Raw genomic sequence first — 72,089 nt, forward strand, 5'->3', positions numbered from 1 at the left:
AAGGAAATAAATAATAACTTTATTATTGCCTCTAGGGCATATTTCCTTCAGTCTCCCACTTGCACTAGAGTCAATAATCTAGTTCACGTCGCCATGTGATTCAACACTAATAGTCACATCACCATGTGATTAACACCCATAGTTCACATTGTCATGTGACCTATACCCAAAGGGTTTACTAGAGTCAGTAATCTAGTTCACATCGTTTATGTGATTAACACCCAAAGAGTACTAAGGTGTGATCATGTTTTGCTTGTGAGATAATTTTAGTCAATGGATCTGTCACATACAGATCCGTAAGTATTTTGCGAATTCTATGTCTACAATGCTCTGCACGGAGCTACTCTAGCTAATTGCTCCCACTTTCAATATGTATCTAGATCGATACTTAGAGTCATCCAGATCTGTGTCAAAACTTGCATCGACGTAACTTTTTACGACGAACCTTTTTGTCACCTCCATAATTGAGAAATATTCCACTAAGGATATTTTTGACCGTTGTCCAGTGATCTACTCTTAGATCACTATTGTACTCCCTTGCTTAACACAGTGTAGGGTATACAATAGATCTGGTACACAGCATGGCATACTTTATAGAACCTATGGCTGAGGCATAGGGAATGACTTTCATTCTCATTCTATTTTCTGCCGTGGTCGCGCTTTGAGTCTTACTCAATTTCACACCTTGTAACACAGGCAAGAATTCTTTCTTTGACTGTTCCATTTTGAACTACTTCAAAATCTTGTCAAGGTATGTACTCATTGAAAAAAAACTTATCAAGCGTCTTGATCTATCTCTATAGATCTTGATGCTCAATATGTAAGCAGCTTCACCGAGGTTTTCTTTGAAAAAATCCTTTCAAACACTCCTTTATGCTTTGCAGAATAATTCTACATTATTTCCAATCAACAATATGTCATACACATATTCTTATCAGAAATGTTGTAGTGCTCCCACTCACTTTCTTGTAAATACAGGCTTCACCGCAAGTCTGTATAAAACTATATGCTTTGATCAACTTATCAAAGCGTATATTCCAACTCCGAGATGCTTGCACCAGTCCATAGATGGATCGCTGGAGCTTGCATATTTTGTTAACACCTTTAGGATTGACAAGACCTTCTAGTTGCATCATATACAACTCTTCTTTAAATCCATTAAGGAATGTAGTTTTGTTTATCCATTTTCCAGATTTCATAAAAATGCGGCAATTGCTAACATGATTTGGACAGACTTAAGCATCGCTACGAGTGAGAAAATTTCATCATAGTCAACACCTTGAACTTTGTCAAAAACCTTTTTCGACAAGTCTAGCTTTGTAGATAGTAACACTACTATCAGCGTCCGTCTTCCTCTTGAAGATCCATTTATTTTCTATGGCTTGCCGATCATCGGGCAAATCCATCAAAGTCCATACTTTGTTCTCATACATGGATCATATCTCAGATTTCATGGCCTCAAACCATTTCGCGGAATCTGGGCTCATCATCGCTTCCTCATAGTTCGCAAGTTCGTCATGGTCTAGTAACATGACTTCCAGAACAGGATTACCGTACCACTCTGGTGCGGATCTCACTCTGGTTTACCTACGAGATTCGGTAGTAACTTGATCTGAAGTTACATGATCATCATCATTAGCTTCCTCACTAATTGGTGTAGTATTCACAAGAACAGATTTCTATGATGAACTACTTTCCAATAAGGGAGAAGGTACAATTACCTTATCAAGTTTTCTACTTTCCTCCTACTCACTTCTTTCGAGAGAAACTCCTTCTCTAGAAAGTTTCCGAATTTAGCAACAAAAGTCTTGCCTTCGGATCTGTGATAGAAGGTGTATCCAATAGTTTCCTTTGGATATCCTATGAAGACGCACTTCTCCGATTTAGGTTTGAGCTTATCAAGTTGAAACTTTTTCACATAAGCATTGCAACCTCAAACTTTAAGAAACGACAGCTTAGGTTTCTTGCTAAACCATAGTTCATATGGTGTCATCTCAAACGGATTTAGATGGTGCCCTATTTAACGTGAATGTAGTTGTCTCTAATGCATAACCCCAAAACAATAGCGGCAAATCTGTAAGAGACATCATAGATCGCACCATATCAAATAAAGTACGATTACGACGTTCGAACACACCATTACACTGTGGTGTTCCAGGTGGCGTGAGTAGTGAAACTATTTCACATTGTTTTAACTGAAGACCAAACTCGTAATTCAAATACTCTTCTCCATGATCAGATCGTAGAAACTTTATTTTCTTGTTACGATGATTTTCCACTTCACTCTGAAATTCTTTTAACTTTTCAAATGTTTCAGACTTATGTTTCATCAAGTAGATATACTCACATCTGCTCAAATTATCTGTGAAGAACAGAAAATAATGATACCTGTCGCGAGCCTCAATATTCATCGGACCTCATACATCAGTATGTATGATTTCCAACAAATCTGTTGCTCGCTCCATTGTTCCGAAGAACGGAGTCTTAGTCATCTTGCCCATGAGGCATGGTTCACAAGCATCAACTGATTCATAATCAAGTGATTCCAAAAGCCCATCAGCATGGAGTTTCTTCATGCGCTTTACACCAATATGACCTAAACGGCAGTGCCACAAATAAGTTTGCACTATCATTATTAACTTTGCATCTTTTGGTTTCAATATTATGTTTATGTGTATCACTACGATCGAGATCCAACGAACTATTTTCATTGGGTGTGTAACCATATAAGGTTTTATTCATGTAAACAGAACAACAATTTATTCTCTTACTTAAATGAATAACCGTATTACAATAAACATGATCAAATCATATTCATGCTCAACGCAAACACCAAATAACACTTATTTAGGTTCAACACTAATCCCGAAAGTATAGGGAGTGTGCAACGATGATCATATCAATTTTGGAACCACTTCCAACACACATCGTTACTTCACCCTTAACTAGTCTCTGTTTATTCTGCAACTCCCGTTTCGAGTTACTACTCTTAGCAACTGAACCAGTATCAAATACTGAGGGGTTGCTACGAACACTAGTAAAATACACATTAATAATCTGTATATCAAATATACCTTTGTTCATTTTGCCATCCTTCTTATCCGCCAAATACTTGGGGCAGTTCCGCTTCCAGTGACCAGTCCCTTTGCAGTAGAAGCACTTAGTCTCAGGCTTAGGACCAGACTTGGGCTTCTTCACTTGAGCAGCAACTTTCTTGCCGTTCTTCTTGAAGTTCCCCTTCTTCCCTTTGCCCTTTTATTGAAACTAGTGGTCTTGTCTACCATCAACACTTGATGCTCTTTCTTGATTTCTACCTTCATCGATTTCATCATCATGAAAAGCTCGGGAGTCGTTTTCGTCATCCCTTGCATACTATAGTTCATCACGAAGTTCTACTAACTTGGTGATGGTGACTAGAGAATTCTGTCAATCACTATCTTATCTGGAAGATTAACTCCCACTTGATTCAAGCGATTGTAGTACCTAGACAATCTGAGCACATGCTCACTAGTTGAGCTATTCTCCTCCATCTTTTAGCTATAGAACTTGTTGGAGACTTCATATCTCTCAACTCGGGTATTTGCTTGAAATATTAACTTCAACTGCTGGAACATCTCATATGGTCCATGACGTTCAAAACGTCTTTGAAGTCCCGATTCTAAGCCATTAAGCATGGTGCACTAAACTATCAAGTAGTCATCATATTGAGCTAGCCAAACGTTCATAACGTCTGCATCTGCTCCTGCAATAGGTCTGTCACCTAGCGGTGCATCAAGGACATATTCTTCTGTGCAGCAATGAGGATAAACCTCAGATCACGGATCCAATCCACATCATTGCTACTAACATCTTTCAACACAATTTTCTCTAGGAACATATCAAAATAAACACAGGGAAGCAACAACGCGAGCTATTGATCTACAACATAATTTGCAAAATACTACCAGGACTAAGTTCATGATAAATTTAAGTTCAATTTAATCATATTACTTAAGAACTCCCACTTAGATAGACATCCCTCTAATCCTCTAAGTGATCACGTGATCCAAATCAACTAAACCATGTCCGATCATCACGTGAGATGGAGTAGTTTCATTGGTGAACATCACTATGTTGATCATATCTACTATATGATTCACGCTCGACCTTTTGGTCTCCGTGTTCCGAGGCCATATCTGTATATGCTTGGCTCGTCAAGTATAACCTGAGTATTCCGCGTGTGCAACTGTTTTGCACCTGTTGTATTTGAATGTAGAGCCTATCACACCTGATCATCACGTGGTGTCTCAGCACGAAGAACTTTCGCAACGGTGCATGCTCAGGGAGAACACTTCTTGATAATTAGTGAGAGATCATCTTAAAATGCTACCGTCAATCAAAGCAAGATAAGATGCATAAAAGATAAACATCACATGCAATCAATATAAGTGATATGATATGGCCATCATCATCTTGTGTTTGTGATCTCCATCTTCGAAGCACTGTCGTGATCACCATAGTCACCAGCGCGACACCTTGATCACCATCGTAGCATCGTTGTCGTCTCGCCAATCTTATGCTTCCACGACTATCGCTACCGCTTAGTGATAAAGTAAAGCATGACAGCGCAATTGCATTGCGTACAATAAAGCGACAACCATATGGCTCCTGCCAGTTGCCGATAACTTGGTTACAAAACATGATCATCTCATACAATAAAATCTAGCATCATGTCTTGACCATATCACATCACAACATGCCCTGCAAAAACAAGTTAGACGTCCTCTACTTTGTTGTTGCAAGTTTTACATGGCTGCTACGGGCTTAAGCAAGAACCAATCTTACTTACGCATCAAAACCACAACGATAGTTTGTCAAGTTGGTGTTGTTTTAACCTTCGCAAGGACCGGGCGTAGCCACACTCGGTTCAACTAAAGTTGGAGAAACTGTCACCCGCTAGCCACCTTTGTGCAAAGCACGTCGGGAGAACCGGTCTCACATAAGCGTACGCGTAATGTCGGTCCGGGCCGCTTCGTCCAACAATACCGCCGAACCAAAGTATGACATGCTGGTAAGCAGTATGACTTATATCGCCCACAACTCACTTGTGTTCTACTCGTGCATATAACATCAGCACATAAAACCTAGGCTCGGATGCCACTGTTGGGGAACGTAGTAATTTCAAAAAAATTCCTACGCACACGTAAGATCATGGTGATGCATAGCAACGAGAGGGGAGAGTGTGATCTACGTACCCTTGTAGACCGACAGCGGAAGTGTTAGCACAACGCGGTTGATGTAGTCGTACGTCTTCACGGCCCGACCGATCAAGCACCGAAACTACGGCACCTCCGAGTTCTAGCACACGTTCAGCTCGATGACGATCCCCGGACTCCGATCCAGCAAAGTGTCGGGGTAGAGTTCCGTCAGCACGACGGCGTGGTGACGATCTTGATATACTACCGTCGCAGGGCTTCGCCTAAGCACCGCTACAATATTATCGAGGATTATGGTGGAAGGGGGCACCGCACACGGCTAAGAATATGATCACGTGGATCAACTTGTGTCTATGGGGTGCCCCCTGCCCCCGTATATAAAGGAGCAAGGGGGAGGCCGGCCGACCCTTGTGGGCGCGCCAAGGAGGAGTAGGATTCCTACTCCTAGTTGGAGTAGGTTTCCACCTTTCCTAGTCCAACTAGGAGAAGGGGGAAAGGGGGGAAGAGGGGAAAGAAGGGAGAGAGGGGCCGCGCCCCAAACCCCTTGTCCAATTCGGACTGGGCTTGGGAGGGGCGCGCGCCACCTCCTGGTCCTTTCCACTAAGGCCCATGGCCCATTGCTTCTTCCTCGTATTCCCGTAACTCCCCAGTACCTCAGAAAATACCCGAATCACTCGGAACCTTTCCGATGTCCGAATATAGTCGTCCAATATATCGATCTTTACATCTCGACCATTTCGAGACTCCTCGTCATGTCCCCGATCTCATCCGGGACTCCAAACTCCTTCGGTACATCAAAACTCATAAACTCATAATATAACTATCATCGAAACCTTAAGCGTGCGGACCCTACGGGTTCGAGAACAATGTAGACATGACCGAGACACGTCTCCGGTCAATAACCAATAGCGGAACCTGGATGCTCATATTGGCTCCCACATATTCTACGAAGATCTTTATCGGTCAGACCGCATAACAACATACTTTGTTCCCTTTGTCATCGGTAATGTTACTTGCCCGAGATTCGATCGTCGGTATCTCAATACCTAGTTCAATCTCGTTACCGGCAAGTCTCTTTACTCGTTCTTAATACATCATCTCGCAACTAACTCATTAGTTGCAATGCTTGCAAGGCTTATGTGATGTGCATTACCGAGAGGGCCCAGAGATACCTCTCCGACAATCGGAGTGACAAATCCTAATCTCGAAATACGCCAACCCAACATGTACCTTTGGAGACACCTGTAGAGCTCCTTTATAATCACCCAGTTACGTTGTGACGTTTGGTAGCACACAAAGTGTTCCTCCGGCAAACGGAGTTGCATAATCTCATAGTCATAGGAACATGTATAAGTCATGAAGAAAGCAATAGCAACATACTAAACGATCGGGTGCTAAGCTAATGGAATGGGTCATGTCAATCAGATCATTCTCCTAATGATGTGATCCCGTTAATCAAATAACAACTCTTTGTCATGGTTAGGAAACATAACCATCTTTGATTAACGAGCTAGTCAAGTAGAGGCATACTAGTGACACTTCGTTTGTCTATGTATTCACACATGTATTATGTTTCCGGTTAATACAATTCTAGCATGAATAATAAACATTTATCATGAAATAAGGAAATAAATAATAACTTTATTATTGCCTCTAGGGCATATTTCCTTCAATCTGACCTAGGAATAGGATGATGATAACGAATATTAATATTATTAATGCCTCTACAATCAACACACATACGCGACGTACCATCCTTTTTTGGCACTAGTATAATAGGAACAACACAAGGACTAAGAGATTCGCGTATATAACCTTTGTCGAGCAGCTCCTGTACTTGACGCATAATCTCCTTCGTCTCCTCTAGATTGGTACGGTATGGCGCACGGTTAGGCAGCGAAGCATTGGGAATTAAGTCAATCTGATGCTCAATCCCTCGAATAGGTGGTAATATCGGTGGCACATCTTGTGGAAAGACGTCAGTGAACTCCTGCAAAATTAGTGACAGTAGGAGGCAAAGAGGAAGGTACATCCTCGAAAGAAAATAATGCCTGTTTGCACATAAAAGCATGGTAAACAGATTTGTTGAAATCTAGATCATCAATATCAGATTTGGTGGCAAGTAAACATGCACTTTTCAATTTAATTTCAGAAGCAACACTAGATGGTTTATTATCAGGCTTCATTTGTTGCTCAAATTCTTTTGCCACAATCTGATTTTCACTCTTTTTTCTCTTGTTTCACTTTATTAGCTCTATTAATATCATCTTCCAAAATGGAATCAGGAGTCATAGGAAGCAAAGTAATATTTTTGTCCTTATGAACAAGAGTATACTGATTGTTTCTATCATGGTGTACAGAATTTTTATCAAATTGCCATGGTCTACCAAGTAATAAGGAACATGCTTGCATAGGTACCACATCACAATCAACATAATCAGCATATGTAGAGATACTAAAAAGCACATGAACAGTACGTGTTACCTTACCTTGCCGTTGTTGTTGAACCATTAGATGTAGTAAGGATGTGGATGTGGTCTTGTGGTGAGAGATAGCTTCTCCACCATCTCCATGCTAGCCAAGTTGTTGCAGCTCCCTACATCTATGATGACGCGAATAGAACGTTCCTTCACAACTCCCTTTGTATGGAACAAATTATGCCTCTGATTTTGCTCTGCTTGTGTAACTTGCACGCTCAAAACACGTTGAGCAACTAAACATTCATACATGTTAGCATCTTCAGCAGCCATGTATTGCGTCTCATGATCAAAATCATCTCCACCGTGTTCTTCACTTGTAATAAGAGCCAAAGTCTCCTCATCATAGTCACTAGCGGACTCATACCCACCATCCTCAGTAACAATCATCACACGCTTAGATGGGTATTGTCTCGCATAATGACCTCCACCCTTGCAACGACGACAAATAATATCATGTGTTTGTCCTGTTGATGCCATGGATGAAGAAGAGCTCTGTGCAGGCCCAGAAGGTGTGCACTTGGCAGATAGTGGTGGTTCGTAACACCTACAATGCGGCTATATCTCCCACGTGTAGGAGCACGACTTAGAGGCATAACTACATAGTAGATGTCGCAAGAGGGTAATCTTTACACATCCCATGTACTGAATAAGAAAGGGATAAAGAGTTGGCTTACAATCGCCACTTTACACAATACATAAATATAGCATTACAACATCCAGATACAATCAAGGTCCGACTACGGAACCAAAATAAAGACAACCCCAATTGCATAGATCCCCAATCACCCCAACTGGGCTCCACTATTGATCGTCCGGAAAGGAAACATAGTAACGTCCTGAATCCTCGTCGAACTCCCACTTGAGTTCGGTCGCGTCCCGTGCACTGGCATCATCAGCACCTGCATCTGGTTTTGGAAGTAATCTGTGAGTCACGGGGACTCAGCAATCTCACACCCTCGCGATCAAGACTATTTAAGCTTATGGGTCAGAAAAGGTAGTGAGGTGGAGCTGGAGCAAGGACTAACATATATGGTGGCTAACTTACGAAAATGAGAGTGAGAAGAGAAGCAAAGCATGGTCGAGAAGCTATAAGATCAAGAAATGATCCTGAAACTACTTACGTTCAAGCATAACACGAAACCATGTTCTCTTCCCGGACTTCGCCAAAAAGAGACCATCACGGCTACACACATGGTTGATTCATTTCAGTTAAGTTAAGTTTCAAGTTCTCTACAACCGGACATTAACAAATTCCCATCAGCCCATAACCGCGGGCATGGCTTTCGAAAGTTCAAAACCCTGCAGGGGTGTCCCAACTTAGCCCATCACAAGCTCTCACGGTCAACGAAGGATATTCCTTCTCCCAGGAAGACCCGATCAGACTCGGAATCCCGGTTACAAGACATTTCGACAATGGTAAAACAAGACCAGCAAGACCACCCACTGTGCCGACAAATCCCAATAGGAGCTGCACATATCTCATTCTCAGGGCACATCGGATAAGCTAAGCGTACAGGAGCCAACGTAACCCAAGTTTCCAAGGGACGACCCTGCACGGTGCTCTAGTTTGGACCAACACTCAGAGGAGCACTGACCCGGGGGTTTAAAATAAAGATGACCCTTGAGTCTGCAGAACCCAAGGGAAAAAGGCTTAGGTGGCAAATGGTAAAACCAAGGTTGGGCCTTGCTGGAGGAGTTTTATTCAAGGCGAACTGTCAAGGGGTTCCCATTATAACCCAACCGCGTAAGGAACGCAAAATCAAGGAACATAACACTGGTATGACGGAAAACTAGGGCGGCAAGAGTGGAACAAAACACCAGGCATAAGGCCGAGCCTTCCACCCTTTACCAAGTATATAGGTGCATTAAAGTAAACAAGATATAATAATGATATCCCAACAATAATCATGTTCCAACAAGGAACAAACTCCATCTTCACCTGCAACTAGCAACTTTGTAGCGACCTGACCTGAATGGATCACGTCTACTGTGCTACGGTGTCATCCCTGGATCAGTAATGCTGACACCACACAGTACATCGAGGTTTTATAGCAGAGTTGCAATCACACACTTATTACATCGATGGCTCAAAAAAGAACTTACTACAATAAATATGGCTTAAGGCCATATATTAAAGATAACAGCGGAAGACTTGGAAGATAAATGGGTCCATCAACTCCAGCGGCATCACTGAGTATAGAACCACGACCTAAACGCACCTCAATCATCGTCTGAAAAGTCTGCAACATTAACGTTGCAGCCCGAAAACGGGTCAGCACATGGAATATGCTGGCAAAGTAACACATAGAGATTAATGGAATGAAACAGCTATACTACATGCATACATGGCTGGTGGAAAGCTCTATGGTTACAGTTTTGCGTAAAGCCAGTTTTTTCCTACTACAAAGGAATAAATTTTAATTAACTATCATGGTGGTTGTGAAACATTGAGAATGGTTTACAGCATTCTCAATCCCAATTGAAAGTAATTAAAACCCAATAACATTAATTAGAAGTAACATGTTGAGATTCACAATGATATTCAAGTACTAGATACTCAAGTTGTCCATAACCGGGGACACGGCTAATCATGATTAGTTTGTTACTCTGCAGAGGTTTGCGCACTTTTCCCCACATGACTCGATCGCCTCCGTTTGTTTTCTCGCACTACATGGTGTTTGAGAAACGGATGACCGAGACATAGTCTTTCAGAAGCACTAGCACCTTACATGTGGGGTAGACCGGTACACCTACATCCCCTACATCTGCTAGTCCACCCCGTAAGAGTTCGCACAACTTAGTCAACTATGCCAGAGCCCATAGTAGCATGTGGCTGCACACGGAAGTTTCTAGCATGAATTATCTTATGATCCCTTTGAGCCTGGGTGGCGGTCCAAAAAAAACAGGCAAGTCCTGAGAGACATCAGGTGCCTCAATCCACCCAGATGTGTGTTTAAGTTGCCACCTTAGATAAACCATTAAAATATCATCTCACATCTGTCATGGATATCACTCACCCAATCCACGTCTACTAGCATAGCATGGCATATATAAGCAAACTAGAGTAACTCCCAAAGGTTCATAATAATACAGGTAATAGGTACTACCTCATCTACTTCCCATCCCACAGTTTAATTAGATCCTAATCATGCAATGTGAGGGGATTGATCTAATGCAATAAAACATGGGTTGTAGAAAAGGTATGATCAAAGTGTTACTTGCCTTGCTGATGATCCGCGAGATCTAGGGTTTCGAAGTAACAAGCGGCGCAATCCGGGTAATCTATCGCAGACAAACAACAAGCATACAATAAGTACTCATCTAATGCACAGGTAAAACTCGAACAAGAGAACGAACCAGATAGTTCAACTTAAGAACTCCGGTTGCAAAGAAAGAACGAACCGAACAAAGAAACGGAAAACAAACGGCGGAAGAAAACAACTCGGTTCTAGCAAGTTGAAATTAGGTCAAATTTTTATCGGGGAAAAAGCTTGTTCAAGTTGATTAGACGGAACGGTGGTTTCGAGACGAAACTCCAGGCGCTTGAATCACCTGATTCCGATAAACGAGCAAAAAAAGACTAGAAAGAAGATCGGATCTGAGATCGCGATCGCGGAATAAATCCGACGAAAAGAAAAAGAAGAACGGTTAAACGAACGGACGTCGTTAACCTAGAAGAATCCGGTGATCACGTTCGTTAGGACGAACGGTCCGGCGAACGGTCCAAAGCAACTAAATCGGAGAAGAAAACGAATCCGATCTAGGGTTTCGGAGAAGAAAAACCGAACGAAAAACCGATCTAGAAAACCGGAACGGTTTAGAGAAGAAAAGAATCGGAACGATTAGAAGAAAACGATCCGAGAAAAAGAATAGATGTAGCGCGGGGCTAACCTTGGCGAGGTCTCCGGTGAACGGGGCTCCGGCGGCGTCGGCGTAGGGCGGCGGCGTGGGCAAGGTGCGGCGGCGGCGCGGGTGTGGGGTGGCGGCGGCGGCGTAAGGTGGGGCGGCGCGGGGTGTGGGGCGGCGCGGGTGAGGCGGCGCGGCGGCGTGACGCAGGGCGCGGTGTGATGCGGCGCGGCGGCGGTGCAAGGCGCGGTGTGGAGGAGAGCTTTGATTTGATGTGTTTAGAGGGGGGGTGCTTGGGTATTTATATTGGGGAGGGGAGGGGTTTACTTGGGGTAGAGGACAAGGAATTAGAATAGGAGTAGGAAAGATCTAGAAAATAAACGGAGTAGGACTAAAGAAAACGAAATAAGGAAAAGGGGACAAGGGGGCGCCCTAGAATCCTAAAAGGATTCGGTCCTAGCAAGAGGCGGCGGCGGCCGACCGGCTCCTGGCTCGGCGCCTGGCGCCTGGGAGCGCGGCGGTAGGTGGCTTGGCTTGGGCCTTTGGCCCAAGGCGCTGCTCAAATTTTTTTTTAAATAGTTTCCTCGCGCAGAAAAAAAAACAAAAAGGGATCTAAACGAACTCCGAAAAATCTAAAGTAAATTTTCCCCGACTCCTAAAAATGAGCCGAACAAAATGAACTTTTCTCCGGACCTAAAATGCAATTTTTGAAAACGCGCATTTTTCCCTATCCAAATAAAATGCAAATAAACACCGGAAAGCAAAATTGATCTATTTATTATATCTTCATTTTTCCTAAATTTGGGAAAGTCATATTATTCCCTCTCTCATATATTTTGACACCGGAAAAATTATTGAAGACAAAATAAATAAATCAAATGATCCTATTTTCAAAATTCGAGAGAACTCTCAAATATGAAAATAACGAAATCTCCAACTCTCTCCGAGGGTCCTTGAGTTGCGTGAAATTTCTAGGATCAACCAAAATGCAAGAAAATATGATATGCATATGATCTAGTGTATAACATTCCAAATTGAAAATTTGGGATGTTACAAACCTACCCCCCTTAAGATGAATCTCGCCCTCGAGATTCGGGTTGGCTAGAAAATAGGTGAGGGTGGTCTTTGAGCAAATCTTCTTCTCTCTCCCAGGTGGCTTCATCCTCTGAATGGTGGTTCCACTGAACTTTGCAAAACTTGATAACCTTGCTGCGAGTAACTCTGCTGGCATAATCGAGAATCTTGACTGGCTTCTCCTCATATGTTAGGTCATCCTTTAACTGAATCGCTTCTAATGGCACTGTATCTCTTAGCGGTACCTCCGCCATCTCGGCGTGACATCTCTTCAGCTGAGAAACATGGAATACATCATGAACTCCTGACAGTCCTTCTGGTAATTCCAACTTATAAGCGACTTCTCCCATACGTTTCACGATCTTAAATGGTCCAACGAAACGCGGTGCTAACTTTCCCTTAACTCCAAAACGCTTAACTCCTCGAAGTGGGGATACTCGAAGGTAAACTCTGTCTCCGGTTTCGTAAACTGTCTCCTTGCGTTTAGAATCTGCATAGCTCTTCTGCCTGGACTGGGCTACCTTGAGCCTATCGCGAATCAACTTAACCTTCCGTTCTGACTCCTTAATCAAATCTGGTCCAAAGAATTGACGGTCTCCAACTTCGTTCCAGGACAACGGTGTCCTGCACCTCCTTCCGTATAAAGCTTCGAAAGGGGCCATCTTCAAACTGGTTTGGTAACTGTTGTTATAAGAAAACTCCGCATACGTCAAGTTTTCGTCCCAACTTGATCCATAATCTAGTGCACAAGCTCTCAGCATATCTTCCAAAATCTGATTGACTCTCTCGGTCTGTCCATCTGTCTGCGGATGAAAAGCTGTGCTGAACTCTAGTCTGGTTCCTAAAGTTTCATGCAACTGATTCCAAAACTTTGAGGTAAATTGAGTTCCTCTATCTGATACGATACTCCTCGGAACTCCATGCAAACAAACGATTCTAGTCATGTATATCTTTGCCAACTTAGCACTGGTGTAAGTGGTCTTAACTGGAATGAAATGTGCTACCTTCGTCAAACGATCAACTACTACCCATATCAAGTCATATCCGGCTTTTCCTGGGTAGCCCTGTGATAAAATCCATGCCTATCTTATCCCACTTCCATTCGGGTATCGGCAGTGTTGTAACAATCCTGCTGGCTTTTGATGTTCTGCTTTACTCTCTGACATACGTCACAAACTGCTACATATGCTGCAATATCCTTCTTCATTCCGGTCCACCAGAATGTTTCCTTCAAATCCAAATACATCTTGGTATTCCCTGGGTGAATCGAATATGGTGAATCATGTGCCTCTTGCAAAATCAACTTCCTGATCTCCGGGTCATTGGGCACATAAACACGGTCCTCAAACCATAAGGTATCGTGCTCATCCTCACGAAATCCCTTTGCTTTTCCTTCGCTCAATTTCTCTTTTATAGCAGCAATCTCCTTGTCAGATTTCTGAGCTTCTCTGATCTTATCCATCAATGTTGACTGAATCTCCAATGCTGCTACATAGCCTCTCGGAACTATTTCCAAACATAGCTCACGAAGGTTTTCTGCTAACTCCTTTGGTACTTCTCTCCGTCATAGATATTGACATGGCTCTTACGGCTCAATGCGTCAGCTACTACATTAGCCTTTCCGGGATGGTAATGCAATCTCATGTCATAATCCTTGATGAGCTCCAACCATCTCCTTTGTCGGAGGTTCAACTCCTTCTGCGTGAAAATGTACTTCAAACTCTTGTGATCCGTGTACACCTCACAATGATTTCCAATGAGGAAATGTCTCCACGTTTTCAACGCATGCACTACGGCTGCTAACTCCAAATCATGCGTGGCATAATTCAACTCATGAGGCTTCAGTTGTCGTAATGCATACGAAACAACTCTCCCTTCCTGCATAAGCACTGCTCCAAGTCCTCGACGTGAAGCGTCGCAATACACCTCATAATCCTTGGTCTGATCTGGCAAAATCAATACCGGTGGGGTAACCAAACGTTTCTTCAACTCCTGGAAACTAGCCTCACACTCCTCAGTCCATTTGAACTTAGTTTTCTTCTTCAACAACTCCGTCATAGGCTTCGCAATTTTTGAGAAATTCTCAATAAATCTCCGGTAGTATCCTGCGAGTCCAAGAAAACTCCGGATCTCTCCAACTGTTGTTGGTGCTTCCCATTCGGTTATGGTCTCAACCTTTGTGGGGTCAACTGCTATACCTTCTCCGGATATAACGTGTCCGAGGAATCCAACTTCCTTCAACCAAAACTCACATTTGCTGAATTTGGCATATAACTGATGTTCCCTTAGTTTCTCCAAAACCAAACGCAAATGTTCCTTATGCTCCTCTTCATTCTTTGAATAAACTAGGATGTCATCAATGAACACTACGACGAACTTATCCAAAAACTCCATAAACACTTTGTTCATCAGGTTCATAAAATAGGCAGGTGCGTTAGTCAATCCAAATGACATGACGGTATACTCATACAGTCCATATCTTGTGGTGAATGCTGTCTTAGGTATGTCCTGCTCTCGAATCTTCAACTGATGGTACCCTGATCGCAAATCACTCTTGGAAAACACTTTAGCTCCTTGTAATCGATCAAACAGATCATTAATCATTGGCAGTGGGTACTTGTTCTTGATGGTTACTTCATTCAATCCCCGATAATCTACAACCATCCTTAATGATCCATCCTTCTTTTCCACTAGAAGTACAGGTGATCCCCAAGGTGAAGAACTTGGGCGAATGTAACCTTTATCCAATAACTCCTTAATCTGATTCTTAATTTCCACCAAATCCTTTGCTGGCATCCGGTACGGTCGCTTCGATATTGGGCCTGTACCTGGCAATAACTCAATCAAAAACTCAATGTCTCTATCCGGTGGCATGCCTGGTAATTCCTCAGGAAATACATCAGGAAAATCCTTTACCACTGGTAATTCCTCCTGCACAACTCCTAATAAGCAATTCACTTGTGTCCTGTTTGGCACATGCCGGGATACATACTTGATCCTTCTTCCTTCTGGTGTGATAAGCAAAATTGTCTTACTGGCGCAATCGATGTTTCCTCCATACATCGACAGCCAATCCATACCAAGAATCACATCCAGACCTTGGGATTCCAGAATAATTAAATCCGTTGGGAATACATGCCTTCCTATACTCAATGGTACTTGGAAACATCCTTGTCTGGCCATGTATTCTGCTCCTTCTAGCTCGATGATCCTTGCCTTCGCATTCTTCAACTCTATCATATCATTGCACATCTGGTTCTCGTGGCATCGAATGTGCTGGTTTAACTCCTGGATGAAAGATGCAATGGATCTATCCTTCTTGGTGCTGACTAACTCCCATTGTTCATCTCGGCGTCCGCAAATCTGGTAGATAGTGTCCTTGAGGTCTTCTTGATAAACTTCTCCAATGCGTCCTATGGTGATATGAGCTGCCATGCTCCTTCCTAGACTCCAGGTTGGTGCATTGAAAACACTATCTATGGGCTTCGTGATTGGCGCGAATGTTCTTCCCGGAACGTGAGCTTGAATCTTCCAGCGTCCTCTTCAGGCAGAGTGGCGTTGAAGTTCCCGTGAAGCTTGGTAATCCAATGTTCAGGTACTTGGTGACTTCCTTCAGGTGAAATCCAAATGGTTGCCCTTCATCCGGTTGAGCGTACTTAATCTTCGCGTTCGTCATCCTAATAGAAGTAGAAAAGATGAGGAGTTAGAAAAAGGAAGAGAATAGTGATCTATGGCTTTAACTTAGTGGTCGTGTCCTACAGTCAGCGTGTGCTCTGATACCATCTCTGTAGCACCTGACCCGAATGGATCACGTCTACTATGCTACGGTGTCATCCCTGGATCAGTAATGCTGACACCACACAGTACATCGAAGTTTTATAGCAGAGTTGCAATCACACACTTATTACATCGATGGCTCAAAAAGAACTTATTACAATAAATATGGCTTAAGGCCATGTAATAATGATAACAGCGGAAGACTCGGAAGATAAATGGGTCCAACAACTCCAACAGCAACACTGAGTATAGAACCACGACCTAAAAGCACCTTACTCGTCGTCTAAAAAGTCTGCAACATGAGAAGTTGCAGCCCGAAACGGGTCAGCACATGGAATATGCTGGCAATGTAACACATAGAGAGTAATGGAATGAAACAGCTATACTATATGCACATATGGCTGGTGGAAAGCTCTATGGTTACAGTTTTGCGTAAAGCCAATTTTTCCCTACTACAAAGGAATAAATTTTATTTACTATCATGGTGGTTGTGAAACATTGAGAATGGTTGACAGCATTCTCAATCCCAATTAAAAGTAATTAAAACCCAATAACATTAATTAGAAGTAACATGTTGAGATTCACAATGATATTCAAGTACTAGATACTCAAGTTGTCCATAACCGGGGACACGGCTAATCATGATTAGTTTGTACTCTGCAGAGGTTTGCGCACTTTTCCCCACATGACTCGATCGCCTCCGTTTGTTTTCTCGCACTACATGGTGTTTGAGAAACGGATGACCGAGACATAGTCTTTCAGAAGCACTAGCACCTTACATGTGGGGTAGACCGGTACACCTACATCCCCTACATCTGCTAGTCCACCCCGTAAGAGTTCGCACAACTTAGTCAACTATGCCAGAGCCCATAGTAGCATGTGGCTGCACACGGAAGTTTCTAGCATGAAAGATCTTATGATCCCTTTGAGCCTGGGTGGCGGTCCAAAAAAAACAGGCAAGTCCTGATAGACATCAGGTGCCTCAATCCACCCAGATGTGTGTTTAAGTTGCCACCTTAGATAAACCATTAAAATTATCAATCTCACATCTGTCATGGATATCACTCACCCAATCCACGTCTACTAGCATAGCATGGCATAATAAGCAAACGTAGAAGTAACTCCCAAAGGTTTCATAATAATACAGGTAATAGGTACTACCTCATCTACTTCCCATCCCACAATTTAATTAGATCCTAATCATGCAATGTGAGAGGATTGATCTAATGCAATAAAACATGGGTTGTAGAAAAGGTATGATCAAAGTGTTACTTGCCTTGCTGATGATCCGCGAGTCCTAGGGTTTCGAAGTAACAAGCGGCGCAATCCGGGTAATCTATCGCAGACAAACAACAAGCATACAATAAGTACTCATCTAATGCACAGGTAAAACTCGAACAAGAGATCGAACCAAGTAGTTCAACTTAAGAACTCCGGTTGCAAAGAAAGAACGAAAAACAAACGGCGGAAGAAAACAACTCGGTTCTAGCAAGTTGAAACTAGGTCAAAATTTTACTGTAACAAAAGCTTGTTCAAGTTGATTAGACGGAACGGCGGTTTCGAGACGAAACTCCAGGCGCTTGAATCACCTGATTCCGATAAACGAGCGAAAAGAAAGACTAGAAAGAAGATCGGATCTGAGATCGCGATCGCGGAATAAATCCGACGAAAAGAAAAAGAAGAACGGTTAAACAAACAGACGTTCGTTAACCTAGAAGAATCCGGTGATCACGTTCGTTAGGACGAACGGTCCGGCGAACGGTCCAAAGCAACTAAATCGGAGAAGAAAACGAATCCGATTTAGGGTTTCGGAGAAGAAAAAAACCGAACGAAAAACCGATCTAGAAAACCGGAACGGTTTAGAGAAGAAAAGAATCGGAACGATTAGAAGAAAACGATCCGAGAAAAAGAATAGATGTAGCGCGGGGCTACCTTGGCGAGGTCTCCGGTGAACGGGGCTCCGGCGGCGTCGGCGTAGGGAGGCGGCGTGGGCAAGGTGCGGCGGCGGCGCGGGTGTGGGGTGGCGGCGCGGGTGAGGGGTGGCGGTGTGATGCGGCGCGGCGGCGGTAAGGTGCGGCGGCGGCGCGGGGTGTGGGGTGGCGGCGCAGGTGAGGCGGCGCGGCGGCGGTGACGCAGGGCGCGGTGTGATGCGGCGCGGCGGCGGTGCAAGGCGCGGTGTGGAGGGGAGCTTTGATTTGATGTGTTTAGAGGGGGGGTGTTTGGGTATTTATATTGGGGAGGGGAGGGGTTTACTTGAGGTAGAGGACAAGGAATTAGAATAGGAGTAGGAAAGATCTAGAAAATAAACGGAGTAGGACTAAAGAAAACGAAATAAGGAAAAGGGAACAAGGGGCGCCCTAGAATCCTAAAAGGATTCGGTCCTAGCAAGAGGCGGCGGCGGCCGACCGGCTCGTGGCTCGGCGCCTGGCGCCTGGGAGCGCGGCGGTAGGTGGCTTGGCTTGGGCCTTTGGCCCAAGGCGCTGCTCATTTTTTTTTAAATAGTTTCCTCGCGCAGAAAAAAAAACAAAAAAGGATCTAAACGAACTCCGAAAAATTTAAAGTAAATTTTCCCCGACTCCTAAAAATGAGCCGAACAAAATGAACTTTTCTCCGGACCTAAAATGCAATTTTTGAAAACGCGCATTTTTCCCTATCCAAATAAAATGCAAATAAAACTCCGGCAAACAACAATTGATCTATTTATTATATCTTCATTTTTCCTAAATTTGGGAAAGTCATATTATTCCCTCTCTCATATATTTTCTGACACCGGAAATATTATTGAAGACAAAATAAATAAATCAAATGATCCTATTTTCAAAATTCGAGAGAACTCTCAAATATGAAAATAACGAAATCTCCAACTCTCTCTGAGGGTCCTTGAGTTGCGTGAAATTTCTAGGATCAACCAAAATGCAAGAAAATATGATATGCATATGATCTAGTGTATAACATTCCAAATTGAAAATTTGGGATGTTACACAACGCTATAAGAGGGGCTGAGCAAAGCGGTAACATAGCCATATAACGGTTTGCTACGACAAGGTGGGTTAGAGTTTTGACATGGCAATATGGGAGGCATGATATAGCAAGTGATAGGTATCGCGACATAGCAAAAGAGCGAGCAACTAGCAAGCAAAGAAAGAAGTGATTTCGAGGGTATGGTCATCTTGCCTGCAAAGTTCTCTGAGTTGAGGTAAGCTTGATCCTTGTAAGCGTACTCAATGGGTTCCTCGATCACGTACTCGTCTCCCAGCTCTACCCAAGGCAAGAACACAAGCAAAGGAAACCACAATCAACCATGGTACAATGCGCAAGCAACATGATGCAAAACATGGCATGATATGCAGGATGTGATATGCAATGCATATGCGTGCTCCGGAAAGAAAAGATTGAACCATGCCTCAACTTGGCAAAGCAAGTGTGCCGCTGGAAAGATGAGTTGATTTCGGTCGAAATCGATATAAAGATCACCAGAATCGGATGCACGGTTTGCAAATGGCAAGCAAAACAAGAATGTCACAATTATGCGACTAACAGCACGATGCCACCTAAAATGCAACAAGAAACTAAGCTACTGCACTCTAACATAGCAACAAAGCACATGGCAGTGATCTACTCAAGATGCTTGACAAAAGATGAACACTCAGCTACTGCTAAATCACACAATAGCAGGTTCAAACAAGCATGGCAAAAGTGCAAAAGATAACAGCATCACAGACTGTGAAAATAACAACATGCCAGGAATTAACATCAGGAAGCAATGTTTAGAGCAAGATAACAACATGCTACAGGAACATATCATGGCAAACAAGGCATGGCATGAATCTACTCAAAGCATAGGACAAAAGTCCCTTACTGACCATAAGCCAAAAAGGATCAGAAGATATGATGGCACCTATGTAAACATAGCAAGTTTCGTTAACAGATTCAGTCTTAGCAGAAAACTGGACATGACAAAAACAGAATTATGAAGGCATGTTTGCGAGCTTGATTCACTCAACACAAGGCATTGCATGGCAAGATAAGCATAGCAATAGTAATAAGACATGTTTAAGAAGCTAAACATGGCAAGAACAATCTCATAACATGCATGGATCAACTACAACAACCTTGGCAAAATTAATTAACACGTAAACAGTGTGTCAGGAACATTTTATAGCAAAAGTAGAGCAAGATTGAGTCATGCTAGACCACTCCATAAATGCAAACAGAGGCATGGATGGATAGAGCACAACCATATGTCCAAATCATCCTTACTGAACATATTCAAAAGAAGCATGGATCTCTCTGTAGCAACATGAATACATGGCATAAACATAACATCAGGAAAATGACTTGGTGAAATTCTAAGTCCCTGAAATCAGCAATATCACGAGAGCTACTTTGCATGCATGTGCTAGTCACCACAAAGATCACAAAAATACATGGCATACACCCCTGTAAAGATGGCATGACATAGCCCAAAACACATGTAGAACTCATGCTCATATGCAGCACACAATAAACATGGCAAAAATGACAAATGCTCAAGATCTGCTAAGAAAAAGGAACTAACATTTTATAGCACTCTTGCATCAACAATTTGGGCATCAAGATGGACTCAAACAAGCATGGCACAATGTAACAAAATGAAGAGCACATTCAGATGAACAATTTGATACGCCCAAAATGGAGCTACGGGCACAGAGTTATGGCATGATGAAGGGAGCATAAAATTAACCAAAAAAGGGACTTAGTGGAAAAGTGGACCTCGGGATCTAGGGTTTCCGGCTCGCGAACCGAGGTGGCCGGAGTAGCTCGCCGGAGTTGGAGGTCACGGTGGCGGCGGGACTTGCCGGATCCGAGGCCGGTGTGGATCGCCGGAGTGGGGCCGGCTGGATCCGGGCTGCGGGATCATCCGAGCAGCGCCGCCGGGGCCGCGATGAAGGAGGAGTCGTCGTCCTCGACGATAGCGACGACGACGACGCGCCACCGCCACCCGTCCGTCATGGCGACGCCGGGCAGGGGTCCAGCAGGGACGGCCGCGTCAAGGAGGAGAAGGCCAACGATGATAACGGCGGCGAGGATGACAACGACCACGACGACTACTCGACGTTCAACGATTTCTTTTTTTAGTTTATATTTGCTATGTACCGCGTCGCGAACATGTCTAATATATGTCAAAGTTTGCCGAAATTTAGCCGTGTTTAACCGAACTTCGTTCAACGTTTTTTTTTTGAAAAAATTAGACGCGTCTGGTGGCGGCCCTCGGGCCGGCGACTGGGGACCAACTCGCCCCCAGGCCCTTTTTTTACGCCGGCTAGCCTCCGGGTGGCGATTTTAGGCGCCTCTGGGGGGCCAACGGCCGGAGATGCTCTAAGCTAGCTAGGGTAGTAGTAGGTGATGAATTTTGTAAGGTTTGGTCCCTCATTTCGTTCTTTCTGTTTTGTCGGATGAGATTCCGAACTTCGTAAGTTAAATAAAGCGCAACTTTGATTAAGAAAAATTGCTCAAACACACACATAAAAAAACACAGCTCAAAACACAAAATATACTCATAAAACCAGGAGAGCAGAAGAGAATGATAAAAATAAGTAAAATTCCTCTTCCCCTCGCCGCTGCCTGCCGCCGCCGTTGTTGAAGCTAAAGGGAAGAGGAGGGGGAGGACGACCACCGGGCGCCCTGCTGCCTCCGGCACTAGCTGCGGCCTGCTGCCGCTACACAGCCTCGTGCGCTGTGCGCTAATCGCCGCCCCGGAGGCGGCGGCGGCCCTGCGGTTGGCTGGTTGCGGGAGACCGATGGCGCCGGCGAGGAGGAAGCGCGGCGCATCTGCGGCTGCTGCAGCGGCGGCGGCCGCGGCGCAGTGGAAGGTCGGCGACCTGGTGCTCGCCAAGATGAAGGGCTTCCCCGCGTGGCCAGCCATGGTGAGTTCGGGCTTCTTTCTCATCTGTAGCCTCGTACGCAGTTGTCCGGGTAGCCTGTGGCTTGGGAACTCGGGTTAGCTTGCTTAGGGTTTCGTTCCAGGGTGGAAGGCGGGCCTTGTGGGGCCTGCCATGCTGCCATTTTGGCCAAATCTTAGGTTCTTCGATGGCCTCTTGCCCCGATTTGATTGTTTTAGCTGTTAACCTGTTCTAGTTTTTGTGCTTTTCTTGCCGCTTACCAGTGAGATTTGGTATGCACACGGTTTAGGATACGGAAAAATGGATCTTTGAGTCAGAGAAGCTGTTTCTTGTTTCATTTTCCCGAGCTTTTGAAATTAGGTGATATTCCTATGTTTTATCGCAGCTTAACTAGTTTCATTTCTTGTTTTCCTTCTTCTTTCTTCTAGCTGCTGGTTTTTTTATTGATAATATTTGGCGTTGCTGGTAATTTAGAGTTTAAAGGAACTGGGAATCATGTAGGATTTGAGTGATATGTCTTAACTCTGTTTGGACTTTGGATATATATACATCCCTGCGCCTGCTGTTCGAAGTTTGTTAGTTACATAATGTGCTCTTTATTCATTGTGATTTGTTCAAGTTTATTAGATGCATAGGTTCCAATTTGTGTTTTGCTCTTAGGACCCATTAGTACCTGTTTACACTGGTGCAAGGTTCTTTGTGACTTGTGAACAAATTGTGATTTCACTTTGGCATGTTAAATGCGAACTTTTGATTGCTTGCTTGGCATTAATGGATCTTCAAGATAGGGATAAATAACTAAACTATGACCCGACCTTATGTTGGCCCTTGGACCACCTTGTTTACACTGGTGCAAGGTTCTCTGTGATTTCTGAACAACTTATGGTTTCACTTTGGCATGTTAAATGCAATCTTTTAATTGCTTGATTAGCATTAATGGATCTCCAGAGACAGGGATAATAAGTACCTAAGCTATGACCCGTCCTTGTGTTGGCCCTTGAACTTTTTTGCTCATTGGATTAATCGAAAGGGGGATGTGCTGCAAGGCGATTAAGTTGGGTAACGCCAGGGTTTTCCCAGTCACGACGTTGTAAAACGACGGCCAGTGAATTGTAATACGACTCACTATAGGGCGAATTCATTGAGCTGTAATAAGTGCGTGATGCATATGTTATTTTTGTTATAAGTGGTTTGGCTTAGAGCTAAAAAAATCAAACTGTATATTGGTGTTTCATGGTTGGCAGTTTACTTCATAAACCTTCTGCATTTGATTCTCATCATTGGCTAATGTTTGCATGACTCAACAAATTTCCTTCTCAACGTTGTTTTCAATAGTTACACTCGCTGCACAAGTATTCTCGAAAGTGAAAACTTCTAATGTTAGTATCACACTCGCTGCATGCTGCATACTTGGTTAAGCTATTCGTTTGCTGAGATGCTTAGAGCATCTACAACCACGATTGCCAAATTTGGCACCCTATATGTCCGCGGACGCGCCCGAGTGTGTCTGTGGACAGTGGCCGGTCACCCCCCATATCTCCACATCCGTAGCCGTCCTCCTCAAATGTCCGTCCGCCCCCAAAGCCATACAACCCATGCAACGTGTTCCGCATTTACATAGATGCAATTTGAACATAGCAATAGCAAACATATATTGGGGGATAGCAAGTTTCATCATCACATAGATACAACCAGACAGAGTGTTCATCACCTAGTTACGATAAAAGATAGATAGATACTTGTGGAGGAAGAGGCCGCGAGACTTCACCACTTCCTTGCCGGCCGCTTCCTCTTGGGGTCTTCGGAGTGATGGGTAGTCCTCGGTGTAGGCGCCGGCGGCTGAAGGGGCGGTATCGTCGTTGGTAGTTCTGTTGTCGGAGGAGGATGAGCGGATCCCAGCCAGACGCCGGGCGGCGCGGGCGTGCCCTCGCGAGACGGGCGGCTTTCTTCACGGCAGCCGCCTTTTGCCTTGCGAGGTGCTTGGACTCCTTGATTATGATGCGGAGTGCCGTCGCATTTTTTGCGGCGGCAGCGACGGGCGTCCGTCTCCGCTGAGGTGAAAGGACCGGAGGATGACGTCGATGGATGATCTCGTCATCGTTGGTGGCGGGCAAAAGCGGCTCTGGCGCGGAATTGTAAGATCCGCAGCTGGACCGGCTGGAGGCGGTCTGCGCCGCCCTCTGCCTTGGATGGCGATAGGCCCACGCCTTTGACTCGGGCAGCCGCGACCATTGGTTCGGCGATGCTGGGGACAAGCACTCAGCGCCGCCCGAGAGTAGTGGCTGGAGGTGCTGGGTGCCATCGGTTGCCAGCTGCCTGGCGAAAACTGCAACATGCGGTCGCAGGCTGACGCGGAGCCGCAGCTGCCCCTCCGGGCCATCGAGGAGGCTGTGGAGCTTGAGCTCCTGCTCCTATCCATCAGTGACCGGCGGAGGGCAATGCGGAATGCGAGCTCCTCGTCGTCTGGAGAGGACGAGCTGGAATCCTTCTTGACGAGTGCCGCACAATTGATTGTCTCGGATTCGCTGCCGGATCTGCTGCCATGGTGAAGGAGAGAGTACGAGGAGGGGAGGAGACGGGGCAGTGTAGACGGAGCAGTCAAGAAGAGTGAGGACTTTGACTAGAGTTTGGTCCGGGTGGGGTATTGGTGGGGGCGGGGTGGGCTATCGTAGGCCGGATCGACGTGGCGGACGCGTCCAGTACGCCCCAGATACGGGCTATGTTTGGGGAGTGCCGGTAAGCCCACACGTTTGGGCTGACTATGCGAGGTCCAGTTGGGTGGCAATTTGCTCTCTGGGCAGTGATCGGGCAGGTTGCCCGGATGCCCGGATGTTTGGGGACGATATGAGGGCTCTGGCTGTAGATGCTCTTAGTAACTATTCTATATGTTCAGTTGAACTCGAAACTGTCATAGACATCCTGCATAAATGATAAAGAAAGCTCTAGGCGCTAATTGTGTGTCTTCCCACTGCATAGTGCTTATCTCGCCTAAGCGAACGCCTAGCACGATTAAGCGCTAGGCATTTTGTTGTCCCCTCGCGCCTTTTTTCACTGTCCTGCATACTTCCTTAATCGCTGTGTGGCTGTATTTACCAAGGAGTTATTAAGTTAACTGCAGAATGTGCTAATTTGTTCCTTTGCTGATGTTAGACTATTTCTGTGAGGGAGAAAGTTTGACATAAATTATTTTCCTTGTGTTTCAGTTTATTTTATTTGAATTTGCTATTTGCATGCTTTGCAGATAAGTGAACCAGAGCAATGGGGTCTACCTTCTGTTAAAAATAAGCGTCTGGTCTACTTCTATGGAACTAAACAGATGTAAGTTCTGTTTTGAATGAAACCTTTCATTTTTGTATGGAGTTCAGAAGCTGCTTGTATCTACCTCCATCTGTTTAGTGTGCGTTGAAGTTTTTCTATGGCTCATCTGCTTTGTCTTTATAATTGGACAATTGGTTATATATGGAGTACTTGTTATGGTAAAAAAGAATGTTGCATATCTTTGTAAGTATGTTTTCTTGGGTTATTATGTCAGTGCCTACTTACTATTTGCGCACCACTTTACTTTCCTGAGTAAATAATGTTGTTTATCCAGCTATAAGTTGCAGATTAGATAGATACTTTAGCATGGATTAACATCTGGTTGTCAAAACCTGTTATTTTATTTCTTTCTGTAATTTGCACGTGCCTATTTCTTAGTTCAACAAATATATATAGGATAAACTTAAGGTTGTTAACTCTGGACAATCCACTTAACTGGAAAAATTACATGCCATGGGTAAGAGAAATCAAACTACACATTTAGGGCGTGTTCGGAATCTATCTAGCTTCTTAAAACTTCACAAATCCAGCTTCTAGAGCTAGCTTCTCACTTCACCTGGCAATTCCGACGCGTTCTGCACGCTTGACAGCTTCTCCCAGCACTTGTACAATACCATCACCAGCCATAGGGAAGATGCAAAGGCGAGCTCACCTTGGGTTGGGGCGAGGGGGCGAGGGCGAGGAGGCTGGCTCAAAGGAAGACATGGTGAGCACCGGCATCAATGGCGTCAAGGTGGGCGTCTCCTGCCGGTGGGGTTGCTGCTCCTGGCTGGCGGCGCTGGAAAGTGCTCATTCGGGACGGGATCCGGCGGGAACGGGGCTGGAATGGTCGGATCTACTGGCGGAGAGGCTCGCCGGCCGACGAAGGGGTGGAATCGGGCGTGGCGGCGGCGACCGGCGGCGCTGGGTAGGTCACGAGCAGAAGAGATGTCGAGGGAGAGAGGGGAACAGGCGTCGGGGCTGAGCCGTGCGAATCGTTTTTTCGACTTGGCGGTGGCATCCCCTTGTAATTATGCCGAACTCCTCACTTCTCGTTTTCCTGGTCTATCCTGGAGCTGTGATTTTGGTGCTTTTTGTTTTTACATTGGACTCCGGCTGTGCTTCTCGAAGCTAGCTTCTTCGAGATTTTTCGTTCGGCTCAGCTCCGCTCCAGCTTTTTGTGAAGCGTGGGGCAGGAGGACATCCGAACACACCCTTAGGCCAATCTCTTGAAAAAATTGGAGTTATACTGAGCATTGAGAAAAGCACAATTAGTTTCCGGCACAGTCCTCTCTTTGTTCTAGTGTCTGAGAAAGTCACACTATCAACATGTTCAGTTCAAGTTATCATATGGAGTTTTTGACAACCAATAATACAATGGTGTACAAGCCAGGGGAAGAACCTGCTCCTCGACCTTTAGGAGTAGAATAATTCCTTATTTCTCCCTTTCTTAAAATGTGCTTCTCTGTTGGCCTAAAAAATATATTTCTTCCCTATTTGGCACCATGGAAAAATTATATGCCATGGGTAAGAGAAATCAAACTACACATTTAGGCCAATCTCTTGAAAATATTGGAGTTATATTGAGCATTGAGAAAAGTACAATTAGTTTCTGGCACTACTCTCTCTGTCGCTCGCACTACCAACATGTTCAATTTGTTTCGAGAAAACGCAAAAGAATTTGTGTTTCATTATATTGAACCGGAAGATATCGGGGGTACAACCTCCAGAAAGGAGGGACACGCGCGCACTCACACACCGGACCGTCCTCGCCAAGCGACTACAACTAGGTAAGGAGGTGCCCTCAACTACAGACACGCAGCAACATTAGGCCTCGCCCAGCCTTGCCTCCAGCCAAAAATGGTGAGGCGCCGAGACTCGGAGCAACGGGGCAGCATCACCGCTCCAGGGATGATTGCAGCTCCAGGACTGCCTAGCAAGGTTTTTGAGTCGCCGACTAATCGCAGACTAATCGCCGACTAATCGCCAAGTCGTTGGAGCGAGGTTGGCTTGCGCAGGCGACTTGGCTTGAGGAGCGAGTCGCGCGACTGGTAGGCTAGTCGACGATTAGTCGACGACTAGTCGGGCGACTAGGACCTCAGAGCAGGGCGGCTTGCTTCAGCAAGGCCAAGGGAGGGAAGACTGGGAAGGTGAGGAGGCCAGAGTTCGAGGGAGGGGAGGAGGAGACGAAGCTGGAGAGTGCGCCGCATGTACGAGGAGAAGCACGGAAGAGACGAAGGAGAAAGGCACATGGGAGCAGATGCACGGTTCAGATTAGAGCATATGGACGGTTGGGATTTTTATCTGGAAGCTAGGGTTGTTAGAGTTATAATATAAGTCATGTACTCCTTTGTATTTATCCCGTTGTATAAGGGGTTTCCTGCATATGTTCCACACTGTACATGTATATATATATCGGCCTATGGCCTCATGGGAATACAAGTTGCATATTCCTAACATGGTATTAGAGCTAGGTCAATTTTTTTGCACGCTGCAACTCGTGCGTTTGATCCGTCTATTCGATCGAAGCAATCGATCTCTACCCTCGCTCGATCTCCTCTCCGTCTGCTCGATCGAAGCAGGGGGCTCGTCCCGCAGGCGCCTCCGATCTCCTCTCCAGCTGGCCGCTCGCAGGGCTCCCGCTGCCGGCCCGTCTTGCTCAGAGTCGCCCAGCCACCCGTCAGATCGTCCCAGGGGGCTCGTCCAGTAGGTGCCCCCGATCTCCAGCCGGCTTCCGCTGCTACAGGCCCGTCCCGATCCGATCCCGATCGCCAGCGCCTGATCCCGATTGCCAGCGCCTGATCCCGATCCGATTAATCCCGATCGCCAGCGCCTGATCCCGATCGCCAGCGCCTGATCCCGCTTCGATCTCCTGCTGCCGGCCCGTCCCTATCTTCCGCTCGATCCGTCCCCAGCCAGCGCCTGATCCCGATCTGGTCGCTCTCGTCGGATCTAAAAAAAATGTCTGCTGCATCGGGCTATGTTGCTGTCCCTCGCTGTCCGGTGATCTTTGATGGTACTAACTACACCGAGTTCACTGGCTTCATGCGCATTCACATGCGTGGCATCCGTCTTTGGGGTGTTCTTTCTGGCGAGGTCTGCTGTCCGCCACGTCCAGTTCCTCCGGTGGCCCCCACTCCGCCAACTCCATCGGTTCTTCCTACGGATGCTAATCAGGCCGCTAAGGATGCGGCTAAGGTTGCTGATGAGGCTGCTGATCGTGCTTATGATGAGAGGGTTTTGGCTTATGAGGAGGCTCTTCAGACGTATCATGGTGCTCTGTCTGTTTACACCCAGTGGCTTGATGATGATGCTCGTGCTGCAGCTGTTCTCACTGCTAGTGTTCTGCCTCAGTTTGCTTCTGAATTTCTGGGTCTTTCTACTGTCTTTGAGATGTGGACCCGTCTTCGTGAGCGCTATCAGCCCTCTGGTGATGCCTTATACCTCTCTGTGAGCCGTCAGGAGCATGCTCTTCAGCAGGGTGACTCTACTGTTGATGACTTCTATGCACAGAGTTCTGCTATCTGGCGCCAGCTTGATTCTCTCCGTAGTGCTGGGTGTCGTACCTGCCCCTGTTGCCAGGCTGTCCAGGCCAATTTAGAGTTTCATCGCGTCTATGAGTTCTTGTCTCGGCTCCGTCAGGAGTTTGAGCCCCGGCGTGCTCAGTTGTTTGCTCGTGGCCGTATTTCTCTCATGGAGGCGCTTTCTGAGATTCGTGCTGAGGAGACTCGCTTACGTGGTGCTGGTTTGCTGGCGGTTCCCTCTGTGCTCGCTACTCGTGTTCCTACGCCACTTGCTCCACCGACCCCTTCTCGCTCGAGTGCTCCGCCGCTCTTGCCCACTACTTCTGGAGGCTCAGGTCGCCCCCGTCCACATTGCGCCTATTGCAACAGTGATGGTCATCTTGAGTCTCAGTGCTACACGAAGAAGAAACACATGCGCAAGGCTCGATCATCATCTTCAGGGACTTCGTCATCTACCTCGACAGCTTCAGCCATTGCTTTGACTGAGCAGGATATTCTGAGACTTAAGCGTCTGCTCGCGGCTTCAGGTTCTTCCTCGACGGGTACTGCCGGTTCTGTGACTGATGCTTCCCGCACTGAGCAATCACCCTCTACACAGTCAGGTACATCCCCATGGGTTCTGGACTCTGGAGCTTCTTTTCATATGTCTTCTCATTCTTCCACTTTGTCCTCTCTTCGATCACTGGCTTCTCCTATTCATGTCTTCACTGCTGATGGTACTCCACTTTCTGTTGCTAGTAGAGGCAATCTTACTACTCCTTATTCTGTTCCTGATGTTGCTCATGTTCCTCGACTTACCATGAATTTGTTTTCTGCTGGTCAACTTACGGATTCTGGTTGTTGCGTCATCCTTGACGTTGACTCTTGTTCTGTCCAGGACCGTCACACGCACACTCTGGTTGGGGCTGGCCCTCGCCGCCGTGATTCTCAGGGTCTTTGGGAGTTGGACTGGCTTCATGTTCCTTCTGCTGCCACCACCATCGCCAGTTCTTCCGCTTCTGTCGCCTCTGTCACTGGTTCCTTCCAGCAGTGGCATCATCGACTTGGTCATCTGTGTGGTTCTCGGTTGTCTTCTTTAGTTCGTCAAGGTCTTCTGGGGTCTGTCTCAGGAGATGTCTCTTTAGAGTGTCAGGGTTGTCGTCTTGGCAAGCAGATTCAGTTACCATATTCACATAGTGAGTCAGTGTCTAAGCGTCCTTTCGATTTAGTCCATTCTGATGTATGGGGTCCGGCCCCTTTCGCTTCGAAAGGTGGTCATAAATACTATATTATTTTCATAGATGATTTCTCTCGTTACACATGGCTTTATTTCATGACTTCTCGTTCTGAGGTGTTGTCTATTTATCAGCGTTTTGCTGCCATGGTTCATACTCAGTTCTCTTCACCCATTCGTGTTTTTCGTGCTGACTCCGCTGGCGAGTATATCTCTAAGATGTTGCGTGGTGTTCTTGCTGAGCACGGGACTCTCTCTCAATTCTCTTGTCCTGGTGCTCATGCTCAGAATGGTGTGGCTGAGCGAAAGCATCGACATCTTCTTGAGACGGCTCGTGCATTGATGATTGCTGCCTCTCTCCCGCCTCATTTTTGGGCTGAGGCCGTCTCCACATCCACCTATCTTATCAATATACAGCCTTCCGCTGCTCTACAGGGTGGTGTTCCTTTCGAGCGACTTTTTGATCGTTCTCCCGATTATTCGATGCTTCGCTTGTTTGGTTGTGTTTGCTATGTTCTTCTTGTCCCTCGCGAACGCACCAAACTGACCGCTCAATCTGTTGAGTGTGTCTTCTTAGGCTACAGTGATGAGCATAAGGGCTATCGTTGTTGGGATCCTATTGGTCGTCGGATGCGTATCTCTCGAGATGTGACTTTTGAAGAGTCTCGTCCCTTCTACCCACGCCCATCTTCCTCGACTTTCTCAGTGCAGGATATCTCTTTCCTCACTTTTCCTGACTCACCTCTCACCCCCGCCGAGACTGTACCTCTCCGTTCCACTTTCTCTCCTTCTCCACATCTAGTTGATTTGCAGCCACCATCCTCCCCGGTCTCCTCGCCTAGCATGTCACCGGGTTCTCCACCTTCATCTCCAGTGACTTCCTCCCCGGTCTCCTCTCCCAGCCTGTCACCGGATTCTACACCTTCATCTCCGGTGACTTTTTCGTCGCCACCCCTGATTCTACCTTGCCGATTCCTCCTTCTATTATTCCATCTTTTCCTCAGCATTACACTCGTCGTCCACGACCAGTCGATGCCTCTGTAGATGGGTCGTCATCTTCCTCTCAGCCTACTTATGGCTTGCGTTCTCGTCCTCGTCCGCCTGTTGATCGCTTTGGATTTCCCACCGCTGGTGCTGCTGTTCTTGAGCCGACTTCTTACCGTCAGGCTGTTGTTCATCCTGAATGGCAGTTTGCGATGGCAGAGGAGATTGCTGCTCTTGAACGCACTGGTACCTGGGATCTTGTTTCTCTTCCTCCCGGAGTCCGTCCGATCACTTGTAAGTGGGTCTACAAGGTTAAGACTCGCTCCGATGGTTCTCTTGAGCGTCACAAAGCTCGTCTTGTGGCTCGTGGTTTTCAGCAGGAGCATGGTCGTGATTATGACGAGACTTTTTCTCCTGTGGCTCATATGACCACTGTTCGTACACTTCTTGCCGTTGCCTCTGCACGCCACTGGTCTATATCTCAGCTTGATGTTAAGAATGCCTTTCTTAATGGTGAGCTACGTGAGGAGGTGTACATGCAGCCACCACCTGGGTATTCTGTTCCTGATGGCATGGTATGTCGTCTTCGTCGCTCTCTCTATGGCCTTAAGCAAGCCCCCCGCGCCTGGTTTGAGCGCTTTGCCTCTGTGATCACTGCTGCTGGTTTTTTAGCTAGTGCTCATGATCCAGCATTGTTTATTCACCTTTCTCCTCGTGGTCGGACTCTTCTTCTTCTTTATGTTGATGACATGATCATCACGGGGGATGACCCCGAGTATATTGCCTTTGTAAAGGCCCGTCTTAGTGAGCAGTTTCTTATGTCTGATCTTGGACCTCTTCGCTATTTTCTTGGGATTGAAGTCTCTTCTACCTCTGATGGCTTTTTTATATCCCAGGAAAAGTATATCCAGGATCTTCTTGCTCGTGCTGCTCTTACTGACGAGCGCATTGTTGAGACTCCTATGGAGCTCAATGTTCACCTTCGTGCTACTGATGGTGATCCTCTCCCTGACCCGACGCGTTATCGTCATCTTGTTGGCAGTCTTGTCTATCTTGCTGTCACTCGTCCGGACATCTCTTATCTGGTTCATATTCTGAGTCAGTTTGTCTCTGTCCCCACCTCGGTTCACTATAGTCATCTCCTTCGTGTTCTTCGATATCTTCGAGGCACGATCTCTCACCGTCTCTTCTTTCCTCGCTCCAGTTCTTTACAGCTCCAGGCCTATTCGGATGCTACGTGGGCTAGTGATCCTTCCGATCGCCGTTCACTTTCTGCTTACTGTGTTTTTCTTGGTGGTTCTCTCATTGCCTGGAAGACGAAGAAACAGCTTGCAGTTTCCCGTTCGAGTGCCGAGGCTGAGTTGCGAGCAATGGCTCTTTTGACGGCAGAGGTGACTTGGTTACGGTGGTTACTTCAGGATTTTGGTGTTTCTGTCACTACACCGACTCTGCTTTTATCTGACAGTACAGGTGCTATCAGCATTGCACGCGATCCTGTGAAGCATGAGCTCACCAAGCATATTGGTGTTGATGCTTTCTATGTGCGCGCTGCTGTGCAGGATCAGGTTATTGCTCTTCAGTATGTGCCTTCCGAGTTACAGTTGGCGGATTTCCTGACAAAGGCCCAGACTAGAGCACAACATGGCTTTTATCTCTCCAAACTCAGTGTTGTTCATCCACCATGAGTTTGAGGGGGGGTGTTAGAGTTATAATATAAGTCATGTACCCCTTTGTATTTATCCCGTTGTATAAGGGGTTTCCTGCATATGTTCCACACCTGTACATGTATATATATCGGCCTATGGCCTCATGGGAATACAAGTTGCATATTCCTAACAAGGGTTACATAATGGGCCTATTGGGCCAGCTCTCTAGCACGAAACAGAGGAGCAAGACGCGTGCTCCCATTCCACATCAGAATCGCCGCCTCCATTGCTCCTACGAGCTGCTGCTGCCTTCTCCAAGCTGAATTATACTCCAAGCAGCTGCCTTCCCCCTCCTCCGCCTGCAACAACACCTCTTCCCCCCTCCTCCTCCTCTTCCCCCCTCCTCCTCCTCCTCTTAACACCTGGGGCGACTTGGGGCGATTAATCACGACGAGTCGCAGACTAATCGCAGCGAGCCACTAGTCGGAGGCATGGCGACTCGACTTGGCTAGGCGACTCAGAAACCTTGCTGCCTAGGCCAACGTTCCTCGCACCCATGTGCCTAGAGTTGGCGGGTGAAAGGCAGTGCCCGAAAGGGACTGGTGTAGCATTCGTTGGGGGAGTGCTGACAGTAGCATACGTTGCGACCTGCTCCCTTTGTAGCAGTCTACGCCAGAGCGATGCATCATCAGCCACCATGTGACGTCCCAAGACCGACGCTCCAGATGCCTTCCTTTATTTTAGTTGTTGTTGTGTGTTTATTTTGTTTGTTGCATTATCATAATTATTTTGCATATTTTATTCCTCTATGTTGATACCATGATCATGTTGAGTGCTTTGTCATATCTTTGCTTCTTGCACCATGCTTATCTCATTTGGTTATATTGCGTTGCCATGCCATGTTAAAATGTTTTATTTCATAACTAAATAATCGTAGCTCCAAAACTTAATAATCTTTATATGTAAATGGGGTAGAAAAATGTCTAGTTTAACATGGTGCACTCTTCTTGCATGTTTAACAACTCTAAAATTGTGTATAGGGCAGAACAGTACCAACCTTAAAATATGCATATGGGGATTCTCCGGACTTGTTGTTTGTTGTTCCGGCCTCATTTAAACTTACCTAGATAGGTAGTTTTCATATGCTTCACCTCTTGTCATGTTTAATAACATTTAATATTGTTGGGTACATAAACGAGAGTGAACTAAATGATTGAATGTGGTGTTTCGTCAATATGCAACTCGTTGCATATTGAGCTCCACTTAATTTGTAGTATTGTTTGTGCACTTTGCCATGCCTTGCATTTTAAACCGGACATGCATCATACTTGGTTGTGCATCATGCCATGTTTATGTGTTGGTTGTTTACTATGTTGCTTGCTTCTTTCCGGGTTGCTTCTCTTGTTAGTTTCGGTTTCGTTCCGGAGTTTCTTGGACTCGTTCTTCTTTCTTGCGGGATCTCAGGCAAGATGACCATACCCTCGATATCTGTAACATCCCGATTCTTGAAATGTTTAAGAAAAAGTTTTCCAAAAATCAGGGCGAGAAAATTTTCGTTTGGTATCGAAGCTTAAATTGGACTTTTATAATTTGGAGGATTTAATTTGAACTAATACCAACTTAAATTAAATTTGAGTTTTGTTGTTTCTTTTAGTTGGGTTTTATTTTGGTCTTAAGCATATTTAAATATGCAAGTCTGTGTTTTCTTTGATTTCTAAGTTCGTGATATTTTGTTTGAGCTTCTTTTTCATTACTAGATTTTCCTCTTAGGAAAATCAATTTGTTTCCCTCTCTCAAACTTTATACCAAATTCCTGTGGACAGTATGTCTTTCCTCTCTCTTCCCTGTGTCAAGCCCACCTATATTTTTCTCACACCTGAATGGGCCAACGGCCAACTTTTCCTTTCTTCTTTCTCTCCCACTTGGACCAAAGCCAAACTGAGCCAATACCCAGCCAAGCGAGCGCCTCCTCTTCTCTCCCTCTGTACGTTTCAATCTACAGAAGAGCAATAGTGAAGCTGAAACGTACATGCACTAGCACTCCTGATTCTCAAGCGTTCTTAAATCCGTGAGTATATATATGTGTGCCCCTTGCTCCTCTTGCTGACCCATATCAACTCCTCCCTTCTCCCTTCCTCAATCTCTCCAAAACTCTCTCCGAACTGCTGCTGCTCCATGGATGCCGGCGCTCGTTCCCGGTGGCGTAGACCATCTCCATCAGCACCCTTGCGCCCCAAGGTTCCTCTCCACACCACGAATCCATTCAGAGAAGAAAGAACGCGTTCCGTCGACCAGACGCGAACAATTTTGCATGTCCACCAACACTGTTCGTCGAGTTCTTCGCGTCGTTCTGTCAAACTCGGTGAGCAACTATCCAATTCCTTTTGTGCGACTTCAAAACATCATTCAATTTATCTCCTAGACATCATAGTTCCTCCTATTTTTATCGTTGGGTGCGTTGATGCTATCTGTCGCATAAACCGTAGGTCATGGTCACATTTTCATCGTTTTTGTTCATCGTTTGATCTCCCCAGTAGAAGAAACGTTTTATATGGCTGTAGCAATCCCGTAGTGGAGTTAGGTTACTTTGGTTAATCAAGTTTTATTATGGATTTTGGTTGTTTATCGGACTATTTATTAATATATTGTTTTCTTGTGTTCTTGATACGTGTAGGAGTGTGTGTGCTAGCTATCTCATAATTTGTGTGTCTCGTATATATATGATTGCTTGATTTATTTATTTTACCGATTATAGTTATGTGATATTTCTTTCGTGGGGTATGTAGTCGTATGATATTACTATGTACAAGTTTCGGCAAATTATTATTATGTGTGGTAGTTGATCAGTGAACTTTTGTGTTGGTTTGATATTTTTTTATATGTTCATGACATGCCTAGGAGTCGCTCATAATTATTTCATAATTTTAGATGTTAGATGTGACTGACTAGATTTATTGTAAGGATCTCTTTTACTTGTTATATATTTCTAAATTGTCTCATGTGATATTGTTGCATAGCATGTAGCGCTATCTTATGCATGTGTACAATTTTTGTTGAATGTTCGCCATGCTTAAATTCTATAGGATTATTCTAGGCTTTGCTTTGTTCATTGAATCATTAATTACTTCATGTCTTGATTAATTTTAATTGTTGCTTAGCATTGATATATCTTAGATATGGTTCACATGTTCATTTCTATTCATGTCACACGTTGTTTTATTGGTTTGAAATCATGACATGCCTATGATAGTTGTTTAGGTATTTGTCATGTGTGTTCTTGCATAGTTTTCTTTATGCTAGGTTATAGATGTTAAATAAAGTGCTATGTTACTTTAGAACAATTCCATTATAGTTTTCTGTGGCATAACACATTTTGTGTAGTTGTTCCTCTATTTTCGTACATGTCGCCATCCTAGATTACATGGTTGGTTCCTTTATGTCATGATTTAGGTCTTAGTGCTACATAGCATTTGTGCTCGTGGCATAGAACTTAGTTTGTTACTTCTTAGTAATTATCCATGTACTTAACTAGGCAGTAGTTATGCATGATGAATTGCTTGACATATTTTTTAGCACTTTCTCAAGGTCGTGTGTGTTCCATTGGATGCTTTACATGTGTTATATGAGTGTTAGTTTGTACTTTATGATCACACATATGGTTAGCCTTTGCCTGTTAGAGATACATGTTTCCAGTGTATGATCTCATATGACTTAAGTTTGATGCTTCATCAATACCCCGCATGATGATGTGACTGCATAACTAGATTGTATAGCATGTATGTAGCAGTTCATGTATTAGATCATGCCTAGTGGAGTATCTATGTCTTTACAACTATAGATTGTAATAAATAGAAGTGCATGTCATTTTCACTCATTCTAGTATAGTACATTGCTTGATGTCATGATCTGGTTGTCTAACTTGCCTAAATGCTTAGTATGACATGTCCATGTCCTTATAGGACATAACTATGTCCATGTGCTTATATGAGATAACTAGTATGTAAGGTTGTGTGCTCTTGCCATTCTTGATGTTCATGTTAGTTGATATCAACTAAGTTATCTCATTGTTGCGAGTTGTATTATATTAGTATCATAATTTGGCATCTTGTGTGATGATCATTCTTACATAGCGTTATACATTTGTACCTAGTTATAACATTGTTGTATATCTAGATGTCGTTTATGCAAGTGATCTTTCATGTCTTATGGTGTTCCATGTGTTATCATTGTACTTGTGTTGCTCTTATATGATTGACTTGTCTCACGTTACTATTATGAGTTTTGTATATGTCTTGCAATAGTCCATCACATGCTTAGACTAGTTTACCTTTCATGTTAGTTGAGTTGTGTTGTGGTGATATTATTACCGTTAGTGGTTATTGGTATTAGTCGTTCTTTAGTAATAAGACCATGTCCTACTTTAGTATCTTATCATGATCACTCGTTTGTTGATGCATGTGTTATTCGTTGAGACCTCTAGTGATTCTATACTCACATGCCTTGTGTGAAGATGTGTCTTGATTTAGTTGTTTATTTAGTTTTGACCATAGTATTGGATTGGCTCTTGTTATAGCAATGCTCACTATAGTAATTGCGTTTGATGTTTATACTTTGGTTGTTGTTAACCATTATGAATATTTGTATTCATCCTAGTATTTATTTGTGGTTGATAATTACTCTTAACCATATCATGTCTAAGATAGTTGTTCATCCATTTGTTCAATGTGTTGTGTAGTTGTTGTTAATTGTTTGACAAATGAATTAGTTTGATATAATGCAGTTGATTCTATTTCCTTTTAATAATATTTTAGGACTAGACTAAGATCATTTCATTTCATATTGTTGTATGATGTTTCGTTGCTTGACTAGAATGGTTTGTAATGTTGGTTTAGTTGTCTTATAGAATACTTGCTTTTGTTTGATTATATAGTTGTTGTATATGTTTGGTGATGTCGACCTAGTCGCGTGGCCTTAGTTAGAAATGGAAAGCCTTAGAAATTATTTTCTTAAGAAAATTATATTTCAGAAGGAATATTCTCGTACTCTTCTTCTTCACTATTGCTCTTTTTGCCTTGTTACATTCAAATAAAGTTTAAAGTCTATTTCTATCTTTGCTTGCTAGTTGTTCGCTCTACCGCTATGTCGTGCTACCTATCACTTGTTTTTCCAGCCTCTCAAATTGCATGATAGCCTCTAACCTTTTTCAACCATTCTAGCAAACCGTTGTTTGGCTATGTTACCGCTTTTGCTTGGCCCCTCTTATAGCGTTGCTAGTTGCAGGTAAAGTTGAAGTTTGTTTCATGTTGGAACATGGATATGTTGGGATATCACAATATCTCTTATTTTAATTAATGCATCTATATACTTGGTAAAGGGTGGAAGGCTTGGCCTTATGCCTGGTGTTTTGTTCCACTTTTGCCGCTCTAGTTTCCGTCATACCGGTGTTATGTTCCTTAATTTTGCGTTCCTTGCGCGCTTGGGTGTTATGGGAACCCTTGACAGTTTGCTTTGAATAAAACTCCTCCAGCAAGGCCCAACCTTGGTTTTACATTTGCCTAACAACCTAAGCCTTTTTCCCTTGGGTTTCCGGAGCCCGAGGGTCATTTTTATTTTAACCCCCCGGGCCAGTGCTTCTCTAAGTGTTGGTCCGAACTGGGCAACCTGCGAGGCCATCTCGGGGCAACTTGAGGGCTGGTTTTACTCGTAGCTTGACCTATCCGGTGTGCTCTGAGAACGAGATATGTGCAGCTCCTATCGGGATTTGTCGGCACATCGGGCGGCTTTGCTGGTCTTGTTTTATCATTGTTGAAAAGTCTTGTAACCGGGATTCCGAGCCTGATCGGGTCTTCCCGGGAGAAGGAATATCCTTCGTTGACCGGAAGAGCTTGTGATGAGCTAAGTTGGGACACCCCTGCAGGGTTTAAACTTTCAAAAGCCGTGCTTGCGGTTATGTGACAGATGAGAATTTGTTAATGTTCAGTTGTAGAGAACTTGACACTTAACTTAATTAAAATGCATCAATTGTGTGTGTAACCGTGATGGTCTCTTTTTGATGAAGTCCGGGAAGTGAACACGGTTCTTGTGTTTTGGTTGTGCGTAAGTAGTTTCAGGATCACTTCTTGATCACTTTTAGCTTCACGACCGTTGCGTTGCTTCTCTTCTCGCTCTTATTTGCGTATGTTAGCCACCATATTTGCTTAGTGCTTGCTGCAGCTCCACCTCATTACCTTATGCTACCCATAAGCTTAAATAGTCTTGATCTCGCGGGTGTGAGATTGCTGAGTCCTCGTGACTCACGGATACTTCCAAACAGTTGCAGGTGCCGATGATACCAGTGCAGGTGACACCACCGAGCTCAGGTGGGAGCTCGATGAAGATCTTGTTTATTGTTTTGTGTCTTTTCCGGTTGATCAGTAGTGGAGCCCAGTTGGGACGATCGGGGATCTAGCATTTGGGGTTGTCTTTTTTTATTTTGGTTTCGTAGTCGGACCTTGATTGTATTCTGGATGATGTATGTTTAACTTGTTATTTGTGTCAAGTGGCGATTGTAAGCCAACTCTTTATCCCTTTCTTATTCAGCACATGGGATTGTGTGAAGATTACCCAACTTGCGACTAAACCATCATACAGTTATGCCTCTAAGTCGTGTCTCGACACGTGGGAGATATAGCCGCATTGTGGGTGTTACACACCATCTGCCGCATCAAGTACTCCACCTGCAGCCAAAGTAGAGCCTTCAAGAGGGGAACGACGTTGAGACGCTGGTATTTCTTCCGGTGCTCAAGGAGGTCCGGTTAGGATCATGCCAACGCCTCAAAGGAGGTGATGGCACCCTCGGTCGTCGCCGCCACGCGGGGATTTCGCCTTGACTCGTGAGCAAAGACCTCAGATGCAGTGGCAGACCGGACATGGGGAAGAGCATTGGAAAAGACTGACACACATGTAGGGGGGAAGCCTAGGAATGTTGATGTCGCAGGAGTGGGCACCTGCCAGCGTAGCGCCAGCAGGCCGGCCACCGCCGGGAGTGCGTCTAGCTGGCGACAATAGTAACCTGCAACGCGCTGCCGCCGCGCTCGGCCCGCAGCCTTTGTCGCCAGGATCTGTCAGGGCACAACATAGCAGCAACCGTCAGGGTTGCTGCGCGCGCGCTCACCAGCTCAGCGACATCCATCGACGGCGGGTGGGAGGAGGGAGAAGGGTGGGTGGGGGCAGAGTCGTTGTCACGGACCAGGGCGATCCCGCGGCCACAACTCTGCCGCTCATTGCAGTCACCAGCCGCTGCCATAGCAGCGCCCCCGTCCATGCGTTCCACGCCATCTCGACCTCCCCTGCGTGCAGACAGCCGCCACCGCGCGCTCCCGCCGCTCCAGCGCGCAAGCACACCGGCATCCTCCGGCGGTGGCGAGGGGAGGGAGGGGAAGGAAGGGGGCTTGCTGGTGGCTAGGGTTTCGCCATTGGGAGCGACACGGGGGCTCCAAGGGTGTAATAGTCTCTTTCTACGCAACTACCAACATGTTCAGTTGAAATTGTCATATGGAGTTCTACAACCAATAATACATTGGTGTACAAGCCAAGGGAATAACCCGCTCCTTGACCTTTAGGAGTAGAATAATTCCTTAATTGTCCCTTTCTTAAAATGTGCTCTCCCTGTTTGGCCTAAATTTTTTATTTCTTCCCTATTTTATACAAAATGTAACTTCTGTTCATTATGGACGCTTCTGTCCATTTTTGCCTCTAACGGTGTTAAGTGCAATGTGAAAAGACTATTTTACCCCTGGTGTAGCACACCATTTTAAAAAAACAAATCCATCTCGATCGCGTCCTACTGTTCGCCCACTCCTACCGCTGCCACAAGGCCGAGTGGGTTGCCGCTGTGTTCTGCCCAACGAGTTCGGCGTGTCCTATGCCAACTGCTTCTGGGAGATGGGGCAGCCCTGCTGTCTCCCTGTCTACCGCAGCTGCCCTGAGGCCGCGGCTGTTCCCACTCCTCATGGAGCTCTCTTCCAAGCCCACCGTCCCTGCCAGCCTTCTCCCTCCTGACATCAACGATGACGACGCAAACAACGAAACCGCAGACCGATCCTTCGTGCTGGACACTCGGTGGTTGGATGTGCAACCGTAAAAGTTGGTGATCTAGATGGTACTCACGAGCGAGGCACCGATGAAGGAGGATGCGGAGCGGCGAGGTGGCCCTGGCGTCGGTATCAGCGGCACCTCCGAAGCCGGACACAAGAGGATGCAGGCAGCAGTTCCAGGGCGGTGACTGCTACTTGCTTTCAGAAGGCAGCAGTTCCAGGGCCCATTTGGCAATTCGTCCGGCCGCATCCTTGATATTACTGATGATTTTGGACATGGGTACTTGGCTTACCATCGTAATGGGGCAAGTCTGAAAATAATGCTGCAGTTTCCGGGATGCCATGAACACGGCGAAAGTAATCTTCTGATAATGTGGGTATCGGATTTTGCATGGAGAAAGCACCTTGGAAACGTAGTAAACTGGCCGCTGGACTTTATAAGCATGACCATCCTCCTTGCATTCAACCACCATGAATGCACTTACTGCAATCACCACCTGGTTGGTGGCTTATATGTACAACAACATCTGCTCACCGTCCCGGGGTGCTGCGAGGGTTGGGTTGGTCACTGGCAATTGCTTGATCTCTTCCAGGGGCTGCTTTTGCCTCATCGGTCTAGACGAACACCTTTGTTTTCTTCAGGAGCCGGTACAGAGGGAGCGCCTTCTCTCTGATCCGGAATATAAATCGGCTCAGAGAGGCGACACAGCCGGCCAGCTTTTGAACGTCCTTAGCTCGGTCGGCGTGCTCAACTTGGAGAGCGCCGTGATCTTCTCTGACAGAATGGAGTCTGACATGTGTTGGTTTGTCACATGTGGGAGTAGAGGGCCCAATTGCACATAATAGATTTCTTTGAAGTTAATTTCAATCTCTCAGTATTTTGAAACAAACGAGTTGTGCGTAACATATGACTTCTAAATGTGATGATAGATGTTGTGTACCAGTAACTACAAAATAGGTGCCATATTAGAATATGCACAGTCAAAACTTTGAACATATCGTTTAGACGCTAATATGTAATACTTAGACTGACGCATAGAAATAATATTACAGATTTGTCATCAAAAGTAACAATATTACATCAAAAAATTAAAACAAAATATCTAGTGCAAAGGATGTTGATAGAATATTACTATAATAAAATAGTGATAAACATAGAGCAAGGTTTAGATAATACCTTTATACCGAAGGCACCTTTTGTGTGTTGGAATATACTCTTGGTAAGTGTCACTAGATGAAGTGAGATGCGAAGCAGGTAGCTTTCATACAATTAACCCAGTATGCTGGAGAACTAGTGGTTGGGGCGCACCATTGCGCTCCTCCTGAGATGAAGCTGTGCGCTCGTTTCCGCTCCCCACGTGGGTCTTCACCTCCATCTAACAAAAAGCGCTCATGTCCATAAAAAAAAACCTTCCCTCACCTCCATCTAAAAAAATCATTATAAAAAAAACCCTCTTCTCCATCCTAATTTTTTTCCTCACCTCAGCCAACCAGCGAGTGCCACATGGCATAACCCACTGCCTGCCCAGTTTTTCCCCCTTAATGGGTTTAATTGCAGCATAATTACAAAAATGGGAAATGCAGTACTGAAGGCAGCTTCAGTAACATACCAAGTCTTTTACTTAAAGCTTACTATATAGGACAATACTGTTTGTCACATGTAACAGTTATGAGGGGGTCCTTTTGCATTGAGTTTTGACCCAGCAGGGCAAGGTGTGCAGAGAACATGTGTTAGGGAACTGAATTACCATAACTAAGACATGACACCTGTTTTCTCTTTTCATGTCTGACCGCTCGTTCTTTCTACTGTAGTGCTTTCTGCAACTATGCAGAACTGGAGGCGTTCACTGAGGAGAAAAGGAGGTCTTTACTTGCTAAGCGACATGGCAAAGGGGCTGATTTTGTAAGAGCAGTTGGTGAGATAATTGATGTTTACGATTCTTTGAAGAAAGATAATAACAAGCTTGATCTTACTGCCGATGAAGTGAAACCAGGTGAAGAAAATCTTGGTGATAGTAATAGCAGATTGGATACGAAAGATCTAGCTAAGAGCTCTAACATGTGTAGTGATAAAAAATTAGAAGACCATTCAGTCACTGCAAGAGATCGCGGCTTGGTCACTGCTGATGCGCCTTCTGTCACTTTAGTCGGGAGTGAGCGATGCGTTGTAAATTCTGCTCCTGACGGGCCCACAGAAAACATATCCATGCTTGACGAGATGAGGAATATCCCTTTGTCTGCTAGTTCATTTTCGAAAAAAAAGCTAAGGGATGCATACTCTCAGAACTGCTACACACGGAGTAGGGCTCTAGCTTTGCGGATGTCGAGAAGTTCATCGAGTGTTGTAAACAGAAAAGTTCAGGGTTCTTGTAAGCTTTTGGGTGAAACCAGTTTGGCTTCTGTTGATTTGGTTTCTGATGACAATAAGGAAGATTTGACTGTTCTTAAATACCCAGAGCATGACAAAGCGAACTCAGGCACCCTTTCTATGCTGGATGAGGTTTGTGTGCATTCAAGTGTAGGCACCTTCAATCAACCTGGAACTCCTGGGGCTAGTGACTGCAATAAAAATTTGTCTTCTACTGCTAAGGTAGATAATACCTGTGACAGTGAAGCATCTCAAAATGGAGCTTCAGCGATAGAATTAAAATCAAATGGTGCGTCAAGTTTTCCCATGAAGTCAACAGTAATTTTCAAGAGAAAAAGGAAGCCAAATAGAAACTGGGTTCCTCATGCTACAGATTGTATGACAACCAATAAGGACGAGGAATTCGAGGTTGAGTTGAGTGGAAGACTCACAGATTCTCCAAATTCAAAGAATGAATTTAATAAGTCAGACGGAGATGAACACTTGCCGTTGGTCAAAAGAGCAAGGGTTCGAATGGGAAGGCCTCAGTCAGTGGCTTCACCAAAGACAGTTGGCCAGATTGATGTCCCTAATAATAGATCAGGGCTTGCTGCACCTGCTGACCACTCTGTTATGCATATTAGCAATGCTTCTTCAGCTGACCAGTCATCCATATTAAACATACCTGTCCTGCTAGGGGATGGTCACTCTGTCTGGAAGAATAAAGAATACCAACCAAGGGGTTTAACATTGGATGTGGAAGCTGCTTTGCCACCATCAAAACGCCTCCATCGTGCTTTAGAAGCTATGTCTGCTAATGTTGCGGAAACTATTAGTAGTCTTCCTGAAGAGAGAGGATCAAAGCAGTTGATTCTAAATGGTTGTGTGTCTGCAGAAAACAGCCATTCTAGTAAATCGGCAGACACAGTAGTCACAAGCCCTAGCAGATCTGGAATAATTGAAAGCCTTGGATCATCAGGCATGCAATTAATGCATAGCTCAACAGGCCAAACACACACCTCAGGATCAATTTTACAGAATAAAAATGTAGTTGTTTCCATGAAACTGAATGAGCCTGCCCTTGATGTGACACAGACCATAGCTGTACATGATCGGTTATCATCTTCTCGGAAACCTAGCTATAATGATGTCTCCAAGCTAATCAGCTACAGTAGTGATACAAAACCAATCGGCTGCCCTGCTTTTGATGTTAACAGGAGTGATGACAGATGCGGTGAGCCAGTTGACGGGCCAAAGTTTCTTCTCTCTGATAATAATGTGAACAGTGATTCAGTATCACGTGGTGATACTGTTTTAGCATCAGCAATCAATATTTGTGATACCACAAGCTCCTCTTCATTGGCTACCAAGTCTTCTAGTATACAGTCTGATGCAGATACCCGAACATCTGAAGTGTAAGCTCTATCTTTCATGTCAAAGTAAATCTTTGCTTTTGTATGCACAATTATTTGTGTACACTGATATGTTCCATATCTTCATGACTTCATGTCGGCCATCTTTCTCCAACAATTTTACAGCACCTGCAATTTCTTTTATGGTCATGTTTTGGTGGATTTTGTGTTACAATTGTTTTTTACTTGTGTAGAATGATGTTACCATGTAATGCATAGTTGTTTCATCTGAAATATACTATTGAAGCTGTATGTTTGGATAGACATTGATTACATGACCTATTTAAAAGAAGGGTGGTATGGCTTGAAATATGCAATTCATCCATATTAGGCATATCTATAATAATACACAATCTGTTGGCGTCAAGGATAATATGTGCTATCCCTGGTGGGCTATCTTCATCCACCATCTGTTCAATCCTGAGATTCGGGTATGTGCTATGAGGGCAATCTCTGGTGGTTTTACAGGAAGGAATGGCAAACTACACCCTCGTGTAGTTATTGCTAACTAACTAAAGCCGTGATAGCTGACATGGTACACGGTGCATTAATTGTACAACAGACATGCTAGACATTTTTCTCATGCAATGATGGCACGGCTTCAGTTGTGGCTTTTATATATTGCTAGTACAACAGGAGTTTATGCTGGCATAATCTGAGATCTTGCCCTGCTTGAAACTTAGAAAAATTGGTGGAGATGAGCGTTAATTCTCACTTAATGTTGCCTTCCGTATTATATTCCAAATTAAATTTTCTTCCAAATTTCATTAATCCACAGTGTAATATGTTTCCATCCATGTAGATGCTCTGCCTCTGGATACTAAATTGCTTGGGTAAGTGATATGACTAGCATTTTGGTTGCACTTACCGACGATATACTTATTACTTCTGTATTTCTTATTTATATTTTTGAGCTGGATGCTCCAAATTTTCTATGCAAATTTGATGCTTTATGAGTTGGATATTCGGAATTATCTAATTATAGTTTATTTGGTCATATATGATAAATTCGTCCATGTTGCATATATGTGGATGGCTGGATGCTCTGTTGACTTTTTGAGGGATATTTCATTTATCCTGCACAATCCTTTCTTAATAATGAGAATTGTGGTACTCCCTCTGATTCAGAAATATGAGGCGTATTTTGACTGTCCAAGCTCAATATTTTGCTGTAAGTTGCCTGCATAATATTTTATGAGCAGTTGTAAAATTAGCAAACATAAGGTGCTTTTGAATATGAATCCAATGGCAACAATTGTGTGTCACATAACCCTGGTATTTTTGGCTTAATTATTGGTCAATGCTTGGAACTTGGCAGTGGGAATGCGACCTATACATCTGAATTCGAAGGTGTACTGTCTATCTAGCCCCATATGCCCCTAATGATGAATTTGTGCCCCTTCTATTCATCTACACGCCGCTCTTTGGAATAGTGAATTTTGTGTGTGTTATATTCTGCTTTCCTGATCCCCACTGAAAACTCAGTTGTCTCCTGGTGATTAGCCACTTGAATAGTGATTGAACTCTTTCACTTCAACCAAACCATGCCTCATAATCAGTATAACACTTTGTACATTCTGAGTGCAGCATCCAGTTTACCGAGTTGAATATATGTTGGATATGTCTCCCAACTTCACAGTTGCCTTTGCCCTGTCTGATATCTTTTTTATCTTACCTTCCAGTTGGTTCTTATATTAATAATGCAGCCTTATAAAGCATAATGATACTTTATCTTTAGGCACACCTTCTCAGCTTTGGCATTGAAAGAACTGAACCACAGAAACCTGAAGGATAGGTGCACGTCTCCAGATGCAATGCCTATGAAAGAACTCATTGCTGTTGCCCAAGCTAGAAGGTTCTCTCGGTCAACTTCCTTTTCAGATTACTTCTTGAACGGCAAGTATATTTCTAAACCTTTGGTCAGCACACCTCTTAAGGAAGGACAGGGACAGCTTTCACCTTCGAATCAGATAGACAGGTCCACCTCTACAAATGACAGTGTTCATTCTAGGAGTCGTTCTGATAACCCACAAGAGAATGATGTGAAAAAAGTAGCAAGGAGCAACGAGGCTAATGCAGCACGGAAGGCTTTTGGAGCTTTTCTTGGTATGCTGACAAGAACAAAAGAAAACATAGCATGTGCAACACGTCTTGCTATTGATTGCGCTAAACATGGCATTGCTTGGGAGGTTAGACCATGCATATCTGTACTTTGTTTTTACTGTTAGATCTTTGCCGTTATGCTTTTTTTAGGGTTGTCATGAGTTTCTTGTTTGTAGATTTATTCAACACGGTCAATTTTTGTACTTGTTGGTGGATTGGCAATTATTTGGGTTCTTCGTGTACTTAGCCTGGTTTGATGCCATGTTCTTCATGCCAACCACCAGTTCTTCTATATTATTTGCCGTGGGGAATCACTGGGTAGCTCAATGGTGGCATATGGTTGTGCTACCAAGGAACCCTTGTTTGATTCCACCTCCCTTTTAAGAACACGTCAGGGATGATGGTACCCCTGAGCGTCTTCGTTATATTATGTGATGTGATTGTGACCTATGCGGAACAAAATTTCGCCAGTAGAAATGGTGAAAGCGGCATATCTCTAATATATAGTTTCTTGTTTCTTTTTATGCCTTTGATATGTTATGGCAATCTATATTAGAACTTGTGGACTTGGAACTAACGAGGGATAATGCTTGCAGTCATTGCATTACTTACCACTTGCGAATTCTAAGTTAGTTGACGAAATCTTATTTTTACAGACAGCATGCTATTTTCAGCTTGCCAATACAAAGATAAACATGTCTGTCCATGCAACCAATTGCTATCAAGTTTTTCTAACACAGTTTTTCCTCCACTGTCTAGGCGATTGATATTATTGTTGAATGCATGGAAAAGGAAAATTTATATAAGAGGGTGGACCTTTTCTTTCTTATTGATTCAATAACTCAATGCTCTTGAAATCAGAAAGGTAACTTTGTCTTTGTCTTTGCCTTTGTCTTTGTCTATGCATGCGTATTAATTTTCAGCACTGTAGGAAATTCTGCAGGTGGAACTGGTGATGTTGTTGTTGTTGTGTTGTTGTTGTTGTTGTTGTTGTTGTTCGTCGTCGTTGTCGTCTTTGTCTTTGTTGTTGTCTTTGTCTTTGTCTTTGTCTATGCACGCGTATTAATTTTCAGCACTGTAGGGAATTCTGCAGGTGGAACTGGTGATGTATTCCCCTCCGTTGTTCAGGTGGTTCTGCCTCGTTTACTTTATGCCGCCGCACCTCCTGGAAATTCGGCATGGGAGAATCGAAGGCAATGTCTCAAGGCAAGTGCCTTCATAATCTGGTAGAATAGATGGCATATACAATGTTCCTTTCCCCACCCCTTACATGTTTTTATTTATTATTAGGTTCTGAAACTTTGGCTTGAGAGGAAAACACTTCCAGAATACATCATTCGTCACCATATTAGAGAACTCGAGGTTATCAATGAGGCATCTTTTGGCAGCTCTCGCCGTCCTTCAAGGACAGAGAGAGCTTTAAATGACCCATTGCGTGATAACGAAGGAATGCTTGTTGATGAGTATGGGAGGTATGCTAGCCAACTTAAACAACCGTCAATCGTGGCCCTTCTGTTCAAGCATTGAATAATGGTGTTAACTTTTAAGTGATATGTATTAGTGTGAATGCTTCTGTTTTTCTATGTGCTCACACAATTTGAGACGATGATGACTAGATGACATAGGCCATACCTAAAATTGGATCATTCTGAAAGCTCTTGGTAGGCCAGGTTAGAGTATGCTTTATGCCTATACAGCTATATCCTTATCGCCATGCATGAAGAGAGCCATTTGGTGTTTCGACACCCCATGCCTCAAACATTGGAAGCAGGCAATATTGTGGCAGGAACTCATCTGCACTTTGATGTAGAGTGGAACCCTAATCGGCCGATCTTTCACGAAAGGAGCGGATCCCGCGAAGAACACGAAGAACACGAGGGGAAACACGAGGAGAAACACGAGAGAATCACTCAAACCAACAAGAACGATCACACATGTGCTAGATCCTCGAAACACAAAGAGAGATACACGATCCAAAGTCAACAAAGGACGATACAAGAGGTAACCGGTTCTTCTCCGTGAGGAGGTCTTGAATCCACAAAGGGATCTTCCCGTGAGGGGTCTTCAATCCAAGGTGGATCTTCTCCGTAGAGGGGCCGCGGTCTCTCTCGTGGAGTAGATCCGACATGGATGAGCAATGCTCTATCTTTACATGGGGATGATCGTAGGATGCTCCGCATCACACTTCTAGAATTTTGAGTACGACTATTATGCATTGGGCCTTGGTTGATCGTTAAAGCAGCGAGCTACGATGTATTAATGACACCAGCACCCAACTGGCAAGTATTCCCTCCGTTCCAAAATAGATGACTCGACTTTGTACTAACTTTATTACAAAGTTAGTATAAAATTGGGTCATCTATTTTGAAACGGAGGGAGTATTTGATAAAACCCACCAAGATTGAAATGAACCACCTGCCCTTTTTTCTATGCTAGCACATTAGCAAGAAAATGTAAAGAATTATCACTGGATTATAGGAGAGGACTCGGTACAGTCGTTTGATACTGAACTATTTGTAACACACACTCTTTATAATATACATGAGAAAAATCTGTTGATACACAAGATGTGCCATGCACATGATTCATATGATCATGCATACTGCATGCAGTGCAGAATTGCCGCGTGGCACTGTCATCATAGTTGATTTCACGATTTGTGCCAAGAGGGCCTTTGTTTTAATCCCTCGCTACGTTAGTCTACCAAAGCACACTGACTTGTGTTGAACTATGCAGCAGCATCTTTTGTTCATGGCTCCCTCTGGTTCCCCTTGTTTACATTCTTCATTATTTTCCTCAGCAATGCTGGTTTTCACATACCAAACTTAATTTGCACGAAAGTACTTGAAGACGATGAAGGAAGCTCCTCTGAGGACATTAGTTTTGAAGCCGTCACGCCTGAACATGAGGCTCCAGGTGTTGATGAGAAGGGAGAATCTCAAATACCTGTAGAGAAGCATGGGCTCATCCTTTAAGATGTTGATGGCGAGCTTGAGATGGAGGATGTAGCTCCACCATCTGAAGCTGAAGCTAGTACCAGATCCCAACCAGAGCGAAGTGATACCTGCACACCATCTTATCACCATCCTTCAGATAACGGTCCTCCCCTCCCGAACAATTGGCCTCCATCACCCCCACCATTGCCATCATCTCCTCCACCTGTTCCCGTTGCTCAGAGAACGCAGTTGCAGGCAACTTCACAAATGGCATCTGATCCAGTTGGGCCGCATCCGGCAGTTGCTACTTATGTATGCACATTTTCTCCGCATGCAGGCATTTAGCTTTGTTGTATTGTGAAATTAATCCCTGACCCCCTTTTGCAGAATGTTCAAAGTCAGCAGCCACATTCTATCGTGGAGCACCCACACAGCATGAATCTCTCGGTAGCTCCGTTGCAGCCTCCATCATTCTGCAATTTGGGATATGGCGTGCATCGAAATCAGATTGCACCACTCAATTCAACTGGACCTCATGGCAATTTCGCTACACCACCAGCACCATACCATGGAAATAACTACCATCAACGTCCCACTGCATCAATGCCTAATGAGGGATATCATATGCAGCGACCGCCCCCTCCGCCTCCAAGTCAATTCCCTCATATGCCATCAGAACCTAATAAAAGACCACAACAATGGAGTAATAACTCCTTGTCTTATCCTGAGAGCCATCGTTATAATGGGCATGATCGATATCATCACAGACATGATAGCATGCATCACGGGAATGATAGGAGACACCACTTGAATGATATCACCATGATATCATCACATGATCGATAGCATGTATCACCATGATGAAAGAGGACATCATCACTTTGACGAGAGAGCTATTTGGGGACCGATGCTCCATGACCCTAACAGGGGAAGATTTCCTCCTTTTCCGCCAGGTACTTTTCTTATTTAGCATGGTTATATCATTTCAACATGGAGAATTCTCCTGCTGTGCAATGGTGGGGGGCGCACAAAGATGCCAACTGACCAACCCGGACTTAGTCTTCTATCTTAATTTCAGAGTGGTGGAAATGAGTCTTGAATCCCTCACTTCAATAAATAAATACGTAAACGATCAAATTGTGAGCCTTTTCTTAGTTTGCATTTTTTTAATATTTCATGCTATGCAGTTCCCTCGAGAACACTAGTTCACTGCTATTTTATCACCTAGTATAGTATCGAGCTGATTTCATCTGTTCCTGATTGTTATCCAGGACCACCTACTCCAGACCATTTTGAAGCATCTGCAGCGCCAATGCAATTTGGACGTCCATCAGATCCTCCGCCAGGTGGGTGGTCTATGGATCTTCAAGTTCCTCATGTGGCAGGAGGTATGTTACAACTCACCCTGCACTGTTCTGTTTTCTGTTGTGAGTTGCATCTATTTGCCCGATCGTCTCTACTATTACAAGTCAAGTTGTCTAGACAATCCAATTCCAGTTCCTTAGTATTCCGTGCTACTTAAAAAAAACCTACTCTGTAATTTCATAGATGGCTTTTGTGTTGTTTGAAGCTGCTATATTATTATGCTACTATAAAAGAAAAATCAATTTTTAATCTTCTAGTGAGTTATCAATAATTCCTCCTATTAATGTTTGTGTTGCACTATATAAATGATAGAGGCGAGGGTCCCGATCTTTCGATGAGATGATAGCTATCGTTTTCTGTGGGAGTCGACCTTGACGATCCGACTACGAACGTGCGAGACGTCGCGCCTTAGCAATCGCTAAACCAACTTCCGAGGGGTTATTGACCACGCCGGAGCACGATCAACCTGACCACGAGGGCCTGTTTCCTGCGAGCAAACGAAGAACAAGCAAGAAATTGAGATTGCAATCTGGATATTGCGAATATAAGATGAAAGCTTTATTGATCAAGGTGGGGTTCTGTGACGTCTTGGTCTGGTCGTTGGACACAAACGAAGTACGCGAAGTTGCAGCTATGGCGAACTTTTAATCTAAACAAAACCCAAAGTCTAAACGATGCCCTAAGGGCTGTATATATGGAGGAAGAGAGGGGAATTTCGTGTCCCTTGAGGGTGGGGTCCGAAACCAACCCTAACTCTTGTTTCCCCACACATACGGACTCTAAAAATAGCCTATACTTAAGTATTTCGAAATTACATGGGTCTGGCCCATTAATAAGGTGACGCAGCACCTAGAATAGCCTATGGACGAATATTATGAAGTGGCATCTTGTATATTTCGTCCATGGCTTCATGCACTCCTTATGGCGGCTTCAAAGTCCTGAAATCATCACTTGTAACTCCGTTCTTGATCCCCTTGCGCATGCCATCAACTTCATGCGTGTTCTTGCTCCAATGTTCATCCTTCTCCAAGCTAGGCCCTTCATTTGAAAGCAAAACAAATGTATCCAATTTAGGCAGCATCATAATCTCATGAACATTAGAATCATTACCAAGAAACGAAAGTACCTGGTAATTTAATTGGCGTGCGCGAGCTCTAGTAATTGGTCCAGTATATGTAACAGTAGGGGCTGTGGGTGTAACAATGGTATTGATGTCCTCATCAATAAATTGCTTGGTTTAACCGTGTAATATGGGGTTTGCTCAAAATGTGGAAGTATGAAATGAGCAGTTCCCACACATTAGGGGCTGTGGGTGTAACAATGGTATTGATGTCCTCATCAATAAATTGCTTGGTTTAACCGTGTAATATGGGGTTTGCTCAAAATGTGGAAGTATGAAATGAGCAGTTCCCACACATTAGGGGCTGTGGGTGTAACAATGGTATTGATGTCCTCATCAATAAATTGCTTGGTTTAACCGTGTAATATGGGGTTTGCTCAAAATGTGGAAGTATGAAATGAGCAGTTCCCACACATTAGGGGCTGTGGGTGTAACAATGGTATTGATGTCCTCATCAATAAATTGCTTGGTTTAACCGTGTAATATGGGGTTTGCTCAAAATGTGGAAGTATGAAATGAGCAGTTCCCACACATTTCGTCAGCTTATCATGAAACATATGTCGTTCATTGCAGCACATGGTAGCTGGAGGCCAGGATAACAGTTGACTATCTTTGAATCTGTTCTGTTGCTCCAATACCTGCCACCTTCTACACATGTTGTATGGTAGGCACAACCGGGAGGTGGGCTGACCACGCCAGCAGCTGTCATCTACTCCCTCCGTTCCGAATTACTTGTCGTAGGTATGGATGTATCTAGATGTATTTTAGTTCTAGATACATCCATTTCTGCGACGAGTAATTTGGAACGGAGGGAGTATCAATTTTAACCATAGATTGTATTGTTAGTCTAACATCGTTCAGTATTATTCGTCGAGCCTTCATTGTATTATTCGTCGAGCCTTCATTATATGTATGCCCATTCATAAATCCCTTCTGTCCTCCTGACAACAGCTACTTTCAGATGACTTGCTGAAACTGCACTATTACAGCGTACATAAAGCAACCCCCCCCCCCCCCCCCAATAAATACAAATCATTCTACTGTAATTGTTGCATCATGTGCTAGTGCCGTCAGAGTCTTCTCAAAGTTGCAAAAAATAGCGTGGTCCATGTATCGTGTAAATACTGACAAAACACTACAGTGTTTTCCTTGTATAAGAATTTGGAGACAATATCAGGTGGAAACCACATTTTTCAGTGGAAGCTTGGAAACCTGAGCACAGGCTGTTGGATCCTGTGTGTATGGACTAGATCCATCCATCATTGCTACCTGCTATTTGCAAATAAACGCCCGCTGGGTTGCAATGATATTTTGCACATAACCCCTCGGTGTTTACAAGTCATCAAAGCTAGCATCATCGCCCCATGTCTCCACGTAGACGTTTTGTACCAGCGGTGTGAAACTAGTTGCAATCAACATGGGGTAAGCAAGTAAATTTTTTGATATTATATCAGCAAACGCCCCATTTGGGTAAACAAAACAACAGTACACTCTCTCAACACAATTCTGCCAAAGGCAAGTAAAGCAAACAGTTCAATACAAAGATGCTAGGAGTAGAATTAGAACTCTGTCCAACAGAACTCTGCCCCTGAAAAAGAGAACTCTGCCCAGTTCCTAGTAAATTTAAGTAAAGCAAACGACTCAATACAACAGCCGAAACCACGACCAAACACTTGCACTTTACAGGGCACATTCTAACAACCGGAACCATTGCCTAGAACAAATTAAAGTAAACCAAACAGTTCAGTTGCACATAGTGCTGATTATGTAGCACCAATATGAGTCAGTCAAATTCAATAATGCATCACTTCAATACATAAGTACATCAGTTAAGATAATGGTCCGAAAACAGTAATTAACAGTGATGGCAAATCTGCGGATTTGTACATCAGTCATTCAACACCTAGTTCTAGTACACTAGGAGAAGAAAAAACCAATGCAGTACTATTAGTCCTAATAACTTGCAGAAATCTTGCCACCAAGCAACCTGAAAGAAGAGTTGAATCGGTCAGGCAATAGAATTAATTGCAATACCTAATCTCAGCTCACTTCACTAATCAATAGCAATAGAAACTAAACCTGATGGCAAACATCATTTCTACAATTTTCTATGTTCAACCAGTTCCAACATCTTTCTTATTTCCCATCGTACTACACACAATTCTATCGCCATAAGAGTTCCTTGTTGCTGCATTAAGGGTGTGTTTGTTTGGGCTGCAAGTTTCACGGTTGGAGGTTTTGTAACTCTAAATGACTCGATTGTGTCTTTGCTGCAGATGGCTACTCTACACAGAATTTTAACTGAAATTACTGTTTTCAATAGTTTAAACAATGTATTTAAATGAGTTTCATATATAATTTGCTGATTATATAAGTTCAATCATCTATTCCACATGTTGACTTAAATGAAACGACTGGGTTGTAAGTTAATCATCTATGACTACACATGAATGTTTTCAGCCAAAAAATGATGTAAAGATGGCACTAGCAGTACCAGTTCACTGTCAATAGGATTAGTACCAATGGCACACATTCTTTTTCTCGCTGTCAATCACACTACTAGCAGTAGCACACACACATAAATTAATCTAGCAAATTTGCAGAAGCACGTACAAGCCCTAGACACCACTCGAGCTTTCTAAATTTACATACTTATCATCATCTAAATTCCATCTAGGCAGTAGTAGTAGCAGTTCATAGACATATATCACTTTTCATTAGACCACGGTCGCACAGAGCACACACTCTAGGCACATATAGTCATAGACGTATATAACACTTAATTAGGAGAAAGTAAATTATACCTTCCCAATTTCTTCAAGACCAACATCTGCATCTGCTGACAATATGCCACTACTTCGTTCCCTCTCCTACTTCCTTCAAAGGATGTGCTGATTCTAGAGGAGACAACCCAATTAGCTACGACCTTGTCCCCTCGTCTATTTGCTTTGCAAATCTATAGCCCAATCTAGGGAAGAGGGAACCACTAGATGAGCCACGGGAGGAGAACAGGGGAAAGCAGAAAACATGGACACTAGACATCCTCATACCTGGGGACCTAGATCCAGCACGACGTCGTTGGGGAACACTCGGACGAGTACTGGCACGGTTGGCCGGACAATCGCCAGAGAGGAATCAGCTGCGCCGCTCGCTGACCGCAGGCCCACCACGAAACACTCGGAGGAGGACTGTCACTGCTGGCGGGACAATCACCAGAGAGGATTTAGCCGCGCTGCTGGCCGCTTGCTGGCCCAGAGCGGAACGAGGGGGTCCTGCTGGAGGGAAGCATCGTCTCCTAACCCTAGCTTCCCATGGTAGGAACTCGAATCGGGATTGGATGCCGCCATGGGGAAAGGTATGAGACGACTCAGCCTCGGCATGCTTCTGTACCGAAGTACAGAATTATTGCGGGGTCCAATTTGCAATTTGCACGTACTCCCATCTCGCGGCGCACATTTCCAATCCAACGACAGCGGATCAAGTTTCCATGTTTCCGTTGAATGTACGGTTTGCACTAGATATGTACTCAAGAATTTGTACCCTTGTACTGGATTCTTCTGCACAAATTTCAGATTCCCCCCTTCCTCAGTGGAGTACTGGTATGCTGCGCCTTTGGGTTATACTTATGTAATTGATTCCATTTTGAATATACAATGCCATCGATGTAACTTTAGTGAACTTTTGGAGAATACTTGGGTGAAACAGCATGCAACAACTATAGAATTTAGTTTTCCATTCTTTAACTCGACACTCTTTCGGTTATGTGTTAGTACTGACAATGTTTAATACTCCCTCCGTCCCAAAATTCTTGTCTTAGATTTGTCTAGATACGGAGATACATCCGTATCTAGACAAATCTAAGACAAGAATTTTCGATACATCCGTATCTAGACAAATCTAAGACAAGAATTTTGGGACGGAGGTAGTAATAAATTGCCATCTTTCACACTTACAGAGCAGTACAAGTGGTCTTCCGTCAAAAACAAGGACCTGGCAGAGGAGAATATGGCAACAGAGTGGAATAGAAGAAGACCCAAATAAGCCGCCTTGTGAATAACGTAGTTATTTTTAGAACCCTGATGAATAGTTATGTGGAATTAGAACTAACTTGACACTTTTGGAATAGTAATAGAACCTCATATATGTCACTAAAGAAATAAGAACAACACCACAACATAATTTAGTAGCTCCAAATATATGGTTAATGAAGTGAAGGGAAAATACCAAATGGAGGGCTTTTTTTTTAAGAACCGCCCTCAAGGCACTATTCAATAATATATGTGGATTCACATACGATTGTACAACATTGAGAAAATGCAACATATTAAAGTAAATCATGGTAATCATGTCATGTGAGCAAATAATAGGCATAATAAATGCACATGCCATATTGCAAGCATGAACATGAATCATGATTAATGTAACATCGTAAGCACGAACGCAAAGCAGACACGGTAATAACAAGTAATATCTTCACCAAGCTTGCAAACATAATACAAGTGGTAGAGTCATGAATCATGTGTAATGCAAAACATGGCTCACAAATGCATGAAAAAAAGCATAGAAATCTCTACTCTTATAAAAAACCGAGTTGGTGATGATGGTGTGCCTGCCATCTTGTAATATAGACCGTCTGATCTATATGTGACAGGTAGAAAGCAAACTATGACAATTTTACAAAAGATACCCGCACCTCTCTTCACATTTACAGATAAGGCCTTGCCTTGTTCATCCTTATCTCCCACAACCTCATTGCTGAGCAATTAAAAAAGGAAGTCTCTGGAACAATCTGGCATGGTGGCCGCTGCCGGCGCCGTCCATCCCCATGCCTCCGCCCAGTCCGACCACCAGTCACCACCACACCCACTCCTCACCTTATCTCCCATCTTTCTCAAGATATTATTTTTTTCAATGAAATTCTTGAGATACCATTTTTCTGATAAAATTCTTGAGATATCATTAGTTTTTACACATGGGATTACTCTTGCATGGGTCAATCACACCATATGTTTTGTACAAAAATGCATCTTGATGTTCCGTGCAATGCACGGCCATCTTGCTAGTGATCATAAAATGCAAAGTGATCATGGTAAGATGGGCATATAATATGTAATGAAAAGTAACCCATAGCCATGTGAGAGTCATGTAGAAGAAATGCGTGAAGTTCTTGCGCAAAGAGGGTGGTGGAGGGTAAGCACTCTATGGTGGCGCACATCGTTGTTGCTCTCTAGAGCTCGTTTCATCAACTCATGCGCTTGCGAGGTTGACGAGTAACTATGGGGACCTATAAAAGAGACAAATGAACCAACGTGTATGCGTGGTAAATGTACACATCATCCATCATGACATCATCATCGTGATGGAACCATGTGGTGAATGAAGTCGTCAAGAATTGGCGCGTCATCATAATGGGACCTAGCACCAAATGATAAGACACAATAGAGGTAGAGATTAAGTTGTTAGTGTTGAAAGTGTCCTCACATGACCTATCAACTATCTCACTCTCTATATGTGGTGGCTCACTCACTCCCTCGAGGTAGGTGCACTCAATCTCACATATGATGGAGTCACTCATAACACTAAAGTGGTGGTGGGGGTGGCTCTCCTCACATGGGAATTAGGGCATCTCATCATATATGGGGCTAGTGATGAAAACACCCTGACTCTCAATATGGTGGCACAAGTCCCTAAACTCATCTCCAAATGCCGCCGTGGTCGAAGGGAATGCCTTCCGTTATTTTGTTGTCTCCGTGTGATTTATTTGTTTGTTGCATTCATCATCACATCATTCACACTGCATCGACATTTGTTTGTCGTCATTTTCCAAAACTTGCATCAGTTCGTAGTTGCCGGTTCTCTCTGTTCTTGTCATTGACCGTTTCGAGACCAACCGCATTTGCACACGCCTGCGAGAAACAAATTGTTGTCGGGTTGCCCGCCTTTTCTCTCATCTCACCCACAACCCATCTACACAGCTGTAACGCCTAGATAATTAAGCTATAGTAATCCCATGTTAATGGTGCCATGTCATCGTTTTCACTGTTGCTAAATCCCCCTTTGATTCCATCCAGTTTAATTTCAAAATTAAATTAAAGTCAAAAATTTAAAGTTTTCAAAATATCACAACTAAAAAGCTCATAATGTTGCAAATATTCCATAACTAATTATGGTGGTGAACCAACATTTTTATAAAGTGTTTTAATGTCCCAGATTAATCAAAATAGTGGCTTAAGTAATAATGTAATTGCTTTTAAATTATAATAACAGTAAACTATTATATTTAAACCCCAACTAATTGTGGCAGTGGTATATTTAATAATACTAATTTAGAGACTAGGTTTATATTTTACAAATGTAAAAGTAAAATATAATAAATAAGAAAACAGAAAACAAATAGAAGAAAAACAAAAACTACTAAAAAAGAGAGAGAAAGCCCCTACCCCCTGGGCCACGGCCCACCCGAGCCAACCAGCTCACCTACCCATTCCCCCATCGTCCTCCCCCTCCGCTCCACTGTACGCCTGACCGAGTCCCTCGGTCGCCACCTGACCCCCTCGCCGGCCTCGCTGGCGGAGGATAAGGCCGACGCCTCGGTCTCCCCCCTGCCACCTCTCCCACTCGCCCTGCCTCCCCACTCGCCCTCTTTCTCCCTCTCCGCCTCTCCCCCTTCTCCAGATCCGCCGCGTCCGACAAGCCCATCACCATGGACGAGCTTGCCCACGCGTCCACCGTTCTCGCCGCCGCTTGAGACCCTGCCCAGAAGAATCCCCGTACTCCGCGGCCCCGTTTGCACCACCGTGACGGTGCCGAGGACCTCCAAGACGACGCCCGCTCCCTCTTCTTCATCGGGTCGCCACCATCGTCCACCATCGTTGCCATGCTGCTGCTGCTACTAACCCGTCACCGGGCCCCCGTGCGCCCACATGATGAGCTCCGCACCGTATCCTCTCTCTCTCTCTGCCTAGCGCTCGTCCTGTAGCCATTTTGCCACCATTGCCGCGAGCTCGCTACCGCCGTCAATGGCACAACCGCAACCACAACATCTGCTCGTCGCGTCCGAGCCCCCCAGTGTGCTCGTAGCCTCCTGTAGATGCCGCCTGGGCGCCTAGTTCGATTGATCGCCTCGCACCTCGTTGTTTTCGTCGAGCACCCGTGGCCGGCGCCGTCTGCTAGCGCCGCCCTGGCCAAGTCCGGCCACCTCTGCCCTCCCGTTTGCACCGTTGGACGCGGCACACTCACGCGAGTCGAACGCCGCCACCCGTTGGCTTGGCCGTGGCCATGAGCCCGTCCATGCCCGAACTCCGGCGATAGTTCCGCTCGACATCGCCGTCGAATCCACCCGTCCTAGCCCCAAATACGACCACGGGCGGATGCGCACGAGCCCCCTCTTTCGAACGCGCCACTCTGCGCGCCAAATGGTGGCCGGAGGCGCGACCCCGACCACTTCCGGCGAAGCTCTGTCGTGTTTTTGGTCGTCGGCGCGCCACCACCCGCGCTGAAGTGGCTGGCCCGGGGCCACCCCTGGGTCACTGACCCGTGGGCCTAAGGGGCCCGGCCGGCCTGTTGACCTGGTCCACCATGCTGATTGGACCGACCCATGCAGCTGACAGATGGGGCCCACCCCCACTAATTAATAAAATTAGCTGAATTAATTTTAGTTAACCTAAGTAGTTACAGACTAGTGGGCCCTACTGCTTAATTAGTTAGTTTAGTTAATTTTAGTCCACCGGTTAACTTCTCTGTCTATGAGAGGTGGATCCCACGTGTTAGTTTGACCAGTTAGCTGACACTACCGATGTCACCCTGACATCATGCTGACGCAATATTTCCTTTTTCTAAATTAATTTAAATAATAGCAATTTCAAAAAATGTTTTAAACTTAGAAAAATCATATAAAATAAAACCGTAACTTGGTTGAAAATAATTTATATATGAAAGTTTCTCAGAAAAATATGACGAATCCGAATATGCCCTCTATTCGTCTGTCACATGCCCCTAGCATAGCGAACATGGAGCCATCCCCCTCTTTTCATCTGCCAGAAAATGCCAAACTTCGGGAAAACTTTGCCAGATGTTTCCCTCCTTCGTCGATATCGTGTGGCACTGCGTTAGGAGACCCCTAGCACCGCATATTGTCATGTCATGCTTAGTGATGTATCTGTGTGCTTTGTATTTACTGTTTCCTCCCCCTCTTCTCTCCGGTAGATCCCGAGACCGATGCTGCCCTTGTGATCGACTATGTCATCGACAACCCTTCTCCCTTTTCAGCAAAGTTTCCAGGCAAGCAAACCCCCCTTGATCATTACGATATCGCCCATTCCATTCTCTCTCTTGCTTGCATTAGATTTTGCTACTATATTTGATTGCTCCTATTCTGATGCATAGCTTGCTTTTGTAACCTGCCGTTGTACCTTACTTGCTTATCCTAAACTGCTTAGTATAGGTTGGTTAGTGATCCATCAGTGACCCCTCACCTTGTCCCAGTTGCCCCTGCTTGATGACTGATGACTCAATCAACGTGATCGACGTCCAGGGCCCGACACATCACATCACACCCCCTTAATTAGTTGTACGACTCTGCAGAGCTACTATCGAGTGCCGAGGGTGATACCTCGTAACGCACTCCTGATGATATCTCTACAACATAGCTAATCGGTCATGGTCTATCGAGGGTGATTCCTCCTTCACCACCCCCGATGACGACTCTGTCGTGCAACCCCTCAAGCATGAACCTCGAGGGTGATTCCTCCTATGTTCACCTTGATGATTACATCGAGCGAAATCCATCGAGGGTGATTCCTCGGGTTTCCCCCTTGATGCTTTGGAAACACGGTTACCCTGACTTTACTTTAGACCCTTGTTAAAGTCAACCGGGACCGGAGAGCACTCGCGAGAGTTACGGTGGTGGCTGGCTGTTAGCGGTACCACCTAGGATGTGGTGGTACCTCCGGACTTGTTTCGACAGTCGTCGCTTCATTTAATAATGCACTAACTGGTCTGGGTATTTGTTCTAAATTGGCCACTGGCCTATACGCACTAACCACCATGCGGGAACAGTTATGGGCACTCGGCGTCGTACGTTTATTCTAAAATCTCTGTCAGACGTCCAGTTCAGCATTGTGGCATAGTCGGATCGTGCCGGCCATCCGAGGTGGCGCTGGTATCAACCCTGCTCACAATGACCCAGAGTGCAATGGGCGATGGGCCCAAGACCCCGGAGTGCTTAGGATGTACACCGACGGGGACCTCTTTGTGGAACCTAGGTAGGACTACGACGTGTTGACCTTCCGAGGCCGGACATGACCCAGGCAAGTGTGTCCGGCCAGAGTAATCAAGCGTGTTGGGAAATGTGGTGCATCCCTGCAGGGAAGTTATCTATTCGAATAGCCGTGTCCACGGTAATGACGCTTGGAGTTGTATCCTGATCTATTACAACTAGAAATGGATACTTGAGATATGAGATGGATATGTTGGCTCCGGGATTGCTTTCTCACAAGGAGTCGAGGAAGGATCTCTAGGAGTTAATACTACACCATGCTTTAATTATAATATGCTATTATGTACTCTTCTGAATGCTGCAAGATGCTTGAAGATGCTAGTCTTTGATAGGCTAGGCCTTCCCCTCTATATTGGCATTTTTGCAGTTCAGTCCATAGATACAACCCCACTCCTTTGATACCGATGCATACTTAGCATAGTTCTGATGTAAGTCTTGCGAGTACTTTGGATGAGTACTCACGGTTGCTTTGCTACCTCTTTCCCCTATATCCGGTTGCTGCGATCAGATGGTGGATCCTAGGAGCCAGATGCCACCCCCGTCGACTACTACTACTACCCCGACGGAGCCTACTACTACGTGGAGACCGCCGATGACCAGGAGTAGTTAGGAGGTCCCAGGCAGGAGGCCTTGCCTCTTCGATCGTTGTTGCTTTTGTGTTTGCCTCCTTAAGGTAGTCTTGTTTAACCTTATGTCTGTACTCAGATATTGTTGCTTTTGCTGACTCTTGTGTATTCGAGTTGATGTATTCGATCCCTCGAGGCCCCTGGCTTGTAATATGAAGCTTGTATTATTTTAACTTGTGTCTAGAGTTGTGTTGTGATATCTTCCCGTGAGTCCCTGATCTTGATCGTACACATTTGCGTGTATGATTAGTGTACGATTGAATCGGGGGCGTCACAAGTTGGTATCAGAGTCGACTTCCTGTAGGAACCCCCCTTCATAACTCCTTGGCCGAAGTTGTGTCTAGTCATTGGAAAACTTTTACTAACATGGCTTTGTGGCTTACAGACCCACGTTGCCATTGGGTGGTATTAGGATCTTTTATTCATCGTCTATACTCTTGGACTCTAATCTCTCTTCTATACGGGTCAAATGAATTTTCTAACTCTAGCATTAGGATCTCGTGAATCACATTCACACAAAGAGCTAGATTATCTGCAATAATTCCTTTGAAAAGTATATTGAATAATACACACACTGTCATTTGACTCCTTTGAAACGTCTCTGCTTTTAGATGGATCCTATGAGGCAGGTCGTGCGCCACACGACGGCTATTGGAGCCTCAGGATCACTAGCTGCGCTAGCTGAGATGATGACCTATCTAGGTTATCGCTGGCACCCCGAGTACACCGTGTACGAGCAGTACCGTGACTTTAACCAGGAGCAGTACCATGCCATCGTCCGCCTCTATTCTCATGATGGTAACTCCTCTACTGTGCTGCACACTGCTCATGGTGTTGGAGTGAACATCGATATGGCAATCCACGATGCTGCTTATGCTGCTCTGACATGTTTTCGTGGAGAGTATCAGGAGTTGGATACCTCCCCTTTCAGACACATTGCTACCGCATCCAGCGAGGGTGAGCAGGGATACTACACTGCTTCTTACACCACTGTCACCCGCGAGTCCTTCTACCACCAGAACTTTGTTCGACATGCTGATGGTCTAGATCGAGCTAACCGAGCTCTTCGCCATGAGTTACACACCACCTGTGTGCACCTTTACGACGCTCTGATGTAGTTGCACACCTTTTTCGTATCTGGGCAGCTGCCCCGTTCTGTGGTCTACCCAGCCAGGACCATGATGCCCCTGGTGTCGGATGACCCGATGTTGGAGGCTACACCCCCGCTCATGGTTGATATGTCTCCATCGTATCTACTTTTCCTAACGCTTTTCCTCTTTTGCGGACTCTAATTTGCATGATTTCAATGAAACTAACCCGGGCTGATGCTGTTTTCAGCAGAACAACCATTGTGTTGTTTTTGTGCAGAAATAAAAGTTCTCAAAATGGAGCGAAACTTTTTGGAGATTTATTTCAGAATAAATAAAAAACATTGGGACCAAGAACCACCAGAGGGGGTGCCCTGGTTGGGCATGATACACCAGGGCGCGCCACCCCCTCCAGGCACGCCCTGGTGGGTTGTGGTCACCTTGTGCCCCCATGACCCTAATTCCAACTCCATAAATACCTATTTTCGGAGAAAAAAAATAAGAGGAAGTTTCCTCACGTTTCACAATACGGAGCCACCGCCACCTCCTGTTCTTGACCGGGAGGCCAGATCTGGAGCCCGTTTGGGGCTTCGGAGAGGGGAATCTTCGGTCTTCGTCATCACCAACCCTCCTTCATCACCAATTCCATGATTCTCCCCACTGGGAGTGAGTAATTCCTTCGTAGCTCGCTGGCCGGTGAGGAGTTGGATGAGATTCATCATGTAATCGAGTTAGTTTTGTTAGGGCTTGATCCCTAGTATCCACTATGTTCTGAGATTGATGTTGTTATGACTTTGCTATGCTTATTGCTTGTCACTAGCGCCCGAGTGCCATGATTTCAGATTTGAACCGTTTATGTTTTCACCGTTATATCTATCTTCTAGATCCGATCTTGCAAGTCATATTCACATATTACGTGTTATGATCCGTAAACCCCAGTATGACAGTAACTGGGATAGTTTCCGGTGATGACCGTAGTTCGAGGAGTTCATGTATTCACTATGTGTTAATGCTTTGTTCCGGTTCTCTATTAAAAGGAGACGTTAATATCCCTTAGTTTCTTTATGGACCCCGCTGCCATGGGAGGGTAGGACAAAAGATATCATACAAGTTCTTTTCCATAACCATGTATGACTATTTACGGAATACATGCCTACGTTATATTTATGAACCGGAGCTAGTTCTATATCGCCCTAGGTTATGACTGTTATATGATGAATAGCATCCAACGAATTCACCGATCCAATGCCTACGAGTTTTCCACATATTTTTCTTGCTAAGTTACTATTGCTATTGCTGCTATTACAACTGCTACAAAACTGTTACTGCTGTTACCGTTACCATTGCTACTGTTACCACTGCTATCAAAACTATCATATTATTGTGCTGCTGATCACTTTGCTGCAGATATTTAATCTCCAAGTGTGGTTGAATTGACAACTCAACTGCTAATACTTACAAATATTCTTTGGCTCCCCTTGTGTTGAATCTATAAATTTGGGTTGAATACTCTACCCTCAAAAACTGCTGTGATCCCCTATACTTGTGGGTTATCAAGACCTTTTTCTAGCGCCGTTGCCGGGGAGCATAGCTATATTTGTTAAGTCACTTGGGATTATTATATATTTATCACGATAAAAATCTAAAAGATACAACAACCAAGATCGTTCCCTCTAAGACGAGGGGAGGTAAGGAACTGCCATCTAGATCTGCACTTGATTCACCTTTTGTTTGGAGTAGACTTGCAACACCACCATTGTTGGGGAACGTAGCATGCAATTTCAAATTTTTTCCTACGATCACGCAAGATCTATCTAGGGGATTCATATCAATGAGAGGGGGGGAGTGTGTCCACGTACCCTCGTAGACCAAAAGTAGAAGCGTTAGGTTAACGCGGTTGATGTAGTCGAACGTCTTCACGATCCAACCAATCAAGTACCGAACGTACGACACCTCCGAGTTCAACACATGTTCATCTCGATGACGTCCCTCAAACTCTTGATCCAGCAAAGTGTCGAGGGAGAGTTTCGTCAGCACTACGGCATGGTGACGGTGATGTGATCTGTGCAGGGCTTCACCTAAGCACTACGACAATATGACCGAAGGAGTAAACTGTGGTGGGGGGCACCGCACAGGGCTAAGAAACAACTGTTGTGCTTTGGGGTGCCCCCTGCCCCTGTATATAAAGGAGGAGAGGGGGAGACCGGCCAAGGGGCTTGCCATAGGGGGGGGTGAAAGTGCAACTATCCCTAGGTGGTTTTGGTAATTCATAACAACATATAGCTCATTGAGCTAATGCTATTTCCAAGATGATTATTTCAGGAAAGCTCAATGATTGGCATGGCATGGATGTGAAAGTGGAACCCTCAAAATCCTAAGGACAAAGGATTGGCTCAAGCTCAAAAGCTCAAGACTCTTCATTTTATATTTTAGTGATCCAAGATCACATTGAGTCTTTAGGAAAAGCCAATACTATTAAGGAGGGATGAGGTGTTGCTTAATGAGCCTCTTGCTTCATGTGCTTAGTGATATGCTCCAAAACCCTCAACTACTTTCCCATATCCACATATGACCTAAACCCTAAGCCAAACTCGGTCCTACCGATTCTTCCTATCCGGCGCCACCGAGTTTCATTTGTCATAAACCACTGCCAAACCCTAGCAATTCGGTTCTACCGATAAGGATCTCGGTCTCACCGAGATGGGGTTGCGAACTCTCTGTTTCCATTTCGTAACTTGTCGGTCCCACCGAAAGAGCGAATCGGTCCCACCGAGATTGCAATGTAAACTTAGTGTTTCCCTTTTGTAACTTTTCGGTCTCACCGAGTTCCACTCGGTCTCACCGAAAGAGCAAATCGGTCCCACCGAGTTTGCCTGACCAACTCTCTGGTTAGCTAATTACCAAATTCGGTCTCACCGAGTTTGTGTAATCGGTCTCACCGAGATTACGTTATGCCCAAACCCTAACCATATCGGTCCTACCGAGTTGCATGTCAGTCCCACTGAAAATCACTAACGGTCACTAGGTTTACATTTTCGGTCCGACCGAGTTCATTGATTCGGTCCCACCGAGATTGGAAAACTGTGTAACGGTTGGATTTTGTGTGGAGGCTATATATACCCCTCCACCTCCTCCTCATTCGATGAGAGAGCCATCAGAACACACACACCATTCCAACTCATATGTTCTGAGAGAGAACCACCTACTCATGTGTTGAGACCAAGATATTCCATTCCTACCATATGAATCTTGATCTCTAGCCTTCCCAAGTTTCTTTCCACTCAAACCTTCTTTCCACCAAATCCAAATCCTATGAGAGAGAGTTGAGTGTTGGGGAGACTATCATTTGAAGCACAAGAGCAAGGAGTTCATTACCTACACACTATTTGTTACTTCTTGGAGAGTGGTGTCTCCTAGATTGGCTAGGTGTCACTTGGGAGCCTCCGACAAGATTGTGGAGTTGAACCAAGGAGTTTCTAAGGGCAAGGAGATCGCCTACTTCGTGAAGATCTACCGCTAGTGAGGCAAGTCCTGTGTGGGCGATGGCCATGGTGGGATAGACAAGGTTGCTTCTTCGTGGACCCTTTGTGGGTGGTTGCTTCTTCGTGGACCCTTCATGGGTGGAGCCCTGTGTGGACTCGCGCAACTGTTACCCTTGGGTGGAGCCCTGTGTGGACTCGCGCAACCGTTACCCTTCGTGGGTTGAAGTCTCCATCAACGTGGATGTAGGATAGCACCACCTATCCGAACCACGGGAAAAACATCCGTGTCTCCAATAGCGTTTGAATTCTCCAAACCCTTCCCTTTACATTCTTGCAAGTTGCATGCTTTACTTTCCGCTGCCAATATACTCTTTGCATGCTTGCTTGAATTGTGTGATGATTGCTTGACTTGTCCCAAAATAGCTAAAATCTGCCAAGAACTAAAATTGGGAAAAGGTTAAGTTTTTATTTGGTTAAGTAGTCTAATCACCCCCCCTCTAGACATACTTTCGATCCTACAGGGGGGAACCGACTAGGACTCCTAGTCCAAGTCGGCCCCCCCTTCCTTTCTTTCGAAGGGGGAAAGGGGAAGGAGGAGGGGGAAGGAAAGTGGGGCCGCACCCCCTTCCCCTTGTCCAATTCGGACAACCCATGGGGGGGCCTCCCATTGTGGGCTTCCCTCTCTCTCCCCTATGTCCCATGTAGGCCCATTACTTCCCCGGGGGGTTCCGGTCAAGGTTGTCAGAATCGCGATTCTGTTATACGATTCTACGACTTTACGATCCAAACTAACCCCTCTGATTCTACGATTTTAGTTCATAGAATCTATGTTTTTACTATCCTGATAGTGAAGATTCTATGATTTGGGATCCTACCATCAGAGGTCTGATCCGATTCAAAATTGCGCTTCTGACAACCTTGGTTCTGGTAACCTCCCGGTACTCCGAAAAATACCCGAACCACTCTGGAACCATTCCGATGTCCGAATACTATCGTCCAATATATCAATCTTTACCTCTCGACCATTTCGAGACTCCTCGTCATGTACGTGATCTCATCTGGGACTCTGAACAATCTTTGGTCACCAAAACACATAACTCATAAATACAAATCGTCATTGAACGTTAAGAGTGCGGACCCTGCGGGTTCGAGAACTATGTAGACATGACCGAGACACATCTTCGGTCAATAACCAATAGCAGAACCTGGATGCTCATATTGGTTCCTACATATTCTACGAAGATCTTTATCGGTCAAACCGCAGTGACAACATACGTCATTCCCTTTGTCATCGGTATGTTACTTGCCCAAGATTCGATTGTCCGTATCTTCATACCTAGTTCAATCTCGTTACGGACAAGACTCTTTACTCGTTCCGTAATGCATCATCTCGCAACTAACTCATTAGTTACATTGCTTGCAAGGCTTATTGTGATGTGCATTACCGAGAGGGCCCAGAGATACCTCTCCGATACTCGGAGTGACAAATCCTAATCTCGACCTATGCCAACCCAACAAACACCTTCAAAGACACATGTAGATCATCTTTATAATCACCCAGTTACGTTGTGATGTTTGATAGCACACAAGGTGTTCCTCCGGTATTCGGGAGTTGCATAATCTCATAGTCAAAGGAATATGTATAAGTCATGAAGAAAGCAATAGCAATAAATCTTATCGATCGTTATGCTAAGCTAACGGATGGGTCTTGTCCATCACATCATTCTCCTAATGATGTGATCCCGTTCATCAAATGACAACACGTGTCTATGGTCAGGAAACTTAACCATCTTTGATTAACGAGCTACTCAAGTAGAGGCATACTAGGGACACTCTATTTTGTCTATGTATTCACACATGTATCAAGTTTCTGGTTAATACAATTCTAGCATGAATAATTAACATTTATCATGATATAAGGAAATATAAATAACAACTTTATTATTGCCTCTAGGGCATATTTCCTTCAGTCTCCCACTTGCACTAGAGTCAATAATCTAGATTACATTGTAATGATTCTAACACCCATGGAGTCTTGGTGCTGATCGTATTTTGCTCGTGGAAGAGGCTTAGTCAACGGGTCTACAACATTCAGATCCGTATGTATTTTGCAAATCTCTATGTCTCCCTCCTTGACTTGATTATAGATGGAGTTGAAGCGTCTCTTGATGTGTTTGGTTCTCTTGTGAAATCTGGATTCCTTCGCTAAGGCAATTGCTCCAGTATTTTCACAAAAGATTTTCATTGGACCCGATGCACTAGGTATTACACCTAGATCGGATATGAACTCCTTCATCCAGACTCCTTCATTTGCCGCTTCCGAAGCAGCTATGTACTCCGCTTCACACGTAGATCCTGCCATGATGCTCTGCTTGGAACTACACCAACTGACAGCTCCACCATTCAATATAAATACGTATCCGGTTTGCGACTTAGAGTCATCCGGATTAGTGTCAAAGCTAGCATCAACGTAACCATTTACGACAAGCTCTTTGTCACCTCCATAAACGAGAAACATATCCTTAGTCCTTTTCAGGTATTTCTGGATGTTCTGGATGCTGTCCAGTGATCCACTCCCAGATTACTTTGGTACCTCCCTGCTAAACTTATAGCAAGGCACACATCAGGTCCGGTACACAACATTGCATACATGATAGAACCTATGGCTGAGGCATAGGGAATAACTTTCATTTTCTCTCTATCTTCTGCAGTGGTCGGGCATTGAGTCTAACTCAACTTCACACCTTGTAACACAGGCAAGAACCCTTTCTTTGACTGATCCACTTTGAACTTATTCAAAACTTTATCAAGGTATGTGCTTTGTGAAAGTCCAATTAAGCGTCTTGATCTATCTCTATAGATCTTGATGCCCAATATATAAGTAGCGTCACCGAGGTCTTTCATTGAAAAATTCTTATTCAAGTATCCTTTTATGCTATCTAGAAATTTTGTATTATTTCCAATCAACAATATGTCATCCACATATAATATTAGAAATGCTACAGAGCTCCCACTCACTTTCTTGTAAATACAGGCTTCTCCAAAAGTCTTTATAAAATCATATGCTTTGATCACACTATCAAAGCGTATATTCCAACTCCTAGAGGCTTGCACCAGTCCATGAATGGATTGATGGAGCTTGCACACTTTTTTAGCACTTTTAGGATCGGCAAAACCTTCTGGTTGCATCATATAAAACTCTTCTTTAAGAAATCCATTAAGGAATGCAATTTTTACGTCCATTTGCCAAATTTCATAATCATAAAATGCGGTAATTGCTAACATGATTCGGACATACTTAAGCATCGCTACGGGTGAGAAGGTCTCATTGTAGTCAACTCCTTGAACTTGTCGAAAACCTTTCGCAACAAGTCGAGCTTTGTAGACAGTAACATTACCATCAGCGGTAGTCTTCTTCTTGAAGATCCATTTATTCTCTATGGCTTGCCGATCATCGGGAAAGTCAACCAAAGTCCATACTTTGTTCTCATACATAGATCCCATCTCAGATTTCATGGCCTCAAGCCATTTTGCAGAATCTGGGCTCATAGTTCGTAGGTTCGTATGGTCTAGTAACACGACTTCCAGAACAGGATTACCATACCACACTGGTGCGGAACGTACTCTGGTTGACCTACAAGGTTCGGTAGTAACTCAATCTGAAGTTTCATGATCATCATCATTAGCTTCCTAAATAATTGGCGTAGGCATCACTGGAACTAATTTCTGTCATGAACTACTTTCCAATTCTACAGAAGGTACAACTACCTCATCAACTTCCACTTTCCTCCTGCTCACTTCTTTCGAGAGAAACTCCTTCTCTGGAAAGAATCCATTTTTAGCAACAAATATCTTGCCTTCGGATCTGTGATAGAAGGTGTACTGTAACGCCCACGACGCGGCTATATCTCCCACGTGTCGAGGCACGACTTAGAAACATAACCGCATGGTGGTTTAGTCGCAAGTGGGGTAATCTTCACACAATCCCATGTACTGAATAAGAAAGGGATAAAGAGTTGGCTTACAATCGCCACTTCACACAAACAACAAGTTAAACATACATCATCCAGAATACAATCAAGGTCCGACTACGGAACCAAAATAAAAGAAGACAACCCCAAATGCTAGATCCCCGGTCGTCCCAACTAGGCTCCACATCTGATCAACCGGAAAAGACACAAAACAACGATCAAGATCTTCATCGAGCTCCCGCTTGAGCTCGGTTGCGTCCCCTGCACTCGTATCGTCGACACCTGCAACTGTTTGAAAGTATCTGTGAGTCACGAGGACTCAGCAATCTCACACCCGCGAGATCAAGACTATTTAAGCTTATGGGTAGGAAAGGGGTAATGGGGTGGAGCTGCAGCAAGCACTAAGCATATATGGTGGCTAACATATGCAAATGAGAGCGAGAAGAGAAGCAACACAACGGTCGAGAAGCTAGAAGTGATCAAGAAGTGATCCCGAAACTACTTACGTTCAAGCATAACACACCACCGTGTTCACTTCCCGGACTCCGCTGAGAAGAGACCATCATGGCTACACACACGGTTGATGCATTTTAATTAAGTCAAGTGTCATGTTCTCTACAACCGGACATTAACAAATTCCCATCTGCCACATAACCACGGGCACGACTATCGAAAGTTTAAACCCTGCAGGGGTGTCCCAACTTAGCCCATCACAAGCTCTCACGGTCAATGAAGGATATTCCTTCTCCCGAAAAGACCCATCAGTCTCGGAATCCCGGTTACAAGACATTTCGACAATGGTAAAACAAGACCAGCAAAGCCGCCTGAATGTGCCGACAAATCCCGATAGGAGCTGCACATATCTCGTTTCCAGGGCATACCGAATTGTCCAAACTTCTGGTAGGCCAGCCCAGAGTTGCCCCTGGTGGCCACCGGCGGTTGACAGGTTGGACCAACACTCAGAGGAGCACTAGCCTAGGGGGGGGGGTTAAAATACGATGACCCTCGGGCTCCGGAAACCCAAGGGAAAAGGCTTAGGTTGTTAGGCAAATGTAAAACCAAGGTTGGGCCTTGATGGAGGAGTTTTATTCAAAGCGAACTGTCAAGGGGTTCCCATAACACCCAACCGCGTAAGGAACGCAAAATCAAGGAACATAACACTAGTATGACGGAAACTAAGGCGGCAAGAGTGAACCAAAACACCAGGCATAAGGCCGAGCCTTCCACCCTTTACCAAGTATATAGATGCATTAATTAAAATAAGAGATATTGTGATATCCCAACATATCCATGTTCCAACATGGAACAAACTTCAACTTCACCTGCAACTAGCAACGCTATAAGAGGGGCTGAGCAAAAGCGGTAACAT

General features: G+C 44.6%; 2 protein-coding genes and 1 long non-coding RNA gene across 4 annotated transcripts; 2 read left to right on the forward strand and 1 right to left on the reverse strand.

Annotated features, from left to right (window-relative positions):
- Positions 1-21,893: 21,893 nt before the first annotated feature.
- Positions 21,894-53,162, forward strand: LOC125551484 (protein HUA2-LIKE 2-like). Its single transcript, XM_048714742.1, is given in 11 exon segments — positions 21,894-22,278; positions 25,496-25,572; positions 42,806-44,755; positions 46,491-46,941; positions 47,615-47,720; positions 47,949-48,061; positions 48,146-48,327; positions 49,656-50,103; positions 50,179-50,744; positions 51,063-51,179; positions 52,850-53,162. Coding segments are annotated over 9 exon segments (3,912 nt in total). The 5' UTR covers positions 21,894-22,152; the 3' UTR covers positions 50,638-50,744; positions 51,063-51,179; positions 52,850-53,162.
- On the forward strand, positions 25,500-30,383 carry LOC125551485. Its single transcript, XM_048714743.1, has 2 exons — positions 25,500-29,677; positions 29,953-30,383. Exons 1-2 carry the CDS (start codon positions 28,513-28,515, stop codon positions 29,997-29,999), a joined length of 1,212 nt encoding a protein of 403 aa, XP_048570700.1. The 5' UTR covers positions 25,500-28,512; the 3' UTR covers positions 30,000-30,383.
- Positions 53,163-54,018: 856 nt separating the features above from the next.
- On the reverse strand, positions 54,019-56,222 carry LOC125551486. 2 transcript variants are annotated; one of them, XR_007302734.1, is made up of 3 exons: positions 55,327-56,106; positions 55,081-55,173; positions 54,019-54,263 (listed from the first exon to the last, which is right to left on the reverse strand). It is a non-coding gene; the product is annotated as an uncharacterized LOC125551486 (long non-coding RNA). The 2 variants fall into 2 exon arrangements; XR_007302735.1 differs by having other exon boundaries at positions 55,081-56,222.
- Between the last annotated feature and the right edge of the window lie 15,867 nt (positions 56,223-72,089).

Source organism: Triticum urartu, chromosome 4 (genome assembly GCF_003073215.2).
Source record: "Triticum urartu cultivar G1812 chromosome 4, Tu2.1, whole genome shotgun sequence".
Lineage (NCBI taxonomy): Eukaryota > Viridiplantae > Streptophyta > Magnoliopsida > Poales > Poaceae > Triticum > Triticum urartu.

What these genes read in the sequence shown, in the direction of transcription:
- LOC125551485 (XM_048714743.1), top strand. Translation starts at nt 28,513, where the DNA reads ATGTCTGCTGCATCGGGCTATGTTGCTGTCCCTCGCTGTCCGGTGATC. An exon ending in ATCACCCTCTACACAGTCAG is followed by an intron (nt 29,678 to 29,952) that starts GTACATCCCCAT and finishes TGTTCTGTCCAG; the next exon opens with GACCGTCACACGCACACTCT.